Raw genomic sequence first — 72,089 nt, forward strand, 5'->3', positions numbered from 1 at the left:
GGGAGACGGGGCGAAGGTTTTGCAGTTGTAATAAGGGGATGTTGGGTTTTTTCTTTAGGGGAATGACCTGGGCAGTCTTCCATGCTTCCGGTACATGACATTCATGAAAAGACAGAGTGATCATGTGGCTAATATGGTCTATTAGCATGCTCTCCATAACACCTTTACACCGCGCCACTGGGCATGTGTCAGATGAAGATCCGGATTGAATGCTTTTGACAATACCTAGAAGTTTGTTTCTTTCTGGCGTTGTAAAGCATGATAGCCGCGATTTTTGTGTGGGAACTGCTACATTAACCCCAGGCCTGGTTGGCAGGTTGTCAACAGCTGTAAAGGTGTCATGAATTTTGTCCACCTTATCCACAAAATAGTCGGCTACAAGATCGCATAACTCATTGGAGTAGACGTCTTGAGCCTCAAGCCTGGTTGGGGTCGTGAGTTCTCTGTAAATACCAAAAAGTTCTTTGGTGGGGTTGTCTGCTGATTCAATTCTATTTTTAAAATAGATGCCCTTTTCTGATCTTATTAGTTTGTGATATTTTTTTATCTCTATCTTATAGTCTTGTTTGAGTTCAGGGGCATAATTCTGCCTCCACCTCCGCTCCAGCGATTTACATTTGGCTTTAGCCAATCTGAGTTTTTCAGAGAACCACGAAGCTGTTTTGGATTGCCTGGTTGGGGGTTTAGACACCCAGGGTGCTACTTCATCCAGAGCCTTGGACATCCAGTTCTCATAACTGTTCCACGTTTCCGGAAGTGTGTTACATTGGGACATGGGATGTTTAAGTAAGGCGTGTTCGAATAGTTTATGGGAAAATTTCTTCCAGACCCTGCGCTTAATAGGTAAGGATCCTTTAGATTTGGTTGGCGGGGGGGTATCTTCTATTTCGAACGGGACCATGCAGTGGTCTGACCAGATCAACTGGACCGGGGGTAGGACCCCAACACCTTCCCAATTAGAAAAAATGGGGTCTAGAGTATGGCCAAGCTGATGTGTGGGAGCAGTGGATAGTAGCCTAAGCCCAACAGAGTTAAGCGCTGTTATCATGGTTTGTGCCTCTTTACACTCCTTGTCTTCACAATGGAGATTAAGATCTCCTAAGACTAGGAACTTTTTGTATCTGATTACAGGTTGATGTACTAGGTCCAAGAGTTGGTTAGCGAAGTTAGCTGCATTCCCTGGGGGGCGATATATCAACAAACCGTTCACCGTGTTTTTGGGGTCTATTTTAAGGGTGAACATGCCGCACTCTGTGTTAGGTATGGTGGCTTTAATGAAAGCACATTCAAGTTCTTGTTTATAGATTATAGCTAATCCCCCACCACGTTGCTTTTGTCTGTCTAATCTCAGTAGGCTGTACCCAGGGGGGATAGTTTCAAGAACCTCCGGGGAGGATGCTTCATCCAACCATGTTTCGGTAAGAAACAAGGCGTCCGTTTGTCTATTTTGCAGTAAGTCGTAAATCTCGGCTTTGTGTTTTCGCATGGACCTACAATTCAGTAATAGCAGTTTTAATTTAGCTATTTCCTTGGCCTCTCCTCTGAACAGAGGTAGCATTGAATTACACGTTTTACAGTAGGGGGGTAGTGAGTTAACCTGTAACGTGTGGGAGCAGCTGCGGCCTGATTTAATATTAAGTGACAGGAGCTCCTCTTTAGTATAACATACTTGATGCTGTAGCTTATTTTGCAGTGACTCACAATTAGCTGGATCAGGGAGTCCTGCCCCTTGCCCCGGCCGTTCGCGGACGGGCGCAGACGGGCAGGACTCTGGCTTGACTCCGGCGCGCATCCGGCGCGCCCGCTGTACGCATCCGCTGCGCGGAGCCATCTCTGTATGTTATTATGTGGCGCCTGAGGGGCAAAGGAGGAGAGCCCTCACTAAGATGGCCGCCACAGAGCACTTGTCCCAGTCCCTCAGAAATGCCGGCCCTAACTCGCCCAGTGAGTGCGTGCAGAGGCAAGTAAATCTGCCAAGTGCAAGTTTAAAATTAGAATTACTTAAGGGCAGGAATCCGCACCCCAAAATCGGTGCGTGAATCAAGCGCCTCGGGGAGAAGAGCGTAGCGCGCTGATGCCAGGGGGAGGGAGAGGACACAGAGGGTAGTAAAAAACAATATTTAAAATCAGTAGAAGTATCAAGCACCCGGCTCAAGCCTCAGGTGAGAAAATATCCGCGATCTGGGACATCAGGACATACTCCCATCACGGCTGAGCCAATCTCCACTCGTTGTCCCAGCAACACTGATTCATTTGGTCTCCTGCACATCTTTGGAGCAGGAACTAGCCCTGTTAAAACGAAATTGAGAACTAGAGGGCAGAAAGCAAAAACAAAATCTAACCGTATCAACGAATCCCCCGTTGTGATAAAGAAGAACCGGGGAACAACAAAACTAAATAAATCCTTAAAGGGCACATCTGGGAGGAAAGAGCTAGTTGTTTCTACTACAGATGCTGGTAGTGAAGGAAATCCTACCTCCCCGAATCAGAACAGGGCAGGGTCACTAATTGTCAGTACATTGGAGAGGGACTTTTGGGGCAGGATTGAAACCATGCTGACTGCCTTAATAGACCCCATCTTAAAAAAAATAAGTTCAGTAGAAGACAGGATATCTAAATTAGAAAGCATGATGGTTCATACTCCTGCAGTTATTCCAACAGTAGGCACAAATACGCCCAAAGCTCAAATAGCCAAGGAAGGGGTAAGAGCCGGGCAGAAATGAGCAGGGGTAGCCCCCAGTGTGAGGCTAACAGCAAACAGTGAGGCGCTAGATAAGAACAGTTCTAATAGTTTGAGGCCCACCAGTATAGATACTTCAGTCTCTATACAGCAGTCATCTTTAAGAATAGGGCCCCCTATGCCTCAGAGGGACAAGAGACCAGAGGGAAGGGCACCCCAGGTGACGAATCTTCCAACTATTGATCTTCCACCCAAATCCACTCCATAGTTGTGATTTTGGGGAGTGAAGATTATGGGCAGCTGATTAAATAAAATAAATCACTGGTTCACACATAACACCACCGTGGGCGCTCATATATCTAAAAACATACTTATTGGCATGCAGGGTTAGCTGGATTGGGAGCTCACGCAAACAGGGGACAGGTGACTGTATTATCATAAATGTTGACAACCCCTTCACTGCAGGCTGCATTCTCTCCAGGGACTGCAGTCTCACCCCCTTAGTGGGTTCTGTCATTAAGGCATTACTTTTGGGCTATTTTTATAGGCCACTTCTCTATGGGGACATGACCGTAGATGGCCATGGGGTACCCCACCGTTGGGGCTGCTCAACAAGACCATTCCCTAGCCACCAGTCCATTCCCTTGGTCCAACCACTGCTAGATTTAGATAGGCAATTTGGTACCGGCCAAAATGTGGCGTTAAACAATAGATTTGCTGCCTTAACAGGCATGGAGGAATGCGATTGACTGCGGGGCCTGTACTCTCTGGGCCCGAGCCAGTCGCTCCTCTTCAGGCTCTAGGGGAGGTAGTTGTGGGGCTCCCAGTGTTGACCTCGAACAATTTCCTATGCTGGAATATAGCAGGGCTGCCAACTAAGCTTCAGGATCCACTGTGGGTGTCTTATGTTAAGCAATGTATGGTAATTAGCCTCCAGGAAACATGGTCGGTGGATTGCGACCTATTCCTGGAGGGCTACAAGGCCTTTTTTGTCTCAGCCAGACCATCAATGAGTGGGAGACTAAAGGGAGGACTAGTCACATACATTTCTGTGGCTATTGATTGTAAGTTGCAGGTGATTTCCACTACACACCCTGGAATTCTAGCATTATTGGCGCGAAGGGAGGACATCAGCTGGGGAATTGTCAACTTCTACAACTCATTATTCTCCCCGCATGAGGCTGGTAACATAACTGCCCTGGGAGTAACCATAAAACAATCCCTGGGCCCAAGCCTTCATAACCTTTTGGTCTCTGGTGATTTCAATATACATCCCTGTGGTGAGCCAACAACATCGTGTATTTCTGATCCGGGTTGACAACCCGTATGAAGGGTTTTCATATTGAATATACCGCTTAACAGGCATGGAGGAATGCGATTGACTGCGGGGGCCCGTACTCTCTGGGCCCGAGCCGTTCGCACCTCTACAGGCTCTAGGGGAGGTAGTTGTGGGGCTCCCAGTGTTGAGCTCGAACAATTTCCTATCCTGGAATATAGCAGGGCTGCCAACTAAGCTTCAGGATCCACGGTGGGTGTCTTTTGTTAAGCAATTTATGTTAATTAGCCTCCAGGAAACGTGGTCGGTGGATTGCGACCTATTCCTAGATGGCTACAAGGCCTTTTTTGTCCCAGCCAGACCATCTATGAGTGGGAGACCAAAGGGAGGACTAGTCACATACATTTTTGTGGCTATTGATTGTAAGTTGCAGGTGATGTCCACTACACACCCAGGAATTCTAGCATTATTGGCCCGAAGGGAGCACATCAGCTGGAAAATTGTCAACTTCTACAACTCATTATCCTCCCCGCATGAGGCTAGTAACATACCTGCCCTGGGAGTAACCATAAAACAATCCCTGGGCCCAAACCTTCATAACCTTTTGGTCTCTGGTGATTTCAATATACATCCCTGTGGTGAGCCAACAACATCGTGTATTTCTGAGCTGGGTTGTCATTTTGAACATACCGCTCAAGGGGAGCTGTTAAATACATGATAAATGAACTAGATTTGGTGGCTACAATGATCTTAACTGACCCGCGCACTAACTTTCCAGTGCCTACCTTCAAAGGACACTGTAGGGGTTCTTTTATTGATTTTATTCTAATTTCGTCCTCCTTACAATTTTTCATCAACAATTTTAATATTGCAGAAAGTGAATTTAGTGATCATAACCCCTTAACACTTCACATGACAGGTCCACTGTCGGTAAAATTTGGGGATGCTCCAAGTAAGGACGTACTGAGACCAACAGACGGGAAGCGCAGACTAAAATGGTCTCAGGTATCCCCAGAAATATTTTATAACAAGGTTAAAATAGCATGTGCTGATGAACTGTCCCCATGTACAATGGAGCGGTCCACTCCAAAAGAGATCCTTGGTGCATTTGAGTCTATTTCACAAAAAGTGTCTGAACTACTATGCGCTTCAGCTAGAGGACAAACCCTGTCTGGTCCTAGATGGTTTGATTCCCATTGCTCTAAAGCAGCCAAGAGGTTGAGGGAAGTCTTGTCATCAAAACCTAGAATTCAATCTGAAGTCTCCATTTGTCGTAGGGAATACAAGGTAGCCCTTGCAAAGCGGAAGGGAGCATTGAAGGAGAAGCATGGAGGGAGTTGATCGATTTCAGCACTTTGAGAAATAGCTCGAAGTTCTGGAGTGTTGTGAATAGGCCCCTGTCTGACCACGAAGGGGGGGTGGGGGGGCTTGAATCACACATCACTGAGGAGGAGAGGGACTTCATTTTAAAACTATGTTTGATTGCACACCTGAGCATAACTACAGGAAGTCCCAGGACAGGAAGGTAAAGCGTCTGGTCCTGACGGGATCCCCCCAGACTTATTCAAGTCAGACCCCTCCTTTTGGGCGCCCATACAGGAGTCAGTTTTTAATGCAACGGCAAATAATGGTTGTCCCCAGTCCTGGGCAACCTCTACCATAGTTCCTGTTTCTAAAAAGGGCAATAGAATCAGTACCCACTGCTATAGACCAATTTCGCTCATTGACTTAGTGGTAAAAGTGCTGGGACGGGTCCTCCTACGGAGATTATCAACTGGGGCGGAGGACAATAAGATTTTGTCGGAAGTCCAGTACGGTTTTCGACAGGGACGTTCCACGGTTGCTCAGTGTCTTAATTTATTTATGATAATGAGCAAATACACTGTTGCTCACTCTGGGACCATTCACCTTGCCTTCATGGACTTTTCATCTGCGTTTGACTGTGTCAACAGGATCAAGCTATGGCAGTCCATGAGGGCAATAGGAGTGGAGAACAGTTTTGTCAACTTTCTTGAAGACCTGCACATGTCAACTAAAGCTAATGTCAGGTTCTCACAGAATTTGCAGGTCACGAGGGATTTTAATATTAAAAAGGGAGTCCGGCAGGACTGCATTTTGGCCCCTTTTTTATTCAATTTTTTTATTTATTTATTTTTTGATAATCAATTTTTATTTGGCATTTAAAACAACATATAGAGTTCAGTGGGTGCAGCACGATCGAATCACACAGCAAATTATTACAGATAAATCGTGTAAGTCGGGTCTTCCAATGCCAGTCCATACCTGGATTCATAGGGGCAAAGAGAAAGAGGCATAGGTCATATACTATAGCTTCGATCAATTTTTATATCAATGAACTGGATAGTGTATTAAGGGCAACAGAAGTTGATTACCCAATTGTAGGACGGCGAGGGATCCCTGTCCTGTTATATATGCCGACGCCACCGTCCTCATATCTAGGACTGAACTGGGTCTACAATCACTTTTAACTACCTTCTCTAGATTCATGTCTGGCAGGGATTTGGCAATCAATAATTCCAAATCGTATGTCATGCAAGTGGAGCAATTGAGGAAAAAGAACTTCCAGTTTAGTGTGGGTGATTCTAAGATCCCCTGTACGAGAGTATTTTCCTATTTAGGGGTCCTCTTTGATGATCAGCTCAAAAGGAGCCCCCTATTACAGAAAAAAGGGGATCTGGACAGGGTTAACTCTGCAATTTTTAATTTTCCATCTAAAATAGGGAAGAAACCAACAGGAGACATGCTGCAAGTGTATCAGGCCACAAACCTGGCCATAGCTTCTTATGGCAGTGAAATTTGGGGATACACTGTTGCAGAAACCCTCCAGATAATGGAAAATGATTTTTTGAAATGCTTACTATGTGTTCTCTGTGGCACATCTAATTTAGCGGTCAATGAGGAACTGGGGGTTCCCTATTTAAGTGATGCACTTTCTCTGCGACCCCTGATTTTTTGGCTAAAATGTTGGTTAAATAAAGATCTTTCTCTTACCCACCAGATTCTAAGAGAATGCATGTCTCTTGACAACTCGGTTTGTATTCCGTGGCTGAGATATATTAAAAAAAGCTTTGGTGGGTTAGGGCAGGGGGACTTATTTACCAACCCCGATTTTATTACAAAGAAGGACGTGGAATCGACCAAATTAGCCTTTTTGTCACTAAGGAAAATGGAAAGGGAAGCCAAGGAGGTGTTGAAACCTAGCGTGCGGACGTATATAATGCTTAAAACAACCCCCATGACGGAACCCTAGCTCATGGGGTCTTTGTCCACACACAAGAAATTTTTGTTAGCTAGGTTTTGGTTGAACCTTTTTCACCTTTTGCTCGCCAGACCCAAGGGTTTTAGTAGAGGTCAAGAGCTAGCGCCCTGTGACTGCGACGGACAGTCTCCGCAGGATACGCTGCACTACCTGTTTTTATGTAAATTATATGAAATTCCTCGTAAACGTTATCTTGTTCCTATTTTAAAAAGAATGAATTTTAGACAGGCTCGCCCTGCAATTATTGAAAGAAGGCTGTATATTTTTTATAGTAGGGTTTTTAAAAGCCACTGTTAAATCCAGGAGTTATATTGATGTGTAAAGAGTGTTTCCTCAGGCTTTTTTTATCTATTTTATGTAACTTTAACTGCTGTATTGGCTTTCATCTTAACTTATGCACTTTCACTTAAATTGTTTTGATGTCATTGCAACTTTTATGGTTTGAAAACAAAAACCGGATAAAGTTTTTCTGACTGACTGACTAGTGGTAGGAGACATGGATCTACTACATGAAGTAAATTAATTGGAAAGTGGCAAGGAAGGAGAAAATATGGTAAGATCGCCCACTGAAGTAGCAGATATGCCAGGAGTGGACATTTATGGCTGTGCATCGACACCTTTTAAAGCTAAATCAGTCTTTCTGCCTGTAATGCCTAGGGACTCTTCAGATATTTTTCTGAACTGGCAATTTCAGACCTTAAGGAGTTATCCATAGAATCAAGCGAAACGTTCAGGAGTGACAAAAAGAATCAAACAGAAAGGTATCGTCAGGTGATCAATAAGGTGAAAGACAGGAAAGATGTGGTAGTGCGGTGATATGACAAAGGAGGCAATATAGTCCTATTACCCCTCAATATATATGTAAGTGAATCCAATAGACAACTCTGTGACAAGGAGTGTTGAACAAGTTACTTACCTTCGGTAACGATATATCTGTAAGAAACAGTAGTTAGTATTAGATTCCTTACCTTAGAATATCCCCAGGCGTCAGTCTGGATCCGGAAACTTTTGCGTAGCAGTACCCCTGCGCGTCGGTAGGCGTCGTCTGCAGGCGTCCCCTGCGGCTCCGCGTCGTCGGCGTCGTGCGCCGTGATGACGTCGCTGGAGTATATAGACGCCGCCTCCGCGCGCTGACGTCAGTTCTTTGCACACAGCTTTTCCGCGCCAGAACACGCAGAGCCATGTGAGAACTAACACTGGTGCCATTTGAAACTAGGGCCCTGAAAGGGATGTCCTTAACCCTAGGTATCAGTTCGCAGAACGGGGAGGATGGGTGGGGCGGTAAGGAATCTAATACTAACTACTGTTTCTTACAGATATATCGTTACCGAAGGTAAGTAACTTGTTCATCTGAAAGAAACAGGTTAGTATTAGATTCCTTACCTTAGAATAGATACCCCAGCAATACCAACCCCGGTGGTGGGTCTGCGAACCAATACAAACCTACACCAGAAAGTCCTGGAGGACCGAACGGCCAAAGAAGCCATCCCTCCGGACTTGACTGTCCAGGCAGTAGTGCCTCGCAAAGGTGTGCAGCGAGGCCCACGTAGCCGCCTGGCAAATGTCCTGCAAAGGGACTCCCCGGCCCAGGGCAGTAGTAGCCGCCGTGGCCCGAGTGGAATGGGCCCTCAGCCCAACAGGAGGCTCCTTCCGAGCCAAAGAGTAGCATGCTTTGATGCACAGGATGACCCACCGAGAGATGGTTCGTTTCTGTACCGCCCTTCCCTTCTTCTCACCCACGTAGCCAACAAACAGTTGGTCATCCACCCGGAACTGGCGTGTGCGATCCATATAAAATGAAAGCGCACGTTTTGGGTCCAGACGATGGAGCCGCTCCTCATCTTTTGAAGGATGCGGAGGCGGGAAGAAGGAGGGTAAGGTGATGGACTGCCCGATGTGAAAAGCAGAAACTACTTTGGCCAGGAAAGAAGGCCTAGTCCTAAGAACCACCTTGTCAGGATGGACGGACATGAAAGGAGGTTTGACAGAAAGAGCCTGGAGCTCACTCACTCTCCTGGCAGAGGTGATGGCAACCAGGAAGGCCGTCTTTAAAGTGAGAAGACGGAGAGGACAGGAATGAAGCGGCTCAAAGGGAGCACACATCAAGAATGTCAGAACCAGGTTCAAGTCCCACTGAGGCATCACGAACGGAACAGGTGGATACATGTGCGTGATGCCTTTCAAGAATCTCAGTACAATAGGGGACTTGAATAAAGATGGCTGATCAGGTAGCCTTAAGAAGGCGGAAAGGGCAGAAAGGTAGCCCTTGATAGTGCCCAGAGCAGAGCCCTGCTGGGCAAGAGAAAGAAGGAAGAGGAGAACCTCGGAAAGAGGGGCAGAAAGGGGATCCACAGCCTTTGCTGTGCACCATGCCACAAATCTGTTCCACCGGCAGGCGTATACCGACTTTGTGGAGGGACGCCTGGCTGCCAGAATCACATCACAGACTTCAGGAGGCAAGTCGAATGGCCTCAACTGTCGCCGCTCAATCTCCACGCATGGAGGTGGAGGCTGGACAGGTTCGGGTGGAGGACCGTCCCCTGCTGCTGCGACAGAAGGTCCTCCTGAAGAGGCAGGCGGATCGAGGGACCGACTGACATGCTGAGGAGCTCGGGATACCAGTACCTTCGAGCCCAGTCCGGAGCCACAAGGATAACTTGGGCCCGGTCGCGCCTGATCTTCTTCAGCACTCTGGGCAGAAGTGGTATAGGCGGAAAGGCGTACAACAGACCGCAACTCCACTCGCGCCGAAAGGCGTCGCCGAGCGAGTGCCGTCTTGGAAACTCCAACGCGCAGAACTGATGACATTGCGCGTTCTCTTCTGTGGCGAATAGATCTAACCAAGGCTCTCCCCATTGCTGAAAGAGGCCTCTCGCCACGTCCGAGTTCAGACGCCATTCGTGATCCACCGAGCACCGACGGCTGAGTTCGTCTGCTCTGGCGTTCAGAGAACCTGCCAGGTGTTGAACCGTCAGAGTCACGCCCTGACGTTCCAGCCATTGCCAGAGACGCAGAGCCTCCTGGCAAAGGGTCCACGACCCCACACCGCCCTGTTTGTTGCAGTACCACATGGCGGTGGTGTTGTCCGTGAACACCTGCACTACACTCCCGTTGACAAAGGGGAGGAATGCCTTCAGTGCTAGGCGAATCGCCCGCAGCTCCAACATGTTGATATGGAGCCGGGACTCCGCCGGAGACCAGATGCTTCTGATCTCCGCCTCTCCCAAGTGGCCACCCCAGCCCTGGAGGGACGCATCCGTCACAACTACGTGCTCCGGCTGGGGAAGGGAGAGGGATCTGCCTCTGACCCAGTCGCGGTCCGTAAGCCACCACTGCAACTGACTCGCAGTGCCCTCCGAGATCAGTACTTGGTCGGATAGGTTGCCCTGATGCTGGGCCCACTGAAACTTCAGGTCCCACTGCAGAGCCCGCATCCGCCATCTGGCGTGATGCACCAGTAGGATGCAGGAGGCCATCAGCCCCAGAAGCCGCAGCGTCAACCTGACCGAAACCCGGGATAACGGCTGAAAGATGGGAATCAGAGCCTGAATATCCCGGACCCGCCGTTCCGGAGGATAAACCCGAAACTGCGCCGAGTCGAGAACCGCTCCGATGAAAAGGAGCTTTTGAGAGGGACACAGGTGTGATTTCGGCACATTGATGGAAAACCCCAGCTCGTGCAGGAGGTCTGCCGTCATCTGAAGGTGGTGGACGACTGTTAGGGGCGAGCCCGCCTTCAACAACCAGTCGTCGAGGTAGGGGAAGACTGAGACCCCTAACCGGCGCAGATGAGCTGCGACCACCGCCATCACTTTCGTGAACACCCGTGGGGCGCTGGTAAGGCCGAATGGGAGCACGATAAACTGAAAGTGCTCGTGGCCTACCGTGAACCGCAGGTAACGCCGGTGGGCCGGCAGGACGGGGATGTGAAAATACGCATCCTGCAAGTCCAACGCTACCATCCAGTCTTGTGGGTCTAGAGCAGCCAAGACCTGAGCCAAAGTCAACATCTTGAACTTCTCCTTCCGGAGGAAGCCGTTGACGTTCCGTAGGTCCAAGATAGGACGCAGGCCTCCTTTGTCCTTCTTGGGCACCAGAAAGTAGTGGGAGTAGCAACCACACCCTACTTCTGGCCCAGGAACGCGCTCGATGGCCCCCTTGGCCAAGAGGGCCGTAACTTCCTCCTGCAGAAGTGTCAAGTGGTCCCCCGACACACGGTGGTTCTGCGGTGGCATGGCTGGAGGAGTGGACTCGAAGGGGAGGGAGTAGCCCCTTCGGACGAGCTGCAGCACCCACCTGTCCGAAGTAATCGCGCGCCAGCGGGAGTGGTGATGGCGAACCCTGTCACCCACAGGCGTCACGTGAGCCCGAAAGCTCGGACTAGGAAGACTTGGAGGCTGCAGCGGGGGGAGGTGTGGACTGACCTCGCCCTCTACCGCCACCACGGCGGAATCCACGGCCGCCACCGCGCTGGGGAGCGTTCTGCGGCGCGTGGCTGGCAGCACGTGTGGGACCGCCCCTTCCTCGGCCACGAAAGGGGCGAAACGAACCCGTCTGCTGGCGCTGGGTCGAAAGACCCAAGGACTTGGCCGTGACCCTGGAGTCCTTGAAGCGCTCCAGCGCGTGGTCCGCCTTGTCACCAAACAGGCGACTGCCATCAAATGGCATGTCCATGAGGGCATTCTGGACGTCCGGCGAGAAGTTGGCAGATCTCAGCCAAGCATGGCGCCGAATCGCCACTGTCGTGGACATAGCCCGTCCCAGCGAGTCGGTCGTGTCAAGACCACACCGGATCGAGTACCTCGCCGCATCCCGGCCCTCAACCAAGGCCTGGTTGAGCTTGTCCCGCACTTCCTGCGGGCATTGCGGCAAACACTCCGCGACCGTATCCCACAGGGAGTGGGTGTAGCGGCCCAAGAGGCATGCGGTATTACAAGACCGCAGTCCAGCGCTCAAAGAGGAAAAGACCTTTTTCCCAAATTGGTCATACCGCTTTGATTCCCGATCGGGCGGGGCCGATGGAAATGCGGACTGCGAAGTGGAGGCCTGGATCACCAGACTCTCCGGGGAGGGATGGGTGGACAGGAAGGCCGGGTCGTCCGAGCACGGACGGTGACGCCTGGCAACGTTCCGGTCAACCGGTGCACCGGAAGCGGGCCTAGACCAGGTGCCCAAAAGGACATCCGTCAGGGCCTCATTAAACGGCAGCAGAGGCTCCTGAGGGCATGACTGCGGTTTAAACACTTCGGTCAGAATGTTTGGTTTGACCTTAGCGACAGGGAGCTCAAGGCCCAAGGTCTTGGCAGCCCTCAGCAGGACCACCGAATAGGCAGCCCCCGCCTCAGACGCCACAGGGGTCGGCGAGACAAACCCAGTGTTGGGCGACTCGTCCAGACCACTGGCATCACCCAAGTCACCTACCCAGTCCACATCATACTGGCAGGCACGGGATAAAGGGTCCTCAGACCCCTCCCAACCCTCTCCATACTCGTCCTCATCGCCGTAGTCTGGGTCGACGATATAGACCTCGGGGTCAATGGGCCCCATCGGCGCCGGATCCGGCGTCGGCCGACGCCGGTCCGACTCCGCGTCAGGAGTCAGAGAGGGAATGGGGGTGGCGCCGCGCGGCGCCGGGGACCCGACGCCGGCCGGAACCGACGGCGGAGTCACTGCGCCGCGCGGAGGCGGTACCACGGGTTGGCCCAAAGGAACCGACGCCGGAGAGGCCGGTAGACCAGCCGGCGACGAACCTGAGGGGCCCAGCGGCGCCGGGGCCGGAGCCACCGGCGGCGTCGAGGCAGGAGCACCCGAACCGCTCGGGCCCCCAGGCGGGACCGACGGTCCCGCAGGCGCCGTAGGCCCCGCCGGAGGAGACCTCGCCCTCATAGCCATGAGGAACGCCTCAATCTCCTCGCGCGCCGCGCCTTCCCCAGGGACCGACGGGTATGGGGTAGACGGCGCCGGCGACCCACGCGGGGCCGCGGGGCCACCCGAGCCCCCGGCCGCATCACGCGGGCGTCGGGGGGAGTCGGGGGTGCGATGACGACGCCCCGACTTCTTGTGATGCTTACCTGACGAACCGGAGGAATGGTGGCGACTCCCGGAGCGCTCATGGCGGCTCCGCGATCGTTCCCTCGACCGCTCCCTCGACCTCCGACCGGACCGGGACCGCTCTCGACGCGGGGCCGACACTCGGAGCTCGAGAAGCTTGCGGGACCGCTCCCGCCTAGCTTTACCAGTCAAGGCCCGACAGTCGACGCAGGACTCCACGTCGTGGTCCGCGCCCAGACACTGGAGGCAGAGTCGATGGTGGTCGGTGACCGACATCAGGCGGTCGCACTCGTCGCAACTCTTAAACCCAGGCATCCTACCGGCACCGTAGAAAGATTTAAAGTTAACAAACACTTGGTCAAAAGACCGGAGTACTGCTCTTCGGATCTGCGCTAACTGGCGCGGAAAAAAGAAGAACTGACGTCAGCGCGCGGAGGCGGCGTCTATATACTCCAGCGACGTCATCACGGCGCACGACGCCGACGACGCGGAGCCGCAGGGGACGCCTGCAGACGACGCCTACCGACGCGCAGGGGTACTGCTACGCAAAAGTTTCCGGATCCAGACTGACGCCTGGGGATATTCTAAGGTAAGGAATCTAATACTAACCTGTTTCTTTCAGATACTGTATTGTCAGTCAAATCATTCTAAAAGAAACAAAAGAAAAATGTCATGGTAATTATCAAAATGGAGAGGGTTGGGGCTGATAACAGAAGAGGAATATCAGTTTTTGAGAGTCGAACATCCGGTAACCATAATACTATAACTCATTCCAAAGGTCCATAAAAATGTCCAGAACCCCCCTGGCAGATCGATAATATCAGCCATAGGGGGTCTATTTGAGTCCACCTCACAATATATTGATCACTTCCTCCAAGAACATGTTTGGAACCTACCATCTTTCATATTGGACACAGGTGATTTCTTACATAGGATATATGACATAGCATGGGACAACTCCTATGTCTAAATGACTATAGTGTCGCTGCACTATATACCAGCCTTTCACATCAAGATTGCATAAGATCTTTAAAGCACTATTTAGACACTATAATGATAAACTTTCACCAGCACACCCAGATGCTTGTCGAAATGACTCAATAGTGCCTATAGAACAATTTCTTCCTATTCAGGCAAGAAACATATAGACAGGTCAGGGGAACGGCTATGGCCTCCTGTTTTGCCTCCCAGTTATGCTAATCTGCATATGCGCTGGTGGCAGGAGCAGGTTCTCGCAGTCGACTATGCCCGGGAATGGTCCGAGAACATAGTCCTTTGGTTGGATTCTTAGGTGATCTGTTTATTCTATGGAAGGGTACACCAGAAACAGCTCGATCATTTGCAGACAACAACCTCAATCTCTCCTTCACAACAAATATAAGTACGACAGAGGTAATTATTTTAGACCTAGTCATATATGTGAAAAGCAGTGAAATCCACACAAAATAATTTAGAAAGCCCACTGTAGGGAATTCTATACTTCATGCAAGTAGCTTTCACCCAGTAAAATTGAAAAACAACATCCCCTGTGTGGAGAATCTCCTCATGAGACGCAATTGTAGCAAAGTAAAAACATTAGAAGGGATACAGGTGGAGTTTAATGAGAGATTTGAAGCACGAGGATATAGTAAGAAAGTTTTGGATACAGCCAAGGAGAAAGCTAATTATAAAAAGAGAGATGAACTACTGTTCAAGACAAGGAAGACAAAGCCAGCTGAAGTTGGGTCTTGTCAAATGAGATTGATCACAGGGTACTTATTACTCAGTCTACCATCAGAAACGTAGGGGAATTGTATCCAAGCATTAGAAACCTATTAGTAGTGATCCAGATATTGGCTGAAGTCCACCCATAAACCCCATAGTGACCTTCAGACGAGCAAAACCATACGAAATGAATTGGTAGTGAGTATCCCTGAAAAGAATCAAGGAGAAACATGACTGATGGGAAGTGCAGGGTTTCAACGATGTTGCAGATGCAAAGCCTTCCGATACAGGCAAAATACCAGGGAAATTGAGACACCCCTATTAAATAACCGAATGATCATTCGTAAAGCCTACAACTGTAGGAGTGATTTTGTGGTATATGGGCTACAATGCTTGTGTTCGAAAATGTATGTAGGAAGCAGAATCCACATGGTTCATGTTAGAATATTACAGCACCTAAGAGCCATAGCCAATGAGGACAGGAGTTACCCAGTTTCCCCGCCATACCCATGAAACACATGGGGGTAATGCAAATGAATTGGTATATTTTGTCATAGAATCGATCCCAAAAAATTCCAGAGGAGGGAACAGGGAGCTCTAACTAAGGATATTAGAATCACGCTATATAGTATTCATAAATAGTAAAATTCCAAATGGTTTGAATTCGGACGATGATTTTTTTGTTCATCTGTAAAACAGTTATCCTCAGTTCTTCAGCAATAGCCATGAGTAGATTGTCAAAGATGGGATAATTACATTTTGTCATGCAGAAGCACTTTTGAAAATCTTTCCTTTTTTATTTTAGATATATATTTATTATTTATATTTATTTTTATGTTAATATTGACTTCCAAGCAGACCAAGTGTTATTATACTGAAGGTGGTCTCTAAAAACAATGTGTTGGGCCAAAAAGAATGAGAAAATGATGTGCTCAGGAACACAAAAACTAGGATAGATATGGCTGTATGGTGATTGAAATACAAAGTCGGTGCCCACTTGGGGGTAAATCTAACAGAGTAAGAGATGTGAATACTAATTGTGGTGCTTGGGGAATTATATATATGTTCCAAAAGAAGCAACCTGGAATCCTTATAGATACATTTTTGACCATGTCTCAGAACTGTGAAGTGTATTTTTTATGTTATTTTCTATGGTGCTGTTTATGGTAGTTGTAAAACTCGAACGGAAAATCCAAACGAAGTTAACAGAGCACAAAAGCAACATCCGCACTAGAAGTTCCAAGTCACCATTAACAGCACACTGTAACACCTATAACCATAACCCAAGTCAACTACGGTTTCTAGTGCTGGAACAACATCACATCCTCCCAGGAAGAGACAATACGTAACATCTTCTATGCCAGGAAATGTTTTGGATCAATTTCCTTAATACTGTTTATCCAAAAGGACTTAATGATTGAGTAGACCTTAATTGCTTTCTGTGAAATACTATTACATGATTTTACACTTTGTATATATCATGGGATCAGAACTCTGTGTATATAAGCGTATCGCTGATCAGAATTCCACATATATTACAAATTACCAGAAATCGATATAGTGATGATAATTCTTTTTTTTTCCTTGCGAAAGCATGTAATGTATGTTCAACAAATCTTATGTTTTATTACGTCTTTGACATGTGCAGCCGTTGTTGTGTTATCAATTGGGTTCTCACATACAGGTTCCTTCAAGCCTTATTCCAAACGTTTTTTACGTTTTTCATATATTCACATATATTTTATTTGGGGAAACACTAATCGCGTATCCGATTATTTTCATTTACACTCGCCAGGGGATCTTTCTTTTCCCTTGTTGAATGGCCCTTATAGTATTTTTCCATTGCTTTTTTATGATCACGTGTTTTGAAACACACCGACCTCGATAGTACAAAACCTCAGCTTCCGGTAACAATACGGAAGTGCCGGAGGAGGTTCATGCTCACAGACACGGGGTAAGATGCTTTACAAATGCTCGCAATTTAGCAGTACACCAATATCAAAAGGTGCATCCGAATTGACCCACTTTTCAATTTTGTTGTAGTAAAAGAAGCTTTTTTACTCCGGGAAAGGAATATCGAGCCAGACACACCTGTGAGTTTTGTTTAAACGCGTTTTGTCACTTCAAAAAGATTACGTTCTTGTCACTTTGTTGATCGTCTCATTTTTTCCCGCACTTTTTAGATAAACACGCTGTTTTCATCACTCGTAATTACAACGAGTATTGATTTCGAGTACGTATATATTATATCTGCAAGTTGAAGGTACGGACTTGTGTCTACATTAACTTTGCGATATTCACGTACACTTCAGCATGGTATTAATATGATATTTGGTGTTAGTGCACTTTCTACTCATTTTTGCTCTTATGCACACTGCGATTGCATATCTTCCCTCATCTTTGTTTCACCGTAAACTTATATCGCCCCTTTCATGATTTTTTTTTTTCGAGTAATACGCATGTTACCTGGATACCTCGACTTCTTTTCCATTATGGAGCACCTCGGGATATAAGGCTTGTTCTCTGAAACAAATCTTTTTGAAAAAGCTTTTAAAATGTGATTTTCAGAGGAATGTTGTTTATTGTTTGTTACAACGCTGTGTATATTCTTTTTTGGCAGAACACGAATCCCCTGATGAAGGTCTAGTGCCCGAAATGCATTGGGCAAGGGCAGTACATGTGTGAAAAAAGTTATTCATGTATAAATATACATCATGAGAAACTGAAGAATTCAAGAAAATTCAAATAAAACTTTATTTAAAGGAACATTCTACAAAATTGTCAATGAAGAGTTTTGAAACCATATTCTTCAGTGCATTTGGTGACGTTTTCCACTTCTGGGATAACACTACTGTACAGTTGTAAAACTCACCCACTCAGGATTTCTTAATCGTATTCTTAATCATGTTCTAATGTTCCTAAACACAGAACACATAACCACCAGAGACCAACATGTATTCTAGAATGAAATTTACCTAATGTGCTAAGCTGGAAGTGAAATATATTTGAAGTTCTGTCCAGAAAAAATGTTCTGGTAGACTTCTGTGGTAGAGAGGTCTCCAAAGACAAAAATACTGTGTAAAATTAAATTGATACATAATATTTTCTATTGTATATTTTTATTGTAACCTAAAAGAGGAGTATATTGCAATTGCACATGAATACAACCTGCACGGGCACATTATTTAGTGTTTCTTTTTTGGTAGAAGAGTAAAAAAAAAAAAGAGAGTGATTCTTTCCTATCCATGCCGTTGTGCGTGGTAACCATGACAGTAGAAATTGTTAATTTAATGGCGTCTATGTTATGTGAGCAAGGTGGTTTTACCACCGAAACGCGTTAGAGCCTTCTGTTAAATAAATCCTAAAAAAACTTGATTCCAGCCATGTCACTGCCTATCTTTTCAATAGTGATGCAGGAGTGGAAGCGGATATATATGTATACTATGAGCCTGTCCTGAATAGAGGAGCAGCTTGCCAGCCCCCTTGGGCAGCAGCCTAAGCTTGCTGATTGGCTCCCCAGCTCCCAGGCAATCCTGAGCATCCTCTGACACTTGCCCAGGTCCCTTAAGGGTTTGCTGGGTGAACCCCAAAACATTCCCCTCCATTGTGTGAGTTGCAGTTTACCTGTGGCCCAAATTGCAGTGAACCAAAGACCAGGAGGTGGTAAGGAGGCAGACTATTGCGGTCTCTTTCCTAAAATTTAAAAAGCGATTTTCCCTACATGTGATTGCATCATTTTTTAACAGTTTTTGTTTGTGGTTGTTACAGTTTAAAAATTGTAGTTTATAACCTGCCAGTGATTGCATAGTTTCTCACCTGTTTTGTGTAGAAACCCGTGGTTTCTACTTGCCAGTGACTGTTTTAATTTAACCTGTTGAATTGTGGGATTTGCAGACCAAAATCTGTAGTTTTTTCCCCTCTCATTCCATGTGACTATCTGTTTTACCTCCTAACTTCTCCCTTGCTCTGTGCCCAGACCTGTATATTAAGTAATCCACCCCCAGACTTATGAAAGAAATTAAAGGTGCACTAGAAAGAAGTCCAATTCCAATATGAGTTTTAAATTATCTCCTTTATTCTTTTCTCCAAAATAGAAAATGTGAAAATCCAGCCAACGCGTATTGTTCCAATGCTTGGAACGTCATCAGGGCTTTGAGTCGTGTAAGGCGATGTGTTTATGGTAATGGTAAAGATTAATATAGCTGTAATATTTCATAAATATTTCTCCACAATTGGTCATCAGATAATATATTGAATTATCGTAAGTACAGGACAAGTTCATTACATCCCAAGTTTATTTCCTTAGTAAGTCTTTGTATCCCATATTGACTGCGGTCTGGTTTCTCATTTTGTGTTAGCAAGAGAGTGAAACCAGAACCCCCCCTCTTTTCCCCCTTAGCAACTGGGATCAAAGAGTGAACAGAGGGGGCTCTGAGACAGCAGTAATCTGTTGTGATCTGTTTACGCTGTGTTTATAGGGATTGGGTCCTCATTTTTTGGTTAGGAGAGTGAGTAAAGTTTTATACAAACAGTATTGTTAGAGGACAAAGTTTGTTAGGCCTTTACCTGCAGAAGTCCAAAGTGTGGATTGAGCCGTTCTGTCTCCTTGGATATTCTGAATAGAGGAGCAGCTTCCAACTCCCTGGCCAGCAAACCTTGACTGAGGTCGCAGAAACCTTATACAGTCTGTTATTGGATGGTACATGTGTGCACTGATTGGTGGTTGCATCTGGTGTTTCTATTGGATTAGTGTTAGTGTTAGTGTTTTCATTGGATGGGTATTTGAGGGTTCTGATTGGTTCCTGGGTCAGTGATTCTATTGATGTAGGGCTTAGGGTTAGTGATCTGATTGGTGGATAGGTTTAGGGTTTTGGATTGGTTCCTGGGGCTAGACTTTTTATTGGACGTAGGGCTTAGTGTTTCCTGTGTAATTGGGTGTCGAGTCTAGGCTTGGGACTAGGCCTAGGGTTAGGTTTTCTATTCGATATAGGGGTTAGGGTTTCTTGTGTTATTGGTTGCTGGGAACAGGGTTGGGATTTAGGCTTTCCCGTGGATGTAGGGTTTAGCGTTTTGTGTCTGATTGAGTGCTTAGACTAGGGCTATGATTGGTTGTAAGGTCTTGGTCTCCTATTAGTCCTGGGGTTTAGGGATAGTGTGGTGATTGGATAGGGTTAGGGCTAGGGTTCCCATTGGCTGAAGGGGTCACCTGACTACTAGGGCTATAAAAGGCCAATGCTTAGGGCACCACAGCCCGGGTGTCGAGGCTAAGGGCAGTTAGGACAAAGCTGAGTACTAGTTGGAGCCTGTTTGAGACTGGTCGGGATTAGGGCCAGAAATGCTGCCCATTCTCTCATTCATCAACACACACCCTATCCCATCCACGACCAGAGTAACACACTCGCACCAAATGTACTCCACTCATTTACTACAAATGAACCATATGCACAATCCAATATCTCAGCGCACACTACTATACCACACAAACCACACCTATATACCCTTCTAACCCAGCTACCACACATTTCTACCATCATCTACGAACAGTCTATTCTATACCACTAACCAATCCACTCATCACTAACACAATCCAATTCCACACCAGACTTGACAACAACCCATCCAGACACACATCCCCACTCTAATTACCCCTAACAGACCCCATTTTCTCATTAACAACCCTATACTCAACCTTCCTTTATTTGTCCGACCATCACCCTCCTCTTATTTCTACCACAATAACACAACCGCACAACACATTTACTCCACGGCACCACACATTTTAACTCTTGCAGTAAACAAGTTTAAGACAAACACTCTTAACTCTACTTTATCCCCTCCTACACACAACTTACACTCTACTCACAAACAAATCACCTCTCCCTTTACCTTACAACTTCCACTCGCAAACAATGTTATCCAAACAAATCCATCTTAGAAAACAAATACACCAGCACCTCTTTTCACTACTCCTCGGAAACAAAGCATATCACGCACAGCAGCACAAAAAAATCTCTCAAGCGCAACACCTCATAATACTTACCATCACAAAATACAAAAATACACCCACCTTTCAAACTACACAAATGAACAAACTCAAATGCCAAGCTTTCTCTCTTACACAATACTTAACCCACATATAGCAACACAGCAACTCTCTTCCAACCTCCTCTCATATATTGGACAATTTAGAACCTTACTACATGACCCACATGCTGCACCACCACCACCCCTGACTCACAAACTGAAGCAATATAAGCAACAGCCCACACCTCACAACTTTGCTTCTCCATGTCTACTGCACAAAGTTACACCACAAAAACAACACAGCGCATGTAGACCCATTAAAATGTGTTCTTTGCCTGCTGGAAGAGGAATACTATTGCTATCCTCATACAGCTAATACCAGCACTATGTACACACCTTCTACATGCCCACAAAATACTGATGACACTTCTACAAAACAAAGTCACACTATCGCCAAAGCACATTCTCTAAACTGTCTACTAATAAATGCTCACTCACTCTCTAAAACAAACATTACATCTACGACCTTCTCACTGATGTAAAACCAGACATACTATTCATAACTGAATCATGGTTGGGAGATGGTATGGCTCCAGTCCTGCATGAAACTGTTCCTCTAGGCTATCAAACAATCACCCAAAATCATATAGGCAAAAAAGAAGGTGGCCTAGCTGTTGTGTTCAGGCAAACATTACATATCGTTAAAGTGGGCGACGTCATAAATGATTGTGAGGCCCTTTTCACCATCTTCCTCCTGTAACTCCCTGCTCCTTTACTGACATTCACCTAGCAAGATGACATTCCCAGACATACTTCTAGACACGGTTTCAAACCTGATACCACTACAATCCAACCTATCCGTTCTGGGTTTGACAAACCCAACATGCCCCATCCAAAAACAATAATCACTGCCCTGAACCTGTATCAGATCGTCCACAAACCTACACATAATGCTGGACACATCCTAGATGTCATTTTTGCTAATACTGAACTAGTTACCTTTCAAACTATAGCTCCTGTAATAAGGTCGTACCACCATTTGCTTTCTTTCCAACATAAAACAACACTAACCGACGCACCTAAAACCACCTTACATGCATCCACCTATCAACCATGGAACAAACTCAATTTGTAACACTTAGAAACACAACTAACATCCAGTACAGATCTGGAAACAATCATTCTGTTAAAAAACTATATGAGTGGCTATAGGAAGCTTTTGATATCCTGATACTACTCAAAACCACACAACAGAACAAAAGAAAACAAGCACCTTGGAGAAATACAGAGATAAAAGACATAAAACAACAAATTAAAAAGCTGCAGCGTGCCGGGCTCAAAACAAACGCCAATCAAGACAAACTTCACCTACAAAAAATTAACAAATTATATAAGTCAACTATCAAAAAAGCAAAGAAAAGGTACTATTCAGACAGAATTCAAAAGTCTAAATGAGAAAATAAAGAATTCTATAAAACACTCAATGAATTTCGTAAACTGATTTTGCCTAGAAGGAGCTCATCTCATTTCTCAAGATTTCACAGACAAATTGGCAAATTATTACACGGACAAAGCAGACACGTTGGACTCGTACTTAAAAAAGACAAAGCACCAGCGCTGACCCTTTTCCAAAACAAAAATGCAAGAATACTCTAACTCAGCCTCTCCGTACCTTCCAACACATTTCACACTAGGAATTTATGGACCTGGTCGAAGCAAGCAGGCCTGTCGATAGCCCTTCTGACCCGTGTCCACCACAAACTTTCAAGACAATTCTTCTAACAACCTCAGCTGCCACTTCAGTAAGAAGAATCATCAATGATTCCTTAACTACCAGAATATTCCCAGAAGAACTAAAAAACTCATACATATGCCCATTACTGAAGAAAACAAACTTGGACCCGCTGAACCTTGACAACTACATACCCATTACAAATGGACCTTTCATAGGCAAACTTATAGAAAGACCAGAATTCACCCAGATGTCACATTTTATTAAAGAAAATGCCATACTTTCAGACTTCCAAACGGGATTCCATCCAGGAAGAGGCACAGAATCTGCCCTCCTTGCCATCTTCGATGACTTGAAGAACACAGTTGACCGAAACGGGTTACTGCGCTACTTAACTTGAACCTCTCGGCTGCCTTTGACATGGTTGACCATAACACACTGATATGTTATGTTATGTTATGTTAAAAAGCGTTTATATAGCGCTCGGCTACTCTAAAAGAGTGTCCCGGCGCTTTCCACAGGCAGCTACAGTGTATAACAACATAACAAGAAAAACAGAGCCCAAAAGAAAAAAGAAAAACCCACCTAAACAGAAAGATTAAAAAGCCAAGTCTTCAAATTCTTCCTGAATTGAAGCAAATTGGGAGTACTGCGGAGTACCAATGGGAGCGAGTTCCACGGCTGGGAGGCCTTGAGGCTAAAAGAGCGCCCCCCAATGCGGGCCTTCCTCACGCGTGGAACCATAACAGTGAAAAGGGATTCCGAACGCAGTGAGCGAGCAGGGCGATAGAAAGCCAATCTCTTCTGCAGATATCCTGCGCCTGAACCAAACAGGGCTTTGTGCACCAACGTCAGGGATTTAAACATAATCCGCTTCCGGATCGGCAGCCAATGTAGCATCTGCAGCAGCCCAGAGGCCCGTGCTCGTCTGTGCAAGCCAAAGATCGCACGGGCTGCAGAGTTCTGAGCCACCTGCAGACGCTGAACCAAGTAGTCCGGAAGGCCTAAGAAAAGAGCATTGGCATAATCTAGCCTAGATCCGATAAGCGCCTGCACCGTAATCCGTCTGTGCTCCTCAGATAGTAAAGGGAGAAACTTGCGGAGCATTTTCAAAATGCCAAAGCAGGTGCCGGACAGACCAAGAACGTGCGCTCTCAAAGAGAGCTTGTTATCAAGCTTAACACCGAGGTTCTTGGCCACCAAGGAAGATTGTGCTGGAGGGCACATGGCAGCCGGCCACCACTGCCACCACTCGGGATCGATGACACAGCCGAAGAACAAAACCTCCGACTTACTGCAATTGGCCTTCAGACTATTCTGCTGGAACCAGCCGAAGACCATGTCCAGACAGTCCCGAATTCTCTCCCCGTCAAATGGCTGATCTTTTCCACATGTGAAGAGGAGTTGCGTGTCGTCGGCGTAGGACACGATCTGGGCTCCGTAGGCCTCCACCGCAGCCGCCAGGGGGGACATAAAGATGTTGAACAATGTCGGGCTCAACACAGAACCTTGTGGAACCCCGACCCCCAATGGCGGCATCTCAGCGGAGCTCTGGGAGACCCAGACCGTCTGGCGGCGGCCCTCCAGAAAGGATGTAAACCATCTGAGCACCGTCCCCCTTAGGCCGATGTCAGAAAGCCTGGCTAGAAGCGCCTCATGGGGGACGGTGTCGAAGGCCGCCGACAGGTCCAACATGACTAGCATGGCCTTGCCACCCACATCCAAGGTCTCCCTGATGATCTCAGAGACCTCCACCAACTCCGTTTCCGTACTGAAATTCGGACGGAAACCGGATTGGGATGGATGGAGCAAATTGTTGGATTCTAGAAAGCTCGACAAGACGCCATGGACATGTTTCTCAGTGATCTTGGCCAAAGCCGGGAGAAGTGAAATTGGCCTATAATTGGCCAAAACCTCGGCATCAAGACCAGGCTTTTTCAGGAGGGGGATCACCATCGCCCTTTTCCAGGTGCGTGGGACACTCCCCTCCCTCAAGGAGGCATTGAGGATCGGATTGACCAGGGGATTCACCACTGCCGCCATCCCGGCCAAAAATTTGGCGGGGCAGGGGTCAAGTGGTGAACCAGATTTAAGACTGGCCAACAGGGTCCGGGACATATCACTGGAGATAGGAGGAAAATCAGCCAGTACTGCCGTGGGCATGGACGATGTTCCAAGTCCTGCCCCGAGGCCACCGCAACCCTCTACCGAGCTCTCCGAGAAGGAGGCCTGAATTGCCTTAATCTTGTCGGTAAAAAAAGAGGCAAGATCACACGCCCACGCATCAGATGAAACAGGCGGGGGTGAATAGGAAATAGGGGACGTGAACTCCTTCACAATTGTGAAGATCTCCTTACAGGAGTTCGCCGACGCCTCAATCCTCCTGGCAAGGTATTCCCGCTTGGCACCAAGAATGTCACGGTGATAGGCCTTCACCGCCGACCTATAGGCAAGTTTAGCCTCCCCATCATATTTAAGGCGCCAGGCCCGCTCAGCAGCCTTACATTGGATGCGGGCCATACGCAGCGCCTCAGTAAACCACGGCGCAGATCGCCGCGTCGCCATGGACCAGGGGGCTACCCTTGGGGCGAGATCGTCTAACCTCTCAGTCAGCCATCGCTGCAGGGCTTCAGTGTCTCTTTCCGGATCACCCGAGAGAGGACATGGATGTTCCGTGAGCGCCTGCTCCAACATAGCAGGCGTCACTCTGTGCAACGCTCTCGAGGCCGATCTGGGCACCGTGGGGGCGCAGGTGTCAGGCCGCCCGTTCTCCAACACGGAAAACCCAATCAGCCTATGATCCGACCAGAGCACCGGCCGCGTTTCAATGTCAACAATTGGGACAGAAGAGAACACTTGATCGAGGGTGTGCCCTTTCTCATGTGTAGGTCCTGACACAAACGGTGCCAGACCAAGCGGAGATGTAATATCCAGCAGTTTAGCCCCATCTGGATCGTCCGTGACATCAAGATGAAAATTGAAATACAAAGACTCTACCGAGCCGGCATAGATGGGACTGCTTGAGACTGGATCCCATCCTATCTTCACAACAGACCTAATGTCTACCTCTCCTTGCATCATACTCTGCAATGAATCTCCCCCCAGTTGGGATTTCCACACAAGGTCCAAGCTAACATCTCCCTTGTTCTGTCCAAACTTCTTTACGCCAATAGTCTCTACCACGGATCACCTTTAACAACCACGAAAAGACTACAACGGATTCAGAACTCGGCTGCTAGACTACTCCTACATATCAAACTGTGAGACCACATCTCCCCTGCCTTGAAAGCCCTGCATTGGATACCGGTTGCCAGAAGATCCACATTCAAGCTGCTTTGTATCACCCACAAAGCGATACAAACGGGACCACTCTTCATTAGGAATAAAATCACAAACACATTCAACAAAGGAACTTCCGCTCTAGAGTGGCACCTCGCCTCAAAATCCCTAGATACAAGAAAAAAACTATGGGAGGCACGTCCATCTCTGTTTAAGCAGCCAAACTATGGAACTCTTTACCCCCCAACATAAGATACATGGACAACCACCTTATCTTCAGAAAACTACTCAAGAATTGGCTCTTCCCCACATGGGCACCATACGCAAACAGAAATATATACAGCATATCCCTCTGTATATAAGCATTTATTTGTACCATAGATATTTACCTATATATGTGTACTGCTTTGTGTAAACGTGTAGAAGAATTATGTTTTAAAACAAATTAATAAAATACATTTGTAAGTATAACAACGCTTGAAAGCTGGAATTTATTTATTGCATCTCTAATTTACATATACTTACTTCCTCTATGCATCTATATACCTACCATGTAGTTGGATCTATATATTTATTACTTTTCTTCCAATTCTGCATATCCAAAGCACTACCATATTTCTCACCCTACACCTCTCTCAATATATCTTCTACCTCAACTCTCCGACTCATCTCAAACCACTTTCTACTACTCTTTCCAATGCACTACCCTATTTCTCACCTTATACCTTATCAATGCATCCTCTACCTCCACTCTCTCATTCATCCCAAACCCCATACCACTACTATGATCCCCAAAATAACCATTTTGAGACTCTTCCCCACTCTACCCCTCCTTGCATCAACTCATATCTCTTTTACTATACCGATCCCCCAAAACAAGCCTTTCTAAACCCTTCCCTCTGACTCTTTCCCTCCACATCCCTTTTACTCATCCCAAGCCTCCTCCTACTGCTGTGACCTCCAAAACAAATAAACAAACAAAAAAGTCTAAATCCTTCCCTCTTCTGTCCCTCCACTATCCTTTTCAATTCAAATAAAAGACTAACATGTCCACTCATATTTTACTATGCTACTCCTTTATAGGTTCCAGAGGAGTGTGCTACCTGCCGAAAAAAAGCGCTTCAACACCTCATCAGTGGTAGCAAGAACTAAATAAATGCAAACCTTTTCCTTCTTGTATCCCTCAATTACCTTTCTCAATCCAAATAACTGACTAACATATCCACCACTCAAATAACTTTCATATTTCACTATACTAACTCACCACTAATCCTTTATAGGTTCCGGAATAGCGTGCTACTTGCCGAAAAAAAATCTTCAAAACCCCATTAGGGGTAGCAAGCACTATATAAATGCAAACATTTTTCCCTCTTCTGTCCCTCCCCTATCCTTCTCAATACAAGTAACTGACTAATATCCAGCACTAAAATTACTTTTATATTTCACTATACTAATTCAACACTAATCCTTTATGGGTTTCGGAGAAGCGTGCTACTCGCCAAGAAAACACCCATCAGGGGTAACAAGCACTATATAAATGCAAACCTTTTTCCCTCTTCTATCCCTCTGCTATCCTTCTGAATCCAAATAACTGACTAACATATCCACCACTCCAATTACTTTCATATTTCACTATACTATTTCAACACTAATCCTTTATGGGTTCCGGAGTAGCGTGCTCCTCACAGAAAAAGTGCTTCGACACCTCATCAGGGGTAGTAAGCGCAATATAAATGCAATTACAATTCATTACAATATATTTATATTTATTTCTCTCTCTCTCTCTCTCTTATACTTACCTAATTACCTTAAATGCGTGGTATAGGCATATGCATGGTAAAAACTTGTATGGTAAAACAAATGCATAGTAAAGGTAGTGGTAAAATCCATGTTGTAAAGGCTGTTACCGTTTGGAGCATGCCCGCACTATATAATATCACAAACATAAATAAATCAAATAAAGCTGGTTTGAGCTCAGAGTTGAATAATGCGGAATGGGTGAATACTATCAGCATACATGCAATATGTTAATGATTACACCACATGCATACTCCTGCACTTCCACTAATTCGGGAAGGGCAAATGGGGGGTTTACTTACTCCAGTCTCCGTTGCTTTCAAATTGAAAATTACTTGGGCCTTTTTAGACTCCTCTTCTTTCCAATTATTTTGCCTTGAAGGGAGACAACATTTTTAATTGATTAATGATTACAACAAAAACTTTATTTCCTTTAAACTACAATATTATTATGTCCCTGACTAAAACACTGGATTTATTGGAAACCGGGCTAGTTATGGTCCCATGTCTTGTGTTGGCGATTTTAACATCCGACTCTGAACGTCCCATCCATACCATGTGATAGGACGAGTCCTCATTTTTTTTGTAAACATATTTTATTTCCTTTGTGCGATGCATGTTCATATACGTACATCATAGTGCATTACAGGGTTTTTCATTTGTATAGTTATCTTCTCTAATGCATTCATCGTCTCTGAATGCCCATCTGTACTGCATGTAATTCCTGATTAGCTATTCATGTTCGAAAATCGCTCTAACTCCCCCAGAATCCCTCCTCCCTCTCCCGCACTGCAGGCCACTTAGGCACTTTGTTTCCGCTAGTTGTCGCTTTCCCTTGCTAGTCATTGGCCGACTGTATGATCTTCATGTTTACTTCCCCTTATCTTATCTTGCTCTATCCGCCATGAGAAGCTTACGGGTTAGGCTCCCCGGGTTTCAGCCCTGGGTCAGTTTCTGGGCACTATCTCTGGGGGTTCTCCTGTCTAGAATTTGCTGTTGGAGTGGTATTATCGGATTCCTGGTCGTTGTGTTTCATCTCTGCCTATGCCCCTTCTCGCTTTCCTCATCAGAACTCTGCTCTCGCAGCTTGCCCACTTCTCTAGCTCCCACTTCCACCCGTCAGTCAATTACTTTTATTCGATTAAAAAAAATCATAAAAAGACACAGGATACATTTCAGAATTACACATATAAAAAATTAAATGATCACTGGAAGAATATTTACATAATATATATACGTAATAATTCATCGATCGTAACATCAGGGTAATGTAAAGTGACCTGTGCGTAAACAATTTATATATACACTCAAAAAGATTAGATTAAAATATACATTTAAAAACATATGAGACATCAATATGTCTATATTCATATAAAGGTTACATTCAAAAATTTCGTTTATAATCAATCCATTATTACTTTTACTGCGCTTTTTATTAAGGCGTACTCCTGCTGCTAAAAAATTTGCAACATGAAAAGTGACATGTGCATTGTGCAAAAGTTGCAGGAATAGAAGTGCAGGCCTCACTTGTAAAAAACGGGCCTCTCTTCCACCCAACGATGTTAGGGCCATTTGGTGCTTTCCACCTACTGGTGATTTCCCGCTTGGCTAGGACAAAGGCTAGGTCCTGAAACCTGGCAGTGACTTTGCTCTTGGCTGTGTGTGGGAACATGTTGAGCAAGCAGTGTGCTGGTGTGCATGGAACTACTCTATCTGTGATTCGGGCCGTTTCACCTCCTGCCAGTAATGCGCCAATGCCTGGCAGCTCTACATCATGTGGATAAAATTTGCTCCTACCTCCTGGCATCTAGGACGTTCTGCGTCTTCCCTGTGAAAGTATTGGTTTATTCGTTCTGGGGTAATATATGCTCGGTGTAATGTGTATAAGCTTATCAGCTTAAATCGTGTGTTTCAGGACACCTTTGGCGCCCTTTGCAATACGTTTTCCTAGTCCTTGTCCTCAAGGGAGCGCCCCAGATCCTATGCCCTATGGTTCCCTAGCTCCTGAAGTGGCTTAGCGGAGTCTCTCCCTATTGCCCTGTATAGGCATGTAACTGCCTTTATAACACCCCCAGCTATCCCAATGTAATCGCATCTTGCGTGTTGTGGCGGTTCGATAGTGCCCATCTGCCAGTGTCGACGCATCGCCCCGTGACCACTCTGTGAAGCAGAAACTGGCCCTGTGGGATTTCCCAGTCAGTACTGAATTCCTCGAATGGAAGCAGTTCTCCGTCTCTGTACAAGTCCCCTACCTTTGTCACCCCTGCCTGTACCCAGTCATCTAATCCTCCCCATTGTCTTCCATATGGCAGTGCCCTGATTGTCATTAGTGGCAGTTTCCGGTGAGTATGGGTGTTTCATCTGGAGGCATCTGCTCCAGCATCGCTCTGTCACTCTATGCTCATTGGTATGTATGTGTTGTGGCTTTGCGGTCCTCATTAGTAATTCATCCCTCCCCAGTGTTAAAGGCAGCACCCCCCTATATGGTATAATCCTTCCTGCTATCTATTGAGTGGATTTCTGCAGACGCCCTGCCAAGTAGTATGCCTCAAAGACCGGGGTTGCCAACCCTCCCTCTGCTGATGGCCACTTTAACATGGCTAGGTCTACTCGTTGTCATCCAGTCCCCCATTTAAAGGACGAGAGGCATGTGTCCAACTCCCGGAACCATTCCCTGGGGATCTACACAAGTAGCGTGACAAAGAAGTACAGCAGTTGGGGAAGGACCACCATTTTGAGTAGTGAAATTCTTCCCGATACCAAGATAGGGTGTTTCCCCCAGAGTCTCATGCTCTCTTTTAAGGCCCTCAGTGCCCCCTAGGTTTTCTTCCTTTACATCCTGGAGCAGGTGGAAAATGTTCACCCCCCAAGTATCAGAAGCATCGGGGCTCCCACCTCAAGTCCCCCAGCCCCTCGGGTGGCTGTTGGTCCGTTATGATTGGAAACAACCAGGATTTTTACCAGTTTATTCTTAGGCCAGAGAGAGCCCCAAACTCCTCCAGCATATCCCTGGCCCCCTGCAAGTCCTCCCCTGAGTCTTTCTGGAACAGCAGGAGGTTGTCAGCGTATAGCGCTATATGATGTACTTGCACCCCCAGTCGTAACCCCCTGTATCTGTTGCCCATCCATGCCACACAGGCCAATGGTTCCACAGCCAGGGCGAACAGCATGGGGGAGTAGGGACACCCCTGACGAATGCCCCTCTCCACCCGATATTGCTCCGAGCTCGTGCGACCCAGCGTATGAATCCCCGGTCCAGTCCCATCTTCATTAATACAGCGTAGAGGAATTTTCACTCCAGGCTGTCAAAGGCCTTTTCTATGTCTATTGTGAATATCACCCCCTCCGGCTCTACCTTGCTGCCCGATTCCAGGATAGAGAGGAGGCGCCTTATGTTCAGAGTCGTGTTTCGGCCTGGTATTCAACCCGCCTGATCGAGATGGACCAGAGAGGTCATGTATGGGAGCAGTCTGGATAGCAGTAATTTACTTAGGATTTTAAAATCGAGATTGAGCAACGATAAAGGCATATAAGCCGTGCAGTCAAGGGGTAGTCTGTGGTAGGGTTCCCTCCTCCCCAACTGTGGCGTATAGTAGCTCCTCTACATAGGTGGCGTAGGATTCTGTAGGGAGTCTGTCTCTGCCTGGGGTTTTGCCTTTCACCAGGCCTTTAATGGCTGCTCTAATCTCATGTTCTGAGATGTCAGCTCCCAGTTGGTCTGAGTCCGCCCCGGATAGCGTGTAAAGGGGCATCCCCTCTAAGTAATCTCTTATTGCCTCATGCCCTCGGACCAAGATCGCTTATATAGCGGTTTGTAGTAGTATAGAAACCTATTATTTATGTCCGTCTGCCTATATAAGGGGTGTCCATCTGGGTCAGCTAATTCTATAATGTTATTCCCGCCGATCTTTCGGCGGCTTTCGACACGGTGGACCATAACATCTTAATCCACCGTGTCGAATCCGCCGGAATCTGTGGGGCTGCTCTGTCTTGGATTAAATCCTTCCTCGAGGAGAGGTCCCAGGCAGTAAGCATGGGTCCCTTCTGCGCCACCAGTGTTCCCTCGTCCTGCGGAGTCCCTCAAGGATCATCTTTGTCTCCCCTTCTTTTTAATTTGTACCTTCAACCCCTTCTTCACTCCCTGGGTAAATGGGATATCACCGTGTTTAATTACGCGGATGATTTACAAATTATTTTTCCCCTCACTTCCCCCGATGCTGTCACTAATTTTCAGACTGCCATGACACATATCCAGCTTTGGATGAACCAAAACCAACTCAAGCTCAATCCGGGCAAGACTGAGATCCTCCTTCCGGGGAGAAGTGCCCATTTCTGGGGCCCTCAGTACTGGCCGATTGAGCTCGGAACACCACCTTCTCCTGCTGGATGTGTCAAGAGTCTCGGAGTCTTGATTGACTCCGGGCTCACCCTCAAGGCACAGGTGAGCGCAGTAACATCTTCCTGCATGTTCCAACTTTACAGGATTCGGAAAGTCGCTCACCTCCTTTCACCTGAAGCCTTGTTGCAAGTCCTAATAGCCCTGGTGATGTCCCGGCTGGACTTCTCGAATTCAATCTACTACGGTCTCCCTAAATCTTTGTTATCGAGGCTGCAGATCGTCCAAAACCAGGCCGCCCGGCTGGTCTTTAAAATCCCCAAATGGCAGTCGGCCCAACCTTTACTACGCCATCTTCATTGGTTACCAGTGAACGAAAGAATCACTTTCAAGGTTCACAGTCTGATCTTTAAAGCTCTCACTGGTCCCGCCCCTGCTTTCCTCAAGGCCCTTATCACTCCTTATCGTCCCCCTCGCACCCTGAGGTCTACTCACCTCTCTCTCCTTGCTGTCCCCCGTTTTAAACTTTCAAGATCAGGTGGCCGCAGCTTTTCTTGTTTAGCTCCTAGGCTGTGGAACTCCCTCCCTCTCGCACTTAAGTCATCTTGTTCCCTCCTCTCTTTCAGGAAATCCCTAAAAACAACACTCTTCCCCCACTAAATGCCTTTGTTCCCCTGCTTCCTCCCCTTCTTCCCCAATCCAATCAGCGCCAGGAAACCTCTGGTGACAGAGCGCTTAAGAAATCTGTTATAACATAACATAACATAACAAGACGGGTTGGCCAGCCATGCCAGTAGCTTGCCCGCCTTGTCCTCTCCGCATGAGTCCGGTCCATGTATTTTTTGTATGCAAAGCTCTTCCTAAGCAGCTCCTTTTTGCCGCCAGGAGTTCCTGTCAGAGCTCTGGGCGCCACATCTCTAGCTCTCTCAATGTACGGTCTGCTTTCTCTATGTCCGTGACTAATGTCTGCTGTACCCCAATTGATGTTGCCAAACACCTTCCCCTGATTACAGCCTTGAAGGCCTCCCATTCTGTCTGTCTAGAGTCCGTGGAGTGGGCGTCATCAGTAAAGTAGGAGATGACGTGCCCCCTGTTCTCATGGTTGAATACCTGGTCTTCGAGCGCCTCTATTCTGAGGCGCCATGCTGGAATGGGCTGGAGTTGCGTACCACACTGCATCCTCACGAGGAGGGGATTGTGATTTGATAGTGTGCGAGTCAGGCACTCTGCTCCTCGCATTGTAGCATGCATGTCTGGAGAGCAGAGGAAAGCATCCAGCCGGACGTGGAGTTCATGTGTGTGTGAAAGGTGTGAATATTCTTTGTTTAGTGGGTGCGTGATCCTCCAGGTATCTACCAGTCCCCACTGGGTCTGCCAGTCTCTAAAGGCACTGGCTGTTGTTCTGTGCACTGGAGAGTCATGGAGCAGAGGGTGATAGCAGTCAAGGTCCTGGTCTGCCACACAGTTAAAGTCTCCCCCTACAATACCTGGGCCAATCATATAGGGTGTCAATATCCCAGACATCTTCTCCAGGAAGGCCACTTGGTCTATATTTGGCCCTGTAGAGGTTAATTAGCGTCACGTCTTGTCTGTCCAACCTCCCTGTGCCTATGAGGTACCTGCCCTCCGGGTCGACTGTGTGCCCCTTGTGTTGGAAGGAGACCCCCGCCCGCATCCAAATTAATACCCCCTCGCAAATGCTGAGAACGAGGTGTGGTAGGCCTGACCCCTCCCCCTCCGCTGCAGTTGAGCTCCCTCTGATGCCAGAGTATGTGTCTCCTGTAACATGGCGATGTGCACCCCGCGTCTGTTAAGGTGTGAGAATATTTTATGTCACTTGTCCATGGAGTGCATTCCTCTGATGTTCCAGGATATCAGGTTATACATTACTCTATCCTTCATCTTTATTAATTCTCCTTGTTCTCCCCCTGGGATCCCTTGGAAGATATCGCTGCCGGTTGTGATCAGTACTAGCTGTCACTAGTTCTATTTCTAGTAGCCTACAGATGCCTCCAACTTAAAACTATATGAATCCCCTGCCTAGGACAAACAAGGTACTCTCCCCCATCAAAACTATGCAGTTGCGTGCAACTGTAGAAATTGTCCAGAGTTCAGTTAGTGACGGGGCAGACGGGTACTTGGAAAAGAGCCACGTCCAGGGGGGGTCTCCTCCACCTCAGTGCTTGTATGATTTAGCCATAAGGTTGTGTTCTCAGGCCCTCACAGCTCATCAGAGCACATGTTCAGTTCCCTGGGTCTCCCCCGTGTTTAGCATCCCCTGAGCTTACTTGCGTTTCTCGTAGTGGTTCATATGATACCGTCCGCTTATCTGGGAGTCACGTCTGGAAGCTCCTGACTGGATTCCCCCACTGTGCTTGTGCTGTGGTCAGACAGAGTACGAGTCTCTTGGGTCCTCCCCGGGCACTGAGGCTGTGTCTCGTCGCCCAAGAATGCTGAGAGATGTAATCGCCGCCACTGCTTTGTCCCTCCCCTGTTGCATTTCCTCTGCTATATGCAGGCTCGCTGGTTTCCATCCATTGCATCCGTGTCAGGCCCTCCCTCTGTCTTGAACCTCACGCCTCTGATCCCCACTGTCCTGCGGGGCATGTTGGTCGATTCACTCCCACACCTCCTGCGGCGTAGTGAAGAACTTGGTCCCGCCTGCAATCGACAGTCTTAACTTGGCCGGGAACACCATTGAGTATAGTATATTTAGCTGTAGCAGCTTCCGTTTGGCAGAGACATATGACGCTCTGTGATTCTGAACCTCCCGGGAGAAGTCCGGGAAGATCCAGACAACACTGTTTGCCACTCTGAGCTGCCCTTTGTTTCGTGCGTGCCTCAGCACATGCTCTCTGTCCTGATAAAATAGTAAACATGCCACCACCGGCCTCGGCGGTCGTCCTGGCATGGGTGCTCTTGCGGGGACCCTATGCTTTTCCTCCAGAACAAAGTATTGGTATAGTCCTTCTTCTGCCACTTCGGTGCGGATTCAGTTCTCTAGGTAGGCCACCATGTTGTTTCACTCCTCCTTTCCCGGAAGGCCCACTATGCGTAAGTCCGCCCTACGTTCCAGTGCCTGCACTCCCTTCTCCGTGTCAGAGAGCCTTTGGTTAGACATGGTCACCTAGGGTTTTGGGTAGCGAACTTCAGCCTCCGTTGCTGAGACTGGTTCTGCCACTTTCCAATAGTCTGCCCTCAGTAACCCCAGGTCTTTGTCTGAGGGTGTCAATTTTAGTTTCCACCGCTGTCCTTGATGTCTCTAGGGCTCGAAGATTGTCAGAGAGAGAGGGGTCCTCCGGGGCCTCTCCCCACATTCCAGCCTGTTGTCCTCTTGGATGTGCCCCCCGGTTCATCTCCCGGCAGCTCTTGTTGTTCTTGCTCCCGCCTTTTGATTTTACCCATGGTGCCTACCTCCTCGTGGCGAAATCTGCTTGGCAGGGTTCTTTTGCGTTGCGGCCGTCAAAACTTACAGTCAAAAATCTGGGGGTGAAATTGGATCAAAACCTAACCCTAAAAGAACACGTAAACGTGATCGCTGGAGCCTGTTTCCACACTATTGGCCTGCTTAGACGAGTTTTCCCTCTCTTACCAGACACCTACAGAAAGACCCTTGTGCAGACCCTGGTCATAAGTCGATTAGACTATTGTAACGGGCTCCTGATACAAGCCAATGAGGATGCCATCAATCGATTACAGGTGGTCCAGAACACGGCGGCCAGATTGATCCTAAATGCTCCCTCAAGAACATCTTCCAGACCCCTGTTGAGAGAACTACACTGGCTCCCTATACACCAACGTGTTAAATTTAAGATCTGCTGCACTGTCCATAAGTGCCTGTTTGGAAACGCTCCCAATTACTTAACTCAAAAACTACAGCTTTATAAACCGGACCGAGATCTGCGGTCAAGCAATCAACTTCTGCTAAAACCCCCTTTTGTCAAAAAGACCAGACAAGGTGGCCGAGCTTTCTCCTTAATGGGACCGACCTTATGGAACAACTTGCCCCTTAGCCTCAGACAGACCACCAATCATCTATCATTTAGAAAAAGGCTAAAAACCAACTTGTTTGCAGAAGAATAATCTACTGTAATGCCATCACTGTTACCTCTAGCTCTTCTGCAATGCCCCTGTTTTTGCACCAACTTAGTGAGCAAAGCGCGAGATACCCCGTACGGGGTCGATTCTTGCGCTATATAAGAAATCAAATAAATCAAATAAATAAATCTATGGTCCAGTCTCTGGTGCCCCTCTTGTCCAGGGTGGGTCTGTGTGTGTTGGTCCAGGAAGGTTCTCCTGGTTTGGTTCTTCTGCTGATCGTTTGGCTCCCCTCACACTCTGGCCACTATGTATGCCGGCATTGGGGGTCAGTGTCCTGCTTGGTATTGGTTAACCCTGGGCGGAGTTTGCGTAGTGCCACTACGCGGAGTTACACAGAGTTATGAAAAAATCCATGGAACAGGAGCCCATGTTCTGCGGCCAGCCAAGGGTCCATGTGCCCGTGACGGAGGTCCCTCGTGCCTGGGCAGGCTTCCAGATACCCCCGGCCTGGCTGCGTTGAGAAGCAGGGACCGGGCCCGGGACCTTGGTTTCAGGCAGGGCCTTGGGTGCGGGAGCACACGTCCTGTGGCCTGCCAAGGGTACATCTGCCTGGGACAGGGGCCCCTGGTGCTCGGGGAGGCTCCCCCCTTCCCGGCTGGACTGGGTTGAGAGGCAGGGACCAGTTTCGGTGCCTGGGCTCCGGCGGGCCCACCACTTGGGCATCCAGGTCAGAGAGCTCTGACCGGGTGCTCTCACCCCAGGCTCGGTCCCATGCCCTGGGCCCGGGTGGGCCCTATCCTGCTTGACTGGGGTCAGGAGCATAGGCTGGGGCCCTTGGTGGCCCGATGCAGGCCCGTAGAGGCCTCCCCCACGCAGCGTGGCCCAGGACTGCCGGGCGGGCCCAAGGATGGGTTAAGCTCTGCCTTGAGCCTGGGTCGGAGGTCTGCTGGGGAACCCCATTCTCAGCCCCGGGCATGAGGCCCAGCTGGGGTCTCCGAGCCCCCAGGACGCAGAGCGCCCGAGCCCTGCTTGCGAAGGTGGGAGCTCTCCGGTGAAGCACTGGGCGGGCAGATTGGCATCCTCTGGCCCAGCCATCTGGTCACGCCTTTCTCCTCCGCCTTCTGGTCGTGTGCAATACTTTCCAATGGGGTGACCAGATGGCCGGGCCGGCCTGGGAGTCCCGATGAGGACTCGTCCGCCTCCCCGATCCCAGCCAATGCTGCAGGAGGTCAGGAGCTTCTGTGTCCTGGGTTCCCTCCGCCACTTGGTGCCCACGGGTTATCAGAAAGAGGGGTTTCTTTCCTCTGGATTAGTAGGGACAGGGTATGCTGAAACCCGTCTTAGGCTCCATCATCCGGCCCGCCGTGTTGCCAAGTGCCCGGCATGGGCTCGAACGGGCCTGGGAAGTCCTCCATTGGGCATCCGGGCCCAAGAGCTCAGGTCGGGCGCTCATTACACTGGGCTCCGTTGTCCACTCCACCATGAGACCGGGATCCGTCGGGCGATCCCCAACTCAGTTTGGGTTCAGGAGGTCCTCAGGGGCCCTCGGTGGCCTCGGGCTCCATGCTCAGGCCTGCTGTGTGGCAGGGACGCGGGCCTTAAGGAGGCCTCCCCTGCGCCTGCCGGCCGGGCTTAGGGGACCAGGCTCTGTCCCCCTGCTCTGCCATGGTCCCAGGATGGGGGTCCGTCAGGCCCTGGCAGGCCTCCCTCCTGCATCGACCGCTGCCTGGGAGACCCCGGGTCGGTGGTCCGTCTGGGACCCCCATCAGCAGCCCCAGGCCTGAGGCCGAGCCGGGGTCTCTGAGCCCCCGGGACGCAGAACCCCCAAGCACTCTGAAGGGCAGGCGGCAGCACTGCCGCGAAGGCTCGGGCGGGCAGATTGGCGTCCTTCGGGCCCGGCTATCTGGTCGCGCCTTCCCCTTCGGCCATCTGGTCGCACGCAATGCTTTCCAATGGGGTGACCTTGGGCATCTGGGCCAGAGAGCCCTGGCAGGCGCTCCCTACACTGGGCTCCATCGTCCACTCTGCCATGGGCCTGGGGCCCATTAGGCATTCCCCAGCTTGGCTTGGGTTCAGGAGCTCCGGCAGGGCCCTTGGTGGCCCTGGGATGGAGGGTGCCCTCCCCACCTGGGCCCCGTCATCAGGCCTGCTGCCTGGCAGGGTGCCCGGGACGCGGGTCTTGAGGCCTCACCCGCACATGCCGGCCTTTCAGCCAGGCTTATTGAACCGGGCTCCACCCCCCTGCTCCACCACGGTCCCAGGATGGGGGTCCGTCTGGTCTGAGCAGGCCTCCCTCCTGCTTCGCCCGCCTGTCAAGGTGCCTGGGGGACCCCGGGTCAGAGGTCCGTTGGGGACCCCCATCTGCAGCCCCGGGCCCGAGGCCCAGCCAGGGTGTCCAAGCCCCCCGGAAGCAGAGCCCTTCCAAGGGGTGCCGCTGCTGCCAGGATCCGGTACCCCTGCGTCTCACTCAGGCTGCGCCTCGGCCCACCTCTGCCTACCAGGAAAGACGGCTGGGCCCATCGGTGCCCGTGCGAACACACCTCTTCACCCCCTCCAGCGAGCCCTCCCGACCAGGCGGGCGGGCTCCTTTCCCTAGCAGGCTCCCGAGAGGGAGGGGTGTGTGAAGGTTGCCAGTTGGGGAGATGGGCTGCGGCTCCCGGACCCACCCCATCAGCAGGTGCAGCTACCTGGTTGACCCGACCGACTGATGCGCGAGGAGCAGAGGACGGGGGGGCGGCCCCAGTCCCTCTCGATGAGAGGAGCACAGCGGTGGGCCCTCCTGAGTCAGAACCCAGGCTCACTCGGAACGACCCCCGTGGTGTGGGAAAACCGATTGTGGTCCGAGCCCAGGGAGGCACTGCCAATCGAAAGGCCCTGCTGCCCCGGGCCCTCCTACACCTGAGTCCCATCCCGACTGGGCTTTGGGCGACCGAGGAGCGGCCCATCTCTGGTGGCAGGGTGGCCTGGAAGAGAAGGAGCCATGGGCCTGCGAGAGGACCACCGTCTGCTCTCGGTGGGAGGCGTGAGGGATGGGGAGCCGCCTGGCTCTTACCTTCTGGTGCCTCCGACCCAGGCAAGAGTGGGGTGAGCTACTCACCAGCCTGCCGGCATTTGCTTGGGGCCGCCCAGCGATGGACGGCGGACGTGCAGATGGGGCAATCCTCCTTCGTTGCCAGGTACCCGGTTCGACCCGGTCCTGTGCAGCGGGGTTTGAAGACTTGCGCAGTCCCTCCTGGTTACTCTGGGAGGGACTGGCGGCAGTGGGGCTGCCTGCTCCCATCACACCCGGAGCTCCCCTCACCCACAGGTGGGTGGGGGGACTCCTGGGTGAGCGCCTGTTAACGTTTTTTTTCTCCCAGTGGTGCATTCTGACTCCCAGCGGGGAAGCCTTGAATGAGGCACCCGGTCCATCTCGCCACGCAGGCAGTGGATGGATAACTGTCGCCTTCTTCCCGCCTATCCTGTACCCGAAGTTGCCTGTGATTCTTGGCCATGGACCACTCGGCTTGCGTGTCGATGAAGAACGAAGCTAGCTGCGAGAATTATTGTGAATTGTAGGACACATTGATCATTGACACTTCGAACGCACCTTGGGGCCCTGGGTTCCACCTGTCTGAGGGTCGCTCGATTGTCAATCACAGGACGTGGCTGGAGCCGTAGCAGTCGTCCCCCCACAAGGTCAGACCCCTAATCGCCCGCGGCAGGGTCCCTCACCCAGTCCTGTCACGGATGTACATCGCCGATCTGCCTAGCTGCACCTCCATGCCTCTGGTGGGGAAGGGGGGCCAGCGACTGGTCTGCTCCAGGCCCGTCCTGGGGTGCCTGGCTAGGTGTCCCACCGGCTGCCTGCGCGCACATGCCTTGGGCGCCCTCCTCTGCGGACGGCTTCCCGGGTGGGTAGAACCCCAGCCATGCCGATCCAGGGAAAAAAGGGTATGCTGCCGCAACGCCGGCCCTCCTGCGAAAGCAGGGATGGCTGGCGTCCCCTGGCTCCCCCTATGCTACGGCGTTTTTTCGACTACGACCTCAAATCAGACTTGGCGACCCAATGAATTTAAGCATATTACTAAATGGAGGAAAAGAAACTAACCAGGATTCCCCCAGTAATCCCCGCCTGGCGTACAGAAGGCCGACTCCCCGGTGTCGCTCAGGGGGCCCAAGTCCTTCTGAACGAGGCTCACCCAGTGGACAGTAGCCGCCCCACGGCGCGCTGAGATTGGATTTTCTCTGAGTCAGGTTGCTTGGGAATGCAGCCCAAAGCGGGTGGTAAACTCCATCTGAGGCTAAATACGGGACAAGACTGATAGCCAATAAGTACCAAAAGGGAAAGTTGAAAAGAACTCTGAAGAAAGAGTTCAAGACCGTGAAACCATTGAGAGGTAAACGGGTTGGGTCTGAGCAGTACGCCCGGAGGATTCAACAAGGCGGGAAGGTCGGTGGCCCGGGAGTTCCAGATCCCCTCCACGGGACCTACCTGGCCCCCGCAGGGCGCATTTCCTCCGCTGCACTGTGCCGCGACCAGCTCCGGGTCGGCTGGGAAAGCTTTGGGCTGGCAGATGGCAGAGGGTGTTACAGCCCCCCTGGCAGCAGCTTCACTGTGTCCACAGGGCTGAGGGAGATTCGACCACCTCCGCGCCCTGCCCCAGGCACCCGCTCCTGGCCCCCCTTGCTCCTGCACAACTGTAGACTGGGGCGGACTGTGTTCAGTGCGCCCGACCGCATTGCGCCACCGGGTGGGGAGTCCCACGCCGGGGGCCTGCGGCGATATCGGTTACCCACCCAACCTGCCTTGAAACACAGACCAAGGAGTATAACACGTGCACGAGTCGGAGGACAGAATGAAACCCTGTGGTGCAATGAAGGTGAGGGCCATCGCGCGTCGGCTCAGGTGGGATCCTGCCACGCTTCCAACAGCAGGCGCACCACCAGCCCGTCTCACCCGCTCCGTCGGGGAGGTGGAGCATGTGCGTTCGTGATAGGACCCGAAAGATGGTGAACTATGCCTGGGCAGGGCAAAGCTAGAGGAAACTCTAGTGGAGGTCCATAGCGGTCCTGATGTGCAAAACGGTCATCCGACCTTGGTATAGGGGCGAAAGACTAACCGAACTATCTAGTAGCTGGTTCCCTCTGAAGTTTCCTTCAATATAGCTGTCGGAGCCCCCAGTTTTATCTGGTAAAGCGAATGATTAGTGGAGCCAAAACAATCTGAACCTATTCTCAAACTTTAAATGGTAAGTGGCCCGGCTCTCTGGCGTGGAGCAGGGCATGGAATGCAAGTGCTTTGTCTGCCACTTTTGGTAAGTAGATGAACCGAATGCCGGGTTAAGGTGCCCGATGCCGACGCTCATCAGACCCTAGAAAAGGTGTTTGTTGATATAGACAGCAGGACAGTGGCTATGGAAGTCAGAATCCGCTAAGGAGTGTGTAACAACTCACCTGCCGAATCAACTAGCCCTGAAAATGGATGACACTGGAGTGTCGGGCCCAAAACCGGCTGTCGCCGGTGCTGAGAGCAGCAGGGGCTTAGCAGAGATGAGTAGGAGGGCCGCTGCAGTGTGCACGGAAGCCCGGGGCGAGGGACCGGGTGGATCTTGGTGGTAGTAGCAAATATTCAAACGAGAACTTTGAAGGCCGAAGTGGAGAAGTGTTCCATGTGAATAGCAGTTGAACATGGGTCAGTCGGTCCTAAGAGATGGGCGAGTGTCGTTCGGAAGGGATGGGCAAGAGCCTCCGTTGCCCTCGGGAGTCAGGTTTAGATCCCTGAACCCGAAGTGGCGGAGATGGGCGCCCTCGCGGCGTCCAGTGCGGTAACGCAAACCATCCCGGAGAAAGTTCTCTTTTCTTTGTGAAGGGCAGGGCGCCCTGGTGAAATACCACTACTCATCATTTTTTCACTTACCCGGTGAGGTGGGGGTGAGCCCCGTGGGGCTCTCACTTCTGGCTCCAAGCGCCCGGTGCCCGCCGGGTGCAACCTGCTCCAGGGACAGTGGCAGGTGGGGAGTTTGACTGGGGCGGTACACCTGTCAAACGATAATGCAGGTGTCCTAAGGCAAGCTCACAGAGGACAGAAACCTCCCACGGAGCAGAAGGGTAAAAGCTTGCTTGATCAAGATTTTCAGTATGAACACAGACAGTGAAAGCGGGGCCTCACAATCCTTCTGGATTTTTTGATTTCGAGCAGGAAGTGTCAGAAAAGTTACCACAGGAATAACTCCTTTGTGGCGGCCAAGCGGTCATAGCGACGTTAATTTTTGATCCTTCAATGTAGGCTCTTCCTATAATTGTCCGTTCCTTTAAGACCTTCCTCTCTGACCTCAACCTCTCACAGCTCTGTAAAGGTCCTACTCACAATAAAGGCGCCACTCTTTACCTCATCATTTCCAAAGACAACATCATACAAATAGGGGACATCCTACCCTGTGACAGGTCTGATCATTTTTAAATTCCCTTTTTCATCTTAGACAAGGGCTCGGGTAGACGGGGTCAACCCCTTAAAACGAAACAACTGGCTCACAACATGAGAGACCTCAACATCAATATGATAACTTCAATCACCAAAAATAGACTACAGCCCCTCTAACTTGACCAACCTTGACGATCTTTCTGAGCATTATATTAACACTTTGTTCAACATTCTTGACTCTATTGCTCCGAAACAGCTTAAAAGACTTCCAGTCAAACTTTCTAAACCATGGTTCAACAGTTCCCTAAATGATTAACGGCGCAATCTTAGACTCTCTGAGAGACACTGGAGAAACTCACCTTCCACCACAAACCTCTCTCAACTGAGAAAAGTTAGAAGCGCCTACAACAAACACATCGAACACCGACCATTTCAGAACTCAACTAGATGGAGCCAAAAATAGACGTAAAAATCTCTGAAATCATTAAGGAACAATCTAACAAGTCTGCTAACCAGATCTCTACTCCTGTATCCCTGCTCCCTAGAGGTGATGATTTTACAGCTCACTTCCCAGAAAAAACAGCCCTCTCTTTGTCATCTAAGAACCCTCTCGCAGGATCAGGGGAGGTGGCAGAATCTGCGACTATATACTTGCCTTTGGGCGGCTCTCCCAAAAACAACGCCTCCTGGAGCTGTTTTCTCCTACCAGACTGCACGGCGCTACTGCCCAACATGGCATCCATCAAACCCTCCAACCATTTTGGGGATCCTTTACCTGCCAAGCTCTATAAAGATTTAATCTCAGCCATTCTCCCCCTTTGGTCCAGGATCATTCATGAATCCCTCTTACAGGGAAAGATTCCACACTGCCTAAAAGTTGGGCAAATTACTCCCATTCCTAAGAAGCCCAGCGAGGATCTATCAGATCCAAACAGCTTTCGACCTATCACCAGTAGTATGACTCTAGCTAAATTGCTTTACAAATGTGTACATTCGCAGCTCTGCAAACACTTTGAGAAATAGCAACTCCTTGACCCTCATCAGTCAGGATTCAGATCAGGGAACTGTACTGAAACAGCACTAATGCACATTGTTGATGACGCCGTGAGAGCCCTTGACCAAAATGTCCCTTGTCTCCTGATCCTTCTGGACCTGTCCTCAGCATTTGATACCATCAAACATGGAAACCTGATTGATCTCTTCAACATAGGATGGGACTCTCAGGCCCGGTCCTAAACTGGTTTGCCTCCTTCCTGCACAACTGCGCGCAAAGGATCAAAGTTAATCATGCCCTCGCTTCCAGTACCCTGTCATGATTGGAGACCCCCAAGGTTCTGCACTTTCGCCCACTCTCTTCAACCTCTTTATGGAACCTTTTGCGGTCATTATAATCCGAGCGAACATTCAATACCACATGTATGCGGATGACCCGCAATTATACCTGAAGATCTCCTCCCAAGAAGACATAAAAACATTAAATGCTGCACTTGCCCAAACTCAACAATGGTTAGCTCAGAACCATCTCCTACTAAATACTCTCAAAACGGAATTCGTTTTGATTGCCCCACCTAATCACTCGGCTCCTATCCTTGACTGGAATAAACACCTAACTGCTCTGAACTGCACACCTCATGTTGTAGACTCTGCCAAATCTTTAGGTATCACCTTGGATAAACACTTAAACAGGCAAGCACACGTTAGTGCTACTACTAGGGTAGCCAATTTGCAAGTCAACACACTGAATAAAATCAAACCTTTCCTCCCCCCCAAAGATCTCAGGCTGGCCCTGATTATCCCTAGATTGGAATATGGGCTGGTGACCCTCGCTAGTCCTCCCAAGGCTAGCTTGGCCCCACTCAGAGCTACCTTGAACGCATCGGCTAGACTTATAACAGGATCAAACACATATGATCACATTTCCCCGACCTTCTGCAACTAAATTGGTTATCTATTGCAGCTAGAATCTGACTCAAGATAGCTTCTCTGACTCATAAAGCCATACACTACAACACCCCGTACTACCTAGCAAATAAGCTTTAGCTATCAGGCTCCAGCCAGGACCTCAGAAGTACATCCACAATTCTCTTGAAACTTCCAAGATTCAAAAGAAAAGATCTTACAACCGTGCTTTCACTTTTCTTGCTCAGAGAATCTGGAACTCCTTGCCATCTGAGATCAGATCTAATACTTCCACTACTTCCTTTAAAAAACTGGTCAAACGACTACTAATGAACAACCTTTAACTCCCTATTCCGGTGATCATGCTCTTGTGTTTGTAAATAACCCAAATCTTGTAGTATTACACAGATTTTTGTTAAAATTTCCTGAGTCATATTGGACTTCTGTGTTCTTTCTATTGTATGATGTTTTACTCCGCATGGTCTAAGGCACGGTAGATGACCCACTACTCTTTAACTTGAATGTTTTTCCACAGGATGTAAGTTCACTTACCTTCATTATGTTTGTACCCCTGCTTGCGCCAACTTTGTTCAGCGCTCTGATACCCCTGTGTGTCTTGTTCGTGCTTTATAAAACCTTTCAAATAAATAAATAAATTGTGAAGCAGAATTCACCAGGCGTTGGATTGTTCACCCACTAATAGGGAACGTGAGCTGGGTTTAGACCGTTGTGATACAGGTTAGTTTTATCCTACTGATAATGTGCTGTTGCAATAGTAATCCTGCTCAGTATGAGAGGAACCGCATGCTCCACCACGTGCCCTCCCCCTCCCATTTGGTGAATGTGCTTGGCTGAGGAGCCAATAGGGCGAAACTACCATCTGTGGGATTATGACTGAACGCCTCTAAGTTAGACTCCCCATAAACTGTAACAATACCGCAGTGCCGTGGAGCCTCAGTTGGCCTCGGATAGCCAGCCTCTTTCAGGTGGCCGGTGCGCAGAGCCTCTCGCTTGGGGTCCGGAGCATGGACGGAAGGGGGCCGCCTCCATCGCTCTTAGTGCACTGCATGTTTGTGGGGCACCCCGTACTAAATCATTCGTAGACAACCTGATCCTGGGTCAGGGTTTCGTAAGTAGCAGAGCAGCTACCTTGTTGCGATCTATTAAAAGTCATCCTCTGAGCCAAGCTTTTGTCTCTCCTTGCATGGGCGCCCGCGGATGCCCTCCTCCACCACACCCGGGGGTGGGTCCCTCTGCCGCCCGGAGTGATGTGGAGGGACGTGGAGGGAACTACACGGGCTTATGGGAGGCAGCCTCCACCACGTGCCCTCCCATCCCTGCCCCACCGGGGTGCGGGGATGGGGGCCACCATCCCTTGTAGGTCAGCAGGGTGACCAGATGGCCTGGGCTGGTCGCCCCGCCTCTTTCCACTGCACCCACGCAAGTCGAGCAGGGAGCGCCAGGCCACCCTCGGCGTCATCGGACTGCAAGGGTGACTGGGTCCAGCTGTCTCAGGCCATCTGGGCGCTGGGCTGTCCCAGGCCATCTGGTCGCCTGGCTGCATAACCAGATGGCCCTGCGTATTGGGTGACCAGATGGCCCTGCGGGTTACCCAGGCTAACTCCAACTGGGTTACCCCAGGCTAACTCCAACTTTTGTCCTTCCACAGGGTTCTGTAAGCCCCCACTATGTGGGGGCTTAATAGTTTAGGAAAATGGACTCCCCGGACAGGCCGGTGGGGAGAGGACGTGGCCTGGGCTTAACCCTCTTCGGTTCCTGCCCACCGGGCTTCGGGAAAGAGAAGGAACACCCGCCTGAGTCAGCACCCTGACACCCAAGGGTCTGGGTGTGGGGGGTGACAGTCAGTAGCCAGGGCAGGGCGGCTGCAGAGCAGGGAGGACTGACTAGCTCCCTGCTGTCTCCGGGGCGAGGAGCGGCAGAAGGCCATCCCTGCGTGAATGGGAGTCTGAGCCGGAGCTGGAGCCCCTGGAGAGCTTGGAGAAGCCCTGAGCAAGGAACGCCTGGGCCCGGTCTGGGATGGCAGCGACTTGGAGATGTCCCGCGCTGCCAAGGGGTGTCCACCGGGGCCCAGGGAGGCTCTCCCCAGCATGGCTGGGTTTGATAGCAGGCACCGGGCCCGGGGCTTGAGCTCTGTCCAGCTGGCCCCAGGGCGAGGGAGCCCCCCGGTTCTGCAAGTCAGCTGAGGGTCCGGGCGCTGGGGACACGGGCCCATCTGGGCCCGGGAAGGCTCTTCCTGACCTAGCTAGGGTTCAGAAGCTGGGACCGGGCCTGGGGCTTGAGCTCCGTATGGTGGGCCCCAGGGTGCGGGAGCCCCCGTCCTACAAGGCAGCCGAGGGTCTGAGTGCTGGAGACGGGGGTTTATTGGGGACTGGGGAGGCTCTCCCCAGCCTGGCTAGGTTTTGGAAGCTGGGACCGAGACCGGGGCTTGAGTTCCATCCGGTGGGCCCCAGGTGCGGGAGCCTCCCACCCTACAAGCCAGGCGAGGGTCCGGGCGCTGGGGGCACGGGGTTGATCGGGGTCCGGGAAGGCTCTCCCCGGCCTGACAAGGGTTCGGAAGCTGGGACCGGGACTGTGGCTTGAGCTCTGTCTGGCGGGCCCCGGGGTGCGGGAGCCCCCGTCCTGCAACCCAGCTGAGTGTCCAGGGGTACCATCGGGGCCGGGGGAGGCTCTCCCCGGCCTGGCTAGGGTTCAGTAGCTGGGACCAGGCCCGGGCTTGAGCTCCATCCGGCGGGCCCTGGGGTGCAGGAGCAAGCCAGCCAAGCATCTGGGCACTGGGGACGGGGGTCCATCGGGGTTCAGGAAGGCACTCCCTGGCATGGCTAGGTTTTGGAAGCTGGGACCAGGCCCGGGGCTTGAGCTCCATCTGGCGGGTCCCTTTGTGTGGGAGCTCCCGTCCTGCAAGCCAGCCGAGGGTCCGGGCACTGGGGACAGAGTGTCCATCGGGGCCTGGGTAGGCTTTCCCTGGCCTGGCTAGAGTTCGGAAGCTGGGACAGGACCAGGGGGCAGGGGTAGCTGGCTAACTCCGCTCCACTGGTGGAGTGGAGTTCTCTGCCCACCCCTAGTATTGGCCCACCAGTCCGGGCTCTGCTCGGGCGGATTTCCAGCCTGTCCCAAGACCGTGGCCTCTCTTTTAACTTCTTAGCAGCCCCATGTTGCCAAGTTCAGGCTTCTGATGGGTTCCGGTTGTACTGTGCCCCTGTGAGTTATTTTCTCTGCACCAAAGCATCCTGTGCAGGCCCACCTTGTGCTGGTGTTTTGCTGTCCCCGCGAGGGCCTCTCCTTTCTTGGCTGCCACTCTCACAGCTCCAAGCCGTTCCCCTCTTTGCCCCTATTCCAAGAAGTAAAGGGGGGAAACATCTTTCTTTGCCCGGGGCGGCCTCTGGCATGCCCACCGCCTTATTCCGGCTGCTGTCACTTTTGCGCTAGTACAGGGCTCTGTCTGCCCCCTTTTACACTCCTGGTGCATTGGGGGTTATGTTTTGCCTGGCTGGCCTCTCCTCTAGTACCCCTCCAGCCACGCTGCAGGAGTATAGTGATCAGCCCCCTGAATTGCCGCTCCAACGCCACCTCTATTGCTTCTGTCGGGTGGGTTGTCTCCCGCCCTTTGCTACTTGCTCCCACCAGAAGGCTCCGGTGGGGTTCTCCTTTCACTCTGCACTGGTGGGGACTCACCTGCTAGTCCTGGGCACTGCCGATCCTGTGCACCCTCAAGGTTCAGTCTGCTTACCTTCTGCTCACGCTGATCCAGAGGCTGGAGTCCCACTGGTGGGTTCCGCCATCGGCTCCCTTTCAGTCGCGCTGCGGGGCACGCCTACCACGACGCAGGCTTCCTGCTCTGATGCTGGCGCCATCCCAGCGAGCCTGGTAGCCTCTCCGACCAGGTGTCTCTCGTTCGCCGCCGTTGTCTGTCGCAGAGTGGCCATGATCTAGCCCGTCCTCTTCGCTGCTTCAGGGGAGCTTGCACTTTGGTTTCTGTGGGCCGCCTCTGCCCTTAGATTCCGCCGCTGGACTTAGCTCCGCATCGCAGGCACCACTTTGCCTTTCCTCGCTGCCCTGCTGTCGGCAGTTCCGCGGCTCGTTCCAGCTTCTTTTTTTCGCTGAAAGCTGTAGATTGTTCGCTTCCCTCATGTTTTGGAATCGGGAGAGCAAATTTGTTGCTTTTGGGGCCCCCTATGATAGTCAGGATGGCACCTGATGGGGGATTGCTGGCGGGAGCGCGGATCTAGGCTTCCTTCTCCATCGGCGTCCCGCCACACCCCCCATTAGACGAGTCCTCATGTGGAAGCTTTAACGCATTCCTCTCATATTACATATGGCGATGCTCTGTGGGCCAGATGTACTAACGCTTTTTTCAGGCACAAATGGGTTTTAGACCCATATGTGACCGCAAAAAAACATGTGGCCCATGTACTAATCCTATTTTGCGAGTCGCAAATCAATTTATGACTCGCAAAATAGGATTAGTGACTTGCTATTAGGAAGGTGTGTTCCAAGGGCATCCCTTCCTAATAGCGACTCCTGGAGCTATGTATGACTGTTTTGCTACCGCAATTGTGGTCTGAAAAAGTCGCAGGGGAAGGGATGCCCAGGGGACCCCTTCCCCTTTGTGAGTGGCACTCAAAATATTTTTTAAGGGCCAGCAGTGGTCCCAGGCACCACTGCCTGCCCTTCTGAAGTTTCATTTTTATTTTTTAAATGCATCCCGTTCATTAAATGAAAACGTGCTGCATTTAAAAATAAAAAAACTGCTTTATTTAAAAGCAGTCCCAGACATGGTGGTCTGCTGACCCCAGCAGGTCACCATCCCTGGGAGTGCCAGTCATTCCCAATGGGGTCACAAATTGCGACAGCCTCAATAACATGCAATTTGTAAACAGTGTCTCAGACACTGTTGTGCATCCCAATTTGTGAGTCGCAAATGCGACGCAATTTGCGACTTGCAAATTGGTGGGTCGTCAACTGGCCCTGTATTTGATAGCTGTTAGTTACATACTAAAGTTTGACTCAGATTCAACTCCTAATCTAGCTGTACAAATCCTGACCATTACTGGCAGGGGCTGCCACAGTACCATTGATTATATTGTTTTTATTCTGGTATTTTGTCTGACTTCAAGGTGCGTGGAAATGCATTTAGTGATTGAAATTTTTTATGTACAGTGCCTGAACTAAACTTTATACATTATTTACAACTGCAGTTTTATTTCTGAATACCATGATTTTCATTAAAATAAGGAAAATAGTATCATCGCACTATTCATAAATAATTTCGGATCTGCTAGTAAAAGTTGACTAAAAGGAATATCAAGCCCAGCTTAATTCTCCATTTATTTAATTTTTATTTTAGAAATGTCAATCTCCTAGCATGATCACTGCGTTTAATAAACTAGAAATAATTCCTGTATGCAATAAATCCTGAAGGAAAAGTTAAATTACAATAACATTCATTTATTAGCATGACAGTTTGAAAGAAATAAGACTGTGACATATTACCCAAATGTAGAAGCGAAGACATCAGTATAGAATGTAATAATCCCAAAACGAGAACCTCTCTGCCTCTCTCTCTCTGGACTTCGCACCCATTCAAAAGTTAAAGTCGAGAAAAATTACAAAGTCCTTGCGTCTCAAGGAAAAATTGCGCAGACAGACAGCATCTCGGGGTGCAAAGATCAAATCAAAAGGCGAGCTTATTTCAATGTGCCAAATGTCCTCTTTTATACCCTTTTTCACTAACTTATCTATCTAAATTCGTAACTCTTAAGTTCTAAAATGTCCGTGATTGGTCAATTTGCAGTCGGATGAGCATCATCTCATCATCCTTTATTATAATTTTTGCACAGTCACCATCACGTTGCCGCAACTGGGGTGCTATTGTCTAAATGTTCTACTTCCTTCGAAGTGTCCTTTAAATTGTTAGTTGTCATTTTTTTCCCACGGGCAAACTATTGGCTTCGCTGTCTTTTGGCTTAGGCCCCACAAAATGGCCACGCTGTCCTTGACCCATACTGCTCATTCACAGGCAGCTTGCATCTCCGATCTAGCGCCTGCACACTTCTGCCGCCATGTCGGAATTTCAATCAGCCTCCATTTTCATTTGCTCGCATAGGCCTCAATTTAGGAGCTATCACGGAAACAAACACAAATAGGTGTAAATTTACAAAATGAAGCCCTTTCTGTTTACCTCCCCCTTTCTAATAATAACCAGGTTAGTATTTACCTAGATTTAAGCGACATATATGCTTAATGTGACTTACCAATCTTCATGATTTATGCCAAAAGTAAACAGACAAAAGCACATTCATGCATTTCTTTTTTTTAGACTATAACATATGCGTACACTTTATGACTCAATGTAAGACAAATTAGTAAATTATGCTTTTGCAAAACCATGCAAATTAGTATTCCACGTGTATTTGTGTATGCACTTTATTCTAAGTTGGTTAATTTCAAAATCATACATTTAGGGGCAGATTTATGAAGGCCTTGCGCCGCTGGTGCGTCACTTTATTTGACGCAACGGCGGCGCAAATAATGTGCCCTATTTGCAACGTGACGCATCTAGGAGATGCGTCACGTTGTAAAGCCCTGCACCATAGGAGGCGTTCATGCGCAGGGGGGGGGCGTTCCTGCGCAGGAACGCCTCCTAAAAGTGGCTGAGTGAAATCTATAAGATTTCACTCAGTCACTTTCAGGACAATGCTGCGCCAAAACCCTGCGCCTGCTTGAAGCAGGCGTAGGTCTTGACGCAGCATTGTGGAGATGGGGCACCCCCGAGCCTTGCTGGAGCTGCGTCGCGCTTGCGACGCAGCTCCAGCGATGCGCCACCTTTACGGCACAGATGCGTCACGCATCTGTGCCGTTTTTGCCCCATGGTGCGCCGCATTGTAAATGCGGCGCACCATGGGTGGCGGAGCAGCGGCGCAGGATGACTGGCGCATCCCTGGGGATGCGCCAGTCATCATAAATCTGCCCCTTAGTACTTATTACTGTTATGGAGGGTTCATTTTACAAGGGGTATACAAAAATGTTGTTGTTTTCCACCTTGCTCCATCAGTCTCAACGTTTATCTCTTGACAACTAAATACACTAAGCCCAAGTCGGGCATAGCTTTTATGGACCTCAGCTCTGCCTTCGACCATGTCAGCAGGTCAAAACTATGGGATAGTATGAATCAGCTGGGGGTAGATAAGAACATTGTGCGTTTTCCCAGACAGCTGCACAATGTTGCTGCCAGTGTGCGATATGGGCGTATTGGAGCGTGCATACAGCCCTTCAGGCATGAGAGAGGCGCGCACACAGGGTTGTGTGCTAGCTCCATTGCTTTTCACAGTTTATAATAATGACCTTTAGAAACAACTGTTAGATCCGACAATTGACGTCCCACAGATAGATATCAGATTTATCATACACCAGTGACGTGGTTCTGATGGAGTAGGATACCCAGCAGCCTACAGATACTGCTGGATCTGCTTACTTCCTTCATAGCTGAGCTTGATGTGCACATTTATCAGGAAACAACACATCAATGGTTTATTGTTCAGACTGCACAATGATGAGAACTTACTCTATCAATACTTTCGGGGTGGAACAATGTCTTGCTTTGCATCCAAACCTAGGCATCTTATTTGACGTTGTTCTCAGTTGAAAGCCACCAGGTACTGTAAGAGTGGCAGAATTTACCAGGAGTGTAGAATCCGTTTACCGATTTCAGCCAAATTGGGGATCAAACTCCTAAAGACATGATTATGGTCTATAATATGGAAATGTGCCCGATTGCTTCTTATGGTGCTGGTCTTTGGGCTTTGAAGACCAACTTGGAATCCAGGGTTGAGAGCGTGTGCCTAAGGAGCCTTCCAACGGTCCCTGTGGCACATTCATTTGTCAGACCGAATTAGGCTTAAATTACATCTCTGATCTGAATAAACCGAGTCCAATGATTCTCTGGATTTCAATATGGACCAAGCCTCAAACCCATTTTAACAGGCTGGTTTTAGCAGATTGTCTGAAACTCTCCTGGCTCAAATATATAAAGACCACCGTTTTAGTAGGTGCATGCCGGAGTTGTAGAACAATCCCGAAAACATGTTGAAGGTTTGCAAGGCCTCAGCTAAAGCGCAGTTCCTGGATAATCTTTTGCAGTCGTAAGGTTCGTATTGAATCAGGCAAAGACTCTGTAAGATTCATACGTTCCCATTATGATAACTTTAGCATTGGAACCACACCTTACCTAGACGACCAACTCTCAGCATAGGTATTTATGTTCTAGTTCTCTTCAGGTTCAACAAAGCGCATCTACTGGTAGGCAACCCCGTTCTAATACCACCTCACCATTGTTCCTGTGACTGCATTTGCCTGGAACTGTTTGGCGCCATATGTTCTTTTGCATATTTTACAGTACACCTAGAAAGTGCTTCCTGAAACCGGGTTTGCGCTCTGTTAAGATCAGACAGGGCAGACCTGCGCTGCACTACATGCAAGTGCTTTTATTAGCCCCTATTTGGTGGGCAGTAGCATGTTTTATAGAGGAACCCCTCAAACTCAGGAGCACTTTTTACCAGAGATGAACAATGATACTTCAGCCAGTGAATTGCTTACATCTTTGATGTATATCTCCTGGACTATTTTTTCAATGTGTCTGATCTCTGTATGTATTCTCTCTGCGAATACTAACATGACTTCGTCTATTTATTATGAGCTTGTGAATTTGTTGAATTTTAATTATGCATTTATTTGTATATTGTGTAAGGTTTATGGTGTTTAACCAAATAAAGATTTGATTTGAGTGCAGTGTAAATATTTCCCCATGTATGCGTCCAGCCATTACTTTTGCTATGACCCCAAGCTCATCAGTTGACCTTGCTGGAGAGGTTGCCTGGCAGTAGCCTACTAACTGACAGACTGTTTGCCTGATTCTAATGCCTATTGAATAACCTAAAATAGCACTATGCAAATACATGTTGTTTTTTGCTACGGTCTTCCATCCTCAAAGTGTATGCTATCTCAAAAACATCCTCTATATTTAGGCTATCCTATTTTCGGTTTCCATTTGTTGTGAATTCTGGTCGCATTTTTTCTGTGTTTTCCAATGTTTACAAAAATTGTACAAATTGTTTATTATCAGTTTACTCTTTTTTGCTCCATACAGCAATCAATCAATAATCTTTTTTCGGATATAAAATATCCATAAAAGCACAATTCAGTATATCACAGGGTTAAACACTTAAAACATTACATATAAAAACATAACCTGAATTAAAACATACAAGAGGAACTTTTACAATATAAGAACAGTGTAATGAATCATCGTAGATTCATAAATATCACCAAAACCGAAAATATATCAGGTTATGTAGCAGCATCATATGATAGGGTGCAAATAGATTACAGGGGTAGCAGCAGAAGGAAATAGGCTATTAAATCCGTATATAAAAGTCCACACAATTTAGACATTAGCCAGCGACCAAAATGCATATTCTTCATCAGCAAAAGGCAAGAAATTCATATGATGCAACCAGGTCTACTTATGAGAGACTCATAGAGGCACACGAACGAATAAGCCATCTTCAAAAAGGTACAAACTCGGAGAGTGAGATCTTCCCCGTTAAGCTGAAGGATAGTCCTGTAAGCAACCATAACATCTATTATTCCACTAGCTCTAAAGAAGGGAATCAAGAGTTGTTTACTATACTTTTGATAACATTTACAAAAGAATGAAAAGTGTAACATGGATTGCTTACCTAGATTACCGCAGGGACAGGGCAAATGCTCAATATTGATTTGGAAGCCCAAGGGGGCACTTAACAAGTATTTTAATGTGCCAGCTCTAAGGCGAAAGAGCAAGCTTCAATCCCAGCAATTAATGTCTTTTAAAAGATAACTAGCTGGGAGATGAGAAGAAGAACCTCCGTCGTCTACCATAGATATATAACGGGCGACTGATGATTTTGAGAGCTCTTGTGCTTGTCTTGCATCCCGTAATATTTATATATGGCTTCTCTAATAGTCCTTTTATTAATGACCTCTAGCTTGTCCGGGTTTTGAAAAAAATGACCAAGATTTACTCTATTCAGACTTGCCCTTACTTCCGCCAGCCACGGTATGTTTTCGCCCTTATCACATTTCACACAATCAGCGATAATTTCTCTAGTTAGCGATGCTGTTGGGTTCTGCCAAACTTTTAGCCAAAACAGAGCCGGGCGGGACCTGATATAATCTTCTATATAGAACAGTTTTAGCTCATTGTGACAGACAAAGGATGAGGAGAAGATAGGTATCCCCAAAATTCTCCTACAAAATCTTTTTTCTTCAACCCGATTACTTTTAGAGTTTATAAAACCCCAGATTTCCGCCCCGTATGTTACAGTGGGTATGCACTGTGGTCTATAAATTTAAAGTAGGGCTAGCACTACCTCAATTCTTTTTGGTTGTGGAAGATCCAAGATCGGATTGACAGCCTTTAAAAATGTACACCGGCCATATGCCAAGTGGGCTGCCCAGGATCCATTATCTGAGAATTGCAGGCCCAAATATGGGAAAGTTTGTGTGCATAACAAGACACCAGAACCTAGGGTAATAGCTTTAATGCACAAGTTACTACTTGTGTAACGATATATCTGTAAGAGACATTAGTTAGTGATAGATTCCTTACCTTAGAATATCCCCTGGCGTCAGACTGGATCTGGAAAATTTTGCGTAGCAATACCCCTGCGTGCCGGCAGGCGTCGTCCGCGGCTCCGCGTCCGTCGTCGGCGTAGTTAGCACCGGAATGACGTTGTCGGAGTACTTAGACGCCGCCCATGCGCGCTGACGTCAGTTCTGATACACAGCTTTTCCGCGCCAGATACGCAGAGCCATGATAGAACCAACACTGGTGCCATGAAACTAGGGCCCTGAAAGGGGATGACCTTAACCCTAGATATCGGTTCGCAGAACGGGGAGGATGGGTGGGTCGGTAAGGTATCTATCACTAACTAATGTCTCTTACAGATATATCGTTACACAAGTAGTAACTTGTGCATCTGAATGAGACACGTTAGTGATAGATTCCTTACCTTAGAATAGATACCCCAGCAATACCAACCCCGGTGGTGGGTCTGCGAACCAATAATCACACCAGAAAGTCCTGGAGGACGGAACGGCCAAAGAAGCCATCCCTCCGGACTTGGCTGTCCAGGCAGTAGTGTCGTGCAAACGTGTGCAGCGAGGCCCACGTAGCTGCCTGGCAAATGTCCTGCAAGGGCACTCCCCGGCTCAGGGCAGTTGTAGTCGCCGTGGCCCGAGTGGAATGAGCCCGCAATCCAACAGGGGGCTCCTTTTTAGCCAAGGAGTAACATGCCTGGATACACAAGATGATCCACCGAGAGATGGTCCACTTGTGCACCGCCTTTCCCTTCTTAGCGCCCACGTAACCAACAAAGAGTTGGTCATCCACCCGGAACTGGCGTGTGCGATCCAGATAGTAAGAGAGCGCACTTTTTGGGTCCAGACGGTGGAGCCTCTCTTCCTCTTTCGAGGGATGCGGAGGCGGAAAGAAGGTGGGCAAGGTAATGGACTACCTGATGTGGAAGGCCGTGACAACCTTGGGCAGGAAAGAGGGTCTTGTCCGCAACACAGCCTTGTCCGGATGGACAGAGAGGAAAGGAGGTGTGGAAGAAAGAGCCTGGAGCTCACTCACTCACTGACTGGGCAGAGGTGATGGCAACCCCGAAAGCAGTCTTCAGAGTAAGAAGACGGAGAAGACAGTTATGGAGCGGCTCAAAGGGAGCACACATTAGGTAAGTAAGAACAAGGTTCAAGTCCCACTGGGGCATCACGAAAGGAACAGGAGGGAACATGTGTGTGATGCCCTCCAAAAACCTATTTACAATTGGGGACTTGAACAAGGAAGGCTGATCAGGTAGCCTTAAGAAGCCGGAAAGGGCAGAAAGGTACCCTTTGATAGTGCCCAGAGCAGAGCCCTGCTGGGCAAGAGAAAGAAGGAAGAGGAGAACCTCAGAAAGGGGTGCAGAGAGTGGATCCACAGCCTTTGCTGTGCACCAGGCCACAAATCTGTTTCACCTGCAGGCGTATACCGACTTTGTTGAGGGACGCCTGGCTGCCAGAATGACATTACAGACTTCAGGAGGCAAGTCAAATGGCCTCAACTGCCGCCGCTCAATCTCCAAGCTCGTTGGTGGAGACTGGACAGGTTCGGGTGGAGAACCGTCCCCTGCTGCTGCGACAGAAGGTCCTCCCGAAGAGGCAGACGAATCGGGGGATCGACTGACATGCTGAGTAGCTCGGGATTAACACTAGAATTGCAGTGCCAACCGAATGGCACTGTACCTTAGGGCACTCCTTTTGGAACGTGTTCTCTAAGATTGTTGACGATGTATTCAAATGTTCCAAAAAAATATACGTATAATAAACTGAAGTTGCTCGTTGTTGATCAAAGTAATAAGTCGTTTATTTCAAATATTCTTCACGTTGGTGTGTATCATTTCATTCATGATAGTGCAGTTATCAATAACATATAGATTTCATTCCGATTGTGTAATCCCAGCTCAACTTGCGATGCATATAACCATATGCATTTCGGGACCCAAGCCCTTCATCAGGGGAGTGGTATGCTATCTGAAAATAAAAAAATTTAATGTCAGTGTGCTGTACAGGAACGTAGACTCTTTCTTACAAAAAGCCCTATTTTAGAAAAGAAGCATGCTGATGGATGAACTAAAAGACATGCTGTGGCAGACGATTGGAGCATGATGGAGGGCTGTTGTTGTTGCAGGGGTAAGAAAAATAAAATGGGAACTAAGCGGGTCGTGAAAACGTGAACAAACCTAAGTGAAATACGTGTCTGCTTTTTAATGGGGTTAGTGCCGACCAAAGAATGGTGATAAATCAGGTGAATGGACGGTGGGTGTCCAAGTGGTTAACACTATAGTGCCTGCTGTTACGGTGAAATTACAACCAAGCTGTCTTTTCTCTACCCTCTGTAAGTGCCGCGATGCCATGTGATAACTCGGGGTTCTGAAATGTGGATCTTACCGCGTTCAGGAGCGTAACGGCTTATCCTTGTGTCCGTGTCCTCACGCGTGTGAGAACCATCAACGCGGGAGGTCAGAATCTGATCAATTTCGTGGCGAGGGTGCAAGTGTTTGTATGCGTGTCGCGCTAACAACTAAAGGGTGGACTAATCAACAAACGGTAACCTGTAGGCGCACAAATATGGCGGCCATCTTAGAAAGGTAAATGCCGTCGGGTTGAGGAAAATGATATTTTGCCTGACCAAAAATGTCCACTACATACACCCTATGTTACATTCATGTGCATGTCACCCATGCATATTTCTCGTAGTGGCCTGAATCACTAGGCCTCTGCAAACATGTCCTGCAAGTCATCAAGTCATCAAGTCTCCCAAACATTAAGCTAACATGAAGGCTCATGTATTTTGCATTGTGCACTTGTAAATAAATATCGTACTGAGCCCTTTTTTCTTGTGGTTGGAGCCTGAAACCACTTTCTGAAATATTGTTTACATGACTCCTGGCACATTGAAAACTGCAGTCACGTCGGCAAGAAGCCTGCCAAGACAGTGTTATGAATAACAGTTATCTGTTTTCAGTACAGAGTGGCATCCCTGCCCGGTGAGGAAAAGCAAACAGAACCCGTCCGCGACAGATAAGGCCTAACTCTCTGTCTCAGCCCCCATGCAATGAACGGAGGAATATATGCTTTTTCTTTATTTCTAGTGATGAACAACCTTTTGCTTCAGACAATACATCCCCTATCATATCAGATTGTACAAGATGTGCTTTTCGCCCTGACACAAGAGATGTCTCTGCTAGGCCGAAAGTCAGCTCTCCTCCCAGTTACACGTCAATTGCACGCCATGCTCGAGTTGCACAATTAGGGCAGAGTTCCAGCTGGTCATGCATACTCCTCCTCTAAGTACCCACCCACCTATGACACCTACCTATCACCTACCTATGACTCATCAAGTGTACACCCTCATGCACCCTCATACACGCCCACATGCTCTTATCTCTTTTTTTCTTGCTCTGCCTGGAGCGCTCCTCCCTATGTACAAGGAGTAAAATGTATATATTCTGTTCATTGTTATTAAATGTCAGATTACTCTTCCTGAACCTCAGTGGTGATGGAACATATTCTCCCTTTGACTCGAGTTATTGGAATAAAGCCCATTTTAACTTGGACACCACGGATCCTGTCTCTCATTTGATGCATGATACTTTGTTAATGCCTAGAAATTCTGCCAGGGTAATATTTTATTTACCACATTAATTGGCGCCCTTGAACAGGGATATGTCCCTTTCCCCACTCGCCGGAGTTTGTAGGTCTAGTCTTTGCCCCCTTCCACAGCCGTGACGGACTTTAAAGTGTACACGACATTGGGATTTCCCGCTACTCCCTCAGGCCCAGGAGGAGGACGGACTGCGACCAGGCATCCATGTGAGGCGGTGAGGAACGTGGATCGTCTCAAACCAGAGCCCAGCCCGTGAGAGAGCAAGGTCCGAGGTCTCCAGAGGTCCACCTGTTCCAAGGCGCATGCGTAGAAGTTCGAGGCCTTCAAGTTTCAAGTCCTGCTTCCCGGTGAGTACCACTATGGGGAATGCATCAAGTTTCAAGACGGGCCCATGGTAAACGTGGGAACGGTAAAGACGTGTCTCATTTTTGAGACCGGTATGGTTGTACTGTATTTCAGTGCATAAAGTTTTTCAAGTACATGTTTAGCTCTCTGTGTCAGTTTAGGTTGTAACTGTTTTAGTGTTTAATATTTGTTTGTGTGTGAATGATTGTTGATTGTTTCAGTCTATTTTTGTGAATATTGGTTTCAAACATGCCACTGTTTTCAAAGTTACGTCAGATAGGGACCAGAAAAGGTATACTAGAAGAGTCAGTTAACATCCCGCCTAGAGACACACCTGGTCATTATATGTATAATAAGCATGGGCTAGACGCCATTTTGTTTTTAGATTTATGGGTAAACTATACAAAGGACCTGGAGGAAAAGTATAGATGGCCAATCTCGGGAACATGGGATCCTGAATGTATTATGAGGGTGGAGGAAGCGCTATGGAAAAGGAAGTCAAGACCCTCTCAGAAAGATGCCATCGAATTGTGGCGCAAAGAGTCACATAGGAGAACAGAGAAAGAAATGAATAAAGCAGATAGAACTAGACAAGCTGGGGAAAAAGCCAGAGAAAAGGAACTGCGGGAGGAGGGGGAACGTGTCAAAACAGAACAGACTGATAGGGAAAGAAACGCCTTTGTTAATGGTATTTATCCCGTTCTGTCAGAAGAACTAGCTAAAGTGACCACCTCAGAAAGATCCAGTAGGTCGCGAACGCCACCACCTGTACCATATAGAGTACATAGAATAAAGCCGACAGCATCAGATGTGTTCATTTCCTCGTATCTAGAGGAGTCCCTTCCAGACTACGTTAATGCAGGTTTTCCTCCACCCCCACCAGCAGATCAACTCCAGCAACTTCAGCAGCAGCCCGTAAAAGATGACGTAGGTCCCGGGGCAGTGGGAGGGGTGCCTACTGTAGATGCAGCCATTCCAATTTGTGTATATGATCCAGAACCAGGAAAGGGTTCAATGGTCGTGATTTCACGTAGACTAAGACAATCTGTTGCATATCTAGAGACATTACCAGACATGAAAGATCACCTAGATAGCATGTATCGTTTTATTAGAACGGGGGAGGGACCAGATAGTATAGCACAAGCCATGGCACAAAGAAAGGTAGGGGTTAAGAATCATATCTTACGTTTTATTATTAACTGCCTGATCAGGGAACAGGACGAAGGGGACGGAGATGTAAAGCCAGGTTTGATAGAATGGAGTGATCACATAGATGCCGGTCGACATGAGAAACAGGGACAGATAGATGCCATGTACAAGAAAATACGAAAAGAAATAATAGAAAGACACAGAAAAGAGTCTGACGAGAAGGGCGAGTCATCATCCGAAGAGGTAGAGGATCGTCAGGATCCGAAAGGCAAGATTAATTATGTAGGAAAAGCGCGACAGTTTGACAGACCCAAGTGCCTTGATTACCGTAAACAAGGGCCTGCTATAAAAGAAAGATATTCCCTTGAAGCTCTATTCCAGGCTACTGAAAAAGCACTGAAACAATGGATAGGGAGTGAGAGACCTCCCACACAACACGAAATAGAGTTGGCCCGGTCAGCCACCCAGTGGGTGTCCAATGCCAATATATATAGCAGTGATATAGTGGCTCAGACCTTCTTAAGCCTTCCACCGAACGAACAGCGTTTGGCTGGTATTTACATGGTCCAACACTTGATAACGTTGTATGAAAGTCAGCATTCTGATCCTGGTCACTTGCATAAAATACTTGACGACATTTTACTAGATAGATGGACAGGTTTAGGTACTGAATTAATTAATGTAATCCTGGATCAACGACATAAGTACATAGATTCTCTGACTACATACATGCCTCCAGTCTTACACCATGACAGACATAACGTACACATAGACAGACAGAACCCCCTACGAGAGGTTCATCCCGTCAAGAATGCGGCCAATGAGTTACAACGGGTGTATGTTTACACCCCCTTAACGAAATTAGAGATTCTTGAAATGAAAAAGATGTTGCCTTGTCATGATAAAGACCCAGGGGGATTTCACCGTGAATTAAAAGACATCCTCCGCATAGGAGATTATACATACGCTGACATTCTGAAGCTATTAAAAGTACTGTTACCTGCAGGGATTTATGAAAAGCTTAAGGAAAAAGACTGGGAAGTGGGTGAGAAAAAGTTAAGTTGGGATGCATTGGAAACAGAAGAGAAGGGCAGGCTCCCAGGAGTTGGTCTTGGAGATAGAGCTAGAGAACTACCTGAATTCCTGATACAAGTTTTGCCAAGATTATTGATTACTAAAAAGGAAGATTGGGATGCTATTTCAGCATGTAAACAAAAGCAAGACGAGGACACTAGTGATTTCTATTCTAGATTTGAGAAATGTTTTACTATTAATAGTGGCCTTAAGCCTGGTAGCGAGTCATTTCCACATCTTTTTGTGAGCAAATTAGTAGAGAATTCCTTGCCCCAGATCAAGAATAGAGTACTGAAGGTTGAGAGTACTTGGCAAGCAAACAGCCCTTCACAAATGTTACAGATGCTACAGTATCATCAGAACAGAATTAGGGAAGAGCAGGATCATGAAAAGAGACGCATGAAAGAGACCAAAATGAAGGTGCTGGTTGCCCAGACGGTACCGGCGACTTCAAACAAACATAACACAACACCAGTTAAAGGGAACTGTAATTATTGCAAACAACCAGGTCACTTTGTAAAGGACTGCACTGTCCTGAAACACAACATTGCTACAGGCAAGACAAAAGAGCGACAGTACACTCCTAGACAGAATAACATGCAACAGAACACGCAACAGACAGTAGCGAATTATCCTCCACCACCGCCTGTTAATGCCACACCACAAATGTATCAGTACACACAGTCTGACTATCCAGAATATCAACAGTTCTCATGAAACAGCCTCGAGAGGGAAGTAGGCTTGCCCCTTATTGAGGTTCCTGTAGATCAAGAGGGTCCGTATGTACATAGTCGTGTTCTAGGTCAGGATCGAAAGTTTCTGATTGACACAGGGGCGAGCAGAACTACCATCAGTCATGACGAGGTTCCAGGGGCACCTCTCTCAGGCTCACAGAATGTTTCCCTGGGATTTTCAGGAAAGCCTATTGTTAATGAAGTATCAAAACCAGTTTCCCTAGGGGTTGGTCCACTGTCACGTACCACTGACCTGCTACTTACTAAGTCATGTCCAGAAAACTTACTTGGTATGAAGACATTAAAAGATCTAGGAGCAGTTATCTGCTGTTCTCCAGAAGGAGTACGCCTGTTCTTACGTGATTTTAAGGGACATTATGTACTGACTGATTTTGACCACAGACTCAAGAACGTGCCACAGATCCTGTGGGCACAAGGACCGACTGACGTAGGTTACATGGACATTACGCCTCACCATGTCACACTCAAAGCAGGAGTAGTACTTCCACGTATTAGACAATACAAGTTACCACCTGACGCCGAAACAGCATTACTGAAAATAGTTGACGAATTTATTGCACGGGGGGTAGTGGTAGAGACAGTCTCAAATGTATGTAACTCGCCTGTCATTCCTATCCTTAAAAGATCTGATCCTAGTGTACTGCCAGTGTACCGATTGATTATTGACCTGCGAGAATTGAACAAATGTGTAGTACCACAATATCCAGTGGTGCCAGACATTTCTTCATTGTTGACTGCTATTGATTCAGAGGCTACTTACTTTACTGTTATCGACTTGAAGAACGCTTTCTTTAGTGTTCCCATTCACCCAGACAGCCAGTACCTGTTTGGATTTTCATTAAAAGGTCGTAGCTTTGTATTTACAAGAGCTCCTCAAGGCTTTACAGAAAGCCCTAGTATTTACAGTCAGGCTCTGAAAAGACAGCTAGACAGCATTCACATGCCTACCAACACTGCGTTACTACAGTATGTGGACGATATCCTGATTACAGCACATTCAGAAAAAGAATGCGAATATGCATCATTGACAGTTTTACATTATCTGGCAGACAAGGGGCACAAGGTGTCCCCTTCGAAGTTGCAATTCTGTGAAAAGCAAGTAGTGTACCTAGGACACTTGCTTTTCAAAGAGGGGAGACAGCTAACACAAGCACGTATACAGCTCATTGCTAACCTTTCACAGCCCAAGACACAAAAGGAAGTACGTGCCTTTATTGGCCTCACTTCATACTGTAGGCAATGGATTCCCCAGTATGCCTTTCTAGCCAAACCACTCATACAGTTAACTACACAGGAGGCAGGGGGGACTGTCCTCCCTTGGACACAAGAACACACCTTGGCATTTGAGGAATTAAAAAGAGCTTTATGTCAAGCGCCAGTATTAGCGACTCCATGTTACAGCAAACCTTTTATGCTTTTTGTAACTGAAAGAGAAGGAACAGCGTTATCTGTCCTCACACAAGATCAAGCAGAAAAACACAAGCCTTGTGCTTATTTTTCTAGCACGCTAGACCCAGTGGCCCAGGCTCTGCCTGCATGCCTGAAATCAGTTGCAGCAACAGCCCTAGCCATAAGACAAAGTGATTCAATAGTATTGGGCCACCCTCTGACAGTACAGGTTCCACATGCAGTGGAGGTTCTCTTAAACAGAACTCAGACACAACACTTGACTGTAGCAAGACTGACAGGATATGAACTGACATTATTCCAGCCACACATAGAGATCAGACGTTGTAACATTCTGAATCCTGCAACACTGTTGCCCTCAAGTACAGTAAATGCACCACCACATGACTGTGTGGAAGTTATGAATATAGTGACGAAACCAAGACAAGATCTGACAGATATTGCACTTTCAGACCCAGACTTAACGCTCTATGTAGATGGATCATGCATGAGAACGAGTACAGGAGAATTAGTAGCAGCCTATGCTGTGACCACTGCTACAGAGGTCATAGAGACACAGAAAATAGACACATTGTCAGCACAAGCAGCAGAGCTCATCGCTCTGACACAAGCCTGCATAAGAGCTAAGCACTTGAAAGTAAACATTTATACTGATTCACAATATGCCTTTGGCGTTGTTCATGATTTCGGGGTACTATGGAGGGAGAGAGGTTTCCTGACCTCCCATGGGACCAAGATCCAGCACGGCCAGCTTATTCAGGCCCTGTTAGAAGCCATACATTTGCCTACAGCCATTTCTATCCTAAAGTGCAAAGCTCACACCAAAGTTACAGACACCATTTCCCAGGGTAATGACCTGGCAGACCGGACAGCTAAACTTACAGCCCAGACACCAACAGACACGACAAGGACAGAGGTACCATTACTGACAACAAGTATGACAGTCAGGGATTCCACACAAGATGTACTTGACATACAGACACATGCCACCACAGATGAGATAAAGAAATGGACTGAACAAGGAGGGGTCCAGACTGACCAAGGTTGGATGACTAAGGGAAAAGGCACATGGTTTCTCCCAGATTCCATGGTACAAGTAATCATTAACACAGCCCATAGTCCAGCACACTTAGGAGAAAAAGCAATGTTAGACAGCTTACAGAACATCTGGTTTAACAAGCACATGCGTGCAGCAGCGAAGCAGAAAGTACGAACATGTATGATCTGTTGTCAGTTCAATCCAGGTAAAGGCATCCCGGTGGAACAAGGCGGATTTCATCCTCCTGACCACCCTTTTGAGGTTCTCCAGATGGATTATATCCAAATGGACAGATGTAGAGGTTACAAGTATGTCTTGGTAGTAGTGTGTGCACTATCTAGATGGACAGAAGCTTATCCAGTTCCAGATTATACTGCTGTAACAACAGCCAGACAGTTAGTGCGCGAGTACTTCCCCAGGTATGGATTACCTCGGGTGATCTATTCAGACAACGGCCAGCCATTCTCTTCTGAATTAATGAAACAAGTGTCCCTTCTGTTAGGTTATACATGGAAGTTCCATTGTGTCAGACACCCAGAAGCAGCAGGCCTTGTAGAAAGACATAATCAGACCCTCAAGACAAAATTAGCAAAGGTCTGTGCAGAAAAAGGCGTGGATTGGATGGTAGCCTTGCCGGTTGCCCTCTTTTACATGCGCATGGTAGCACATTCCAGAACAGGCTATCTCCGTATGAAGTGGTTTTCGGTAGACCGCCAAATATGTGGGGTACGCCTATGCCCAGAAAGATAACTGATGTTGACAGTAACATGCTGACAGATTACCTGGCTTCCTTGATGTCTGCACTACTCTCTTGTCGTTCACAGGTTGCTGCCGCCTTCCCTGACAACACCCAGGTCAAGGAACACGCCATAGTCCCAGGGGACTTTGTGTGCATCCGGAATTTTGATCGTTCCAGCCCCCTCGAGCCGCGCTGGAAGACCCCGAAATTGGTGCTTCTTACCACGAGGACCGCGCTGAAAGTGGAGGGACGCAAGGGCTGGATCCATGCCCATCACGTTAAGCGGTATTTTGGACAATGTGGAACATTTGCAAAGAACATTGACTTTAATGACAATACAGACTTTGTGCCGCCTTTGCTTGAAAAGACCCCTCAGCAAGAGTATAGGTCCAAATTAAGATCTAGTAAGTCAGACGTAGTTTAATTGTTTAAGCCCACCCGGTGGTGAATCGGTTAGACTAGTTTCTGACATGTATAAGATCACATATGAGAATAGCAAGAAGAGGGAAAATTCTGCAAGATATTACGCAGTAGATGTATTGTTACCTTGATCATTCTATTTACTCTGTGCATTGTTATAATCTGTGTCAGTTTATTGCTACATGTTTTCTTTCCCATTTCCTCACATATACATACATCCAGTATGCATACATTTAGTGTATTGCCACCTCATGAATTGTCATATCGACTTGCCTTGCGTAACAATACTTTTATTCAAATGTTACACCATTCTCACCAGACCAGCAATGCAACTGATTGCTGGGTATGTGGCCAATTACCCCCTTATCAGAAAACAAAGGGAGTTTTGCCGAAATAATTTCTCAAATTTTCGGAAAAAACGTCCATTGGATAACATGGCAAATCGCACCTCTGCACAAAACATGCTTTTTCTACCACTTCCACAGCTCAGATCCTTTTCAAATTTAGCATCACAGTAGTCCAAGCGATGCCCTAAATCCTCACCAAAAAGCAACCAAATCCCTCCACTGGAACGGGTACGGATTTCCGCTCAAAAACACGCCCCCCCCCCCGCAAACGCCAAACAACGCCAAAATCCCTCAACACCTTGTTAAACAGCATGTTAAAACAAATACTGCCTTCCCAATACAAGATATCAACTCTTTGGCAGCTGAAGCACAATCTTTCCCCAATGACTGCTGTACATGGGAAAGTCATGAACTCATCTCTCCACGTTATCACATAACACGTACGCACATCTTCAAAACGTTTTCTCCAAGCACTTGAAAGAGATCCAGCTCTCTCCTGCCTAACGTAATGTCAACATACTCTGCACAAACCATATCCGCATGGCGCTATTCACAAGCCATATTTACAAGAAACTCAACAAGTTATAATTATGACATGCTCTTCATAAACCATATTTACGAGGAGCTATTTACAAGGAACTTCACTCCTAGAAGGACTTTCTTCTTTCATAACGACACGCCATACCAATTTCATTTGCGGTCAGACAGCTTATGTACATCTGCCCTTAGACTGGGGTGGGACTTGTTATATAGCATTCCTATTGCCACCTGTTTCCTTGGCCCCATCCCATTATCACAGAGATTCACAACTAGAACATGTTAGACAAACTCAACTAATACGCAAGTTAACAAGAACCCTTGAAGCAGTAGTGAATGTGACTGCATATGCCCTGGCGAACTTGACCCAGGAACAGTCTGCCATGATACTGTCTCTGTCTGCAGTGTGGCCTGGCGATTTGCGGCCTGTGTGCAACTGCATGTGTTCCACATCCAAGTATTCAAAGGGTTAAAGATGAAGAAATGATTCTGTATGATCAGCTATACGGTCTCATGAATATAGATGTATCCTAAAGGGTTATGTATGTGACAAGGAGGGAATGAGGAAAATGATATTTTGCCTGACCAAAAATGTCCACTACATACACCCTATGTTACATTCATGTGCATGTCACCCATGCATATTTCTCGTAGTGGCCTGAATCACTAGGCCTCTGCAAACATGTCCTGCAAGTCATCAAGTCATCAAGTCTCCCAAACATTAAGCTAACATGAAGGCTCATGTATTTTGCATTTTGCATTGTGCACTTTTAAATAAATATCGTACTGAGCCCTTTTTTCTTGTGGTTGGAGCCTGAAACCACTTTCTGAAATATTGTTTACATGACTCCTGGCACATTGAAAACTGCAGTCACGTCAGCAAGAAGCCTGCCAAGACAGTGTTATGAATAACAGTTATCTGTTTTCAGTACAGAGTGGCATCCCTGCCCGGTGAGGAAAAGCAACCCGTCCGCGACAGATAAGGCCTAACTCTCTGTCTCAGCCCCCATGCAATGAACGGAGGAATATATGCTTTTTCTTTATTTCTAGTGATGAACAACCTTTTGCTTCAGACAATACATCCCCTATCATATCAGATTGTACAAGATGTGCTTTTCGCCCTGACACAAGAGATGTCTCTGCTAGGCCGAAAGTCAGCTCTCCTCCCAGTTACACGTCAATTGCACGCCATGCTCGAGTTGCACAATTAGGGCAGAGTTCCAGCTGGTCATGCATACTCCTCCTCTAAATACCCACCCACCTATGACACCTACCTATCACCTACCTATGACTCATCAAGTGTACACCCTCATGCACCCTCATACACGCCCACATGCTCTTATCTCTTTTTTTCTTGCTCTGCCTGGAGCGCTCCTCCCTATGTACAAGGAGTAAAATGTATATATTCTGTTCATTGTTATTAAATGTCAGATTACTCTTCCTGAACCTCAGTGGTGATGGAACATATTCTCCCTTTGACTCGAGTTATTGGAATAAAGCCCATTTTAACTTGGACACCACGGATCCTGTCTCTCATTTGATGCATGATACTTTGTTAATGCCTAGAAATTCTGCCAGGGTAATATTTTATTTACCACAGGGTTTACCAAGGGGAAAATACTAAAAGTGAGCTCGAAGAGTGTAGCAATGCTCGGGACAATAAATTGCAAGAGGGTTCAAGAGTCAAAAACTCAGAAGGACATTGGATGAAAAAAAGTAGCTCGGGATACCAGTATCTTCGTGCCCAGTCCGGAGCCACAAGGATAACCTGGGCCCGGTCGTGTCTGATCTTATTCAGCACTCTGGGCAGAAGTGGTATAGGCGGAAAGGCGTACAATAGACCGCAACTCCACTCGCGCCGGAAAAGCATCTCCGAGCGAGTGCCGCCTTGGAAATTCCAACGCGCAGAACTGATGACATTGCGCGTTCTCTTCTGTGGCGAAGAGATCTAACCAAGGCTCTCCCCACTGCTGAAAGAGGCCTTGCACCACGTCCGAGTTCAGACGCCATTCAGGATCCATCATGCACCGACGGCTAAGTTCGTCCGCCCTGGCATTCAGAGAACCTGCCAGGTGTTGAACCACCAGGGTCACGCCACTGCCAGAGGCGCAGAGCCTCCTGGCATAGGGTCCACGACCCCACCCCACCCAGTTTGTGCAGTACCACATGGCGGTGGTGTTGTCCATGAACACCTGCACTACACTCCCCCGGACAGAGGGGAGGAATGCCTTCAGTGCTAGTCGATTCGCCCGCAGCTCCAAAAGGTTGATATGGAGTCGGGACTCCGCCGGAGACCAGAGGCCTCTGATCTCCGCCTCTCCCATGTGGCCTCCCCAGCCCTGAAGGGTCGCGTCCATCACAACCACGTGCTCCGGGTGGGGTAGGGAGAGGGATCTGTCACTGACCCAATCGTGGTCTGTGAGCCACCACTGGAACTGTCTTGCAGTGTCCTCCAAGATCAAGACATGATCGGACAAGTTGCTCTGATGCTCGGCCCACTGAGGTCCCACTGCAGAGCCCGCATCCGCCACCGGGCGTGATGCACCAGAAGGATGTAGGAGGCCAACAGCCCCAGAAGCCGCAGCGTCAACCTGACCGAGACTCGGGATAAAGGCTGAAAGATCGGAATCAGAGCCTGAATATCCCAAACCCGCTGTTCGGGAGGATAAACCCGAAACTGCGCCAAGTCTAGAACTGCTCCGATGAAGAGGAGCTTCTGAGAGGTGGACACAGGTGCGACCTCGGCACATTGATGGAGAACCCCAGCAAGTGCAGGAGGTCGGCCGTAGTCTTGAGGTGGCTGACGACTGTCTGGGGCGAGCCCGCCTTCAACAACCAGTCGTCGTGGTAGGGGAAGACTGACACCCCTAACCTGCGCAGATGAGCTGAGACCACCGCCATCACTTTCGTGAACACCCGTGGGACGCTGCTAAGGCCAAAGGGGAGCACGGTAAACTGAAAGAGCTCGTGGCCTACCGTGAACCGCAGGTAACGCCGGTGGGCCGGAAGGACGGGGATGTGAAAATAAGCGTCCTGCAAGTCCAACGCTACCATCCAGTCTCCAGGGTCCAGGGCAGCTAAGACCTGAGCCAAAGTCAGCATCTTGAACTTCTCCTTGCGGAGGAAGCCGTTGACGTTCCGTAGGTCCAAGATAGGGCGTAGGCCCCCTTTGCCCTTCTTGGGTACCAGAAAGTAGTGGGAGGAACAACCACACCCTACTTCTGGCCCAGGAACGCGCTCAATGGCCCCCTTGGCCAAGAGGGCTGTGACTTCCTCTTGCAGAAGTTGCAAGTGATCCCCGACACGCGGTGGAATTGCGGTGGCATGGCTGGAGGGGTCACCTCGAAGGGGAGGGAGTAGTCCCTTCGGACAATTTGCAGCACCCACCTGTCCGACGTGACAGTGCGCCAGTGGAAGAGGTGATGGCGAACCCTGCCCCCCACTGGCGTCACATGGGCCTGCAAACACGGACTAGGAAGGTTTTGCGGCAGGTGCTGCGGAGGGAGGTGTGGACTGGCCTCACCGTTGTCCCCGACCGCCGACACAGCAGTTTCCACGGCCGCCACCGCGCTGTTGAACATTCTGCAGTGCGTGGCTGGCAGCACGTGTGGGGGCGCCCCTTCCGTGGCCACGAAAGGCACCAGATTGCTGGCGTGTGGCCGAGAGGCCCAAGGACTTGGCCGGAGCCCTGGAGTCCTTAAAACGCTCAAGCGCATGGTCTGCCTTGTCACCAAAGAGGCGACGGCCATCGAACGGCATGTCCAGAAGAGTGGCCTGGACATCGGCCGAAAAGTTGGCGGACCTCAACCAGGCGTGGCGTCGACCCGCCACCGTCGTTGCCATCGCCCTGCCCAGTGAGTCCGTGGTATCCAGCCCACACCGGATGGAATATCGCGCTGCATCTCGGCCCTCGACAAGAGCTTGGGCAAGTTTAGCCCGGACCTCCTCCGGACATTGTGGCAGCACGTCCGCAACCGTGTCCCACAGGGTGTGGGTGTAGCGGCCCAAGAGGCATGCGGTATTGACAGACCGCAGTCCCAAACTCAGGGACGAGAACCCTTTCTTCCCGATTGTTCATACCTCTTGGATTCCCGATCGGGTGGAGCCGTCGGGAATGCGGTCTGGGAAGTGGAGGCCTGGATGACCAGGCTCTCGGGGGTGGGATGGGTGGACAAAAAGCAAGGGTCACCCGGGGCCGGGCGGTAGCGTCTGGCCACGTTCCTATCCACAGACGGACCTGTGGCGGGCTTGGACCAAGTGCCCACAAAAACGTCACACAAGGCCTCATTAAACGGCAGCAGAGGCTCATTGGAGCTTGCCTGCGGTTTAAGGACCTCAGTGAGGAGGTTAGTCCTCACAGCCGCGACGGGGAGCTCAAGGTTTAAGGCCTTGGCCGCCCTCGTCAACACTACACTGTAAACAGCCCCCTCCTCCGTATCCACGGTGGGAGGGGAGACAAATCCAGTGTCCGGCGAAGTGTCAATTCCACTGGCCTCCCCAAGCTCATATGTCCAGTCCTCTTGAGACTGGCACTCTTGTGCCAGAGGGTCCACAGACCCCTCCCAATCACCTTCGTCACCCATCTCCTGCAGAGCAGGGTCAGCAGACGGGACCGTCTCATGGAAATAAAAATCTCCAAAGGCCGTCGAAAGCAGCGCCCAGCGGCGCCGCTCCGGCGCCAGATCCGGACCAAAGGGAGGATTGGGGACGGCGTCCATAGTGGGCGCCAGGGGCGACACCTGCAGGGCCAGCGCCGGTGAGGTCGTGAGGTCGACCGGCGACGACCCGGATCCGGAAGCGGAACCAGCGGGCCGAAGCACCCGACGGCGTCGGAGCCGAGGCACCCGACCCGCTAGGCCCTCCAGCCGGGACCGCTGGGCCCGGAGGCGCCACGGGACCCAGCTGAGAAGGGAGGGACCTCATGACCATGAGATACCGCTCAACCTCCTCTGGCGTCGCGTCATGCCCAGGGACCCGAAGGTGTGGGGCAGGCGGTGACGCTTGCGACTCCGTCTGTGCCGCGTGGGTGTCACCCGAACCCCCGGCCGCATCGCACGAGCCTCGGGTTGGGTCCGAGGAACGATGACGTCTCTCCGACCTCTCATGCCTCTTATCTGAGGACTTGGATCCTGACGACCGATGTCCACTCCCGGAGCTGCGAGGACTCCGACCCCGCGACCGGTCCCTCGACCTCACGTGGGACCGGGACCTGGAGCGGCGCGGGTCCAACTGCCGGAGCTCGAGTCACTTGCGGGACCGCTCCCGGCTAGCTTTAGACGTCAGGGCCCGGCAGTCGGAGCAGGTGCGGTCGTCGTGGTCGAGGCCTAAACACTTCAGGCACCGGCGATGGGGGTCGGTAACCGACATCAGTCGGTCGCACTTGGAACAGGGTTTGAACCCGGGCATCCCTACCGGCACCGTCGGAGTCGAAGACTCGAGTAGAGAAATGATCAAAAAGATCAAAAAGTTTAGTCAAAAAATGACTAAGGGGTAGAGCTTCTCCGGATGT

The 72,089-nt window shown here is 48.9% G+C and overlaps 2 pseudogenes; both read left to right on the top strand.

The window, feature by feature from the left end:
• The first annotated feature begins 39,681 nt into the window (after window positions 1-39,681).
• LOC144771176 (5.8S ribosomal RNA) lies at window positions 39,682-39,823 on the top strand (annotated as a pseudogene).
• A 421-nt stretch (window positions 39,824-40,244) lies between these two features.
• LOC144771063 (28S ribosomal RNA) lies at window positions 40,245-42,082 on the top strand (annotated as a pseudogene).
• The last annotated feature ends 30,007 nt before the right edge of the window (window positions 42,083-72,089 follow it).

The sequence above is a fragment of the Lissotriton helveticus genome, chromosome 7 (genome assembly GCF_964261635.1).
Source record: "Lissotriton helveticus chromosome 7, aLisHel1.1, whole genome shotgun sequence".
NCBI classification, from domain to species: Eukaryota; Metazoa; Chordata; class Amphibia; order Caudata; family Salamandridae; genus Lissotriton; species Lissotriton helveticus.